Raw genomic sequence first — 72,089 nt, 5'->3', positions numbered from 1 at the left:
TAAGGAGTTACTTCTTGTCCAGAAAAAAATTATTCTAACAACAATTTGCAGAAAACGATTTTTCTGTTAAGCAAAAAGCACTTAAAGTCTACCCTCAAAGAAGCATATTGTGCAGCGTTTTGGAGCAATTGTCCAAGCTTTTAAGCATTTCAACAACATGGCAAGAACGATCTCGGGTTGAAAGAAAGGAAAACAAGTGATTGTTGTACTGATTTGAAAAAAAACCTTGAAAGATGTAGAGGAGAGTTAAAAAGTAAGATGAGTTGGTTGAATGCCTGTCAACAATTCCTAACTAAACTGAGACAGCAAATAGAAGCCTCAAGAAATTTAGTTTTCATATCTCGAAACTATATCCTAATCTAGTTATTGAGAAATTGGATTAAGTTTTTAAAAAACTTGTTGTTCGTCAAAAACAACATTGCTCTGAGTTTTGCGCAATATAAAAACAGTCAAATATATTTATTTCTACGCCCAAAAAAGAACACCCTTTTCGAGAAATCAATGTTGCTGTGTACTAAAGCTGATTTTATATTTATACTGAAAAATTGAGCAAGCGAAACACTTTGAAAAAATGATTGACTTTGGACTTGAAGCGGCAGCCAAACAATCATAATTTTTGTTTGTTTTGAGCACTTGCATTTCATTTGCAAGGAGCAAAAAAACTTGAAACACCTTGATTGAGAGTTTGTGATAAATTTTAATAGAAAAAATGGATAATGAACCGAAGCAGTTTGATGGCTGTGGACTTGTGATAGATCTTTTTCCAAAAGTTGAAGTTTTTATGGAAAAACATCTATATTAGATTCATTGAGATAGAAAATGGAAGTTTTTTTGTTGAATTAGATCAAACTAGCTCAATCTAATGGAGAAAGCAAAAACTTAGCGAGACTCCGTTTCTGTAAAGTTTGCAGATTTTCAGGTTCTCCCTGTAGAGGCTTGACACTCCCAAAAATGCCGTTATACAATAACTACAGCTGTTTTATGATGTTAACAACATATTCAGAAACAGCAACCCTCTTGACGATTCAAAAAATGATCAAATTTTATCATGATAAGGGATATACAAGCCAATTTAGGCTGCATACAACAAAATTCAGAAAATAATTTTCTCCAGCTGAAAAAATACAGGAAATTGACTGGTGGTCCCTCTGTTTTGTTCACAAGAAAATTAGGAACACACGAGATAATTGCTTAAAAACTGAACAACAACTGAACAAGAAGAAGAGAATGGCAAATTTCGGAAGCTTCTCTCAACCATGGGTTAGCTAAAGTGCGCGCAAGAAAAAAACGTGACACCTCTTACGGGACCGGAAAGCAACAACTTTTAAAAACCTTTCTGAACAAAAGAAAGTACGAAAACATTTCAGAAATTTCGATAATGTTATAACAACGAAGTAGTTGTTCCTACCCTTAAAATAAGGCAGCACAATTTTGAATCTTGCAGAAATTTGATTTTACAAACCAAATGACAATTTTTTTCCTTTCTTCTCGAGAGATAAGGGTTTTTTTGAAAAAAAACATGAAATTTTTTTTTGGTGGTGGTCCATCAACTGTTGCCACAAGGAAACGTTCATTGCAAAATAGAACAGTTTTTGCGAAGAAATTGTCAACTCTATCCCTTTTGTACACTGGCTTGGGGAACAGTGTACAATATTTCTTGGGTTTTTACAGGACACATTAAAGTTTTCAACATTTTTTTTCATGGTGCTCAACTTTTTTTCAGTGTGTTTTCTGCTGACGTGGTGTAAAAAAAGGAAAACCTTTAATAAATTTTCCTAAGGTCCTATGGTATTCAAATTTTGGACAGATCATAGAATACGATGACAAACTATCGACGAAAAAGCAAACAATGACAAAAAAACTTAAACGAAATATCTAAAAAAATGTCGAGACTCGATCGTAGAAGTCTTTTTTATCTTTTTTCTACAGTATATAACGCCAAGTTGAGAATGTTGCAAATGTAAAAAAATATATAAAAATTTCTGCAGATTCAAATTGGAACTCTTCTCCTCGTACTTGCTGCTCCAAGCACAAAAATTTGACAAAAGGAAGTAAGAATGCTCATGGAGGAGTTCATATGCACCGAAATTGTGCACTTTCTCGATAAAACTTTAAGCAATTAAGATAACAAAAGTTAGAAGTATAAATTTAGCAGTAATTGACTTGACAGATGAATGTTTGAAGACTCCGCAAATGAACTGATGGCAAAGTATCGACAAGTATTGGATGATGCAGTGGAATTAAAGTCCATTCATAAAAGATTTGAAACAATTAACCTTGACGCTCTTAAACGTCTTATCTTGTAAAAGGTTTTGTAATAAAAATTTATAGGACGCAGTAACATTTTCTCTGTAATCAAATTTTCTTTCATTGACTGATTTTTCTGAGACGCTGTGCTTGATACATTTTCTTTGTAATCAAATCTTCTTTCATTGACTGATTTTTCTGAGACGCTGTGCTTGATACATTTTCTTTGTAATCAAATCTTCTTTCATTGACTGATTTTTCTGAGACGCTGTGTCTGAGTTAGTTCAAACTCTTATACTTTTTTGTTTCGGTTAATGCAGAAATATTCAGATTCCTGACCCTTGTTGGTTTTTTTTTCTGAGAAAAACTTCAAAAAAAAAGAATTTTTTTTTTCTGTAATTTACAAATTGAAACCTATTATCGAGAAAAAAAACACATCTCAAAATGTAAAATTTGAAAACATTCCCGTATAGAAACTGAACATAGCTGCCGAAAAAATTTAAAGCCGAAAACTTAAAAATTGAAACTTACCATTCAAAATTTGAAGGATTTGACCTTTTTTAAACAAGGGAATTTTTTTACCTATGTTAAAATTAAAGAAGAGACCTATAGCCTATTCCTCATAAAACGTGAGGATCTCTACCATGTAGCTCGATTTTCTTCATATCATAGTTTGACATTTTGTGGGCAACTACTGATTCATATCGTACCTCGACAAGTCATGGGCAAACACTGGAGTAAAAGTACTACTATAGCATTTATCGCGAGTGAACCGAGAAAATGATAAAGTGACAGCGGTCTAAATGCATGCTTCTGAATCTCTTGGAGGTCATGTTGGCCAACAAACCCATGTTTGGCCAACAAACCCATGTTTCTGGGACAAAATTTTTTTTTCAAATGACCATGCTCTAGAGTAGCCTAACTAAAAGAATCCGTTACCCCACTTTAGATTGGCCAGACTATAGCTACAGGGCTGTGATTTTTAAGTATTTGAATTTTTGACACTGCAGTAACAGAAACGAGCACATAGACGAAACGTAGGATAAATCGCTGAGCTACCTGACTTCTGGGAGGGTCTTTGTTTTTTTTCCATTGTTTCTCCAGTTGTTTCACGCATTTGCTGATTTTTAAGAGCTGCAAGTAGAACTACACACGTTGAAGCCAATTCAAAAAGCTCAATAATTTTATTTTGGTTTTTCTTTCGAACGAAACTATTGATCTTACACAGATCTTGAATTAAATCGAAAAAAAAACTTTTATCGGTAACTGTTGTCAACAAAGGCAACTTCTTAACAAACACCGTCTTTTGATATTTGATTTGGTAGCAAAACATCATTTTCAGACTTGAACAGTTTGGTTAGTGTTTGAAAGAAGTGTTTTTTTTGTCATTGTTTGCTGTTTGTTTTTGGACTGCCCGAAATTAAATTATGTCAGATTTAAGCTACTGGCTCAATTATATGCTGATACAAATTCTTTTAATAGTTTTTCTAACGAAAACCCTTTCCCCTCTTGTACTCCTTGAACCCGCACCTCAGCCAGACCCTCCCCCCGAACAGGACCACAAGACTTCCCTGTCACACGTTATGATTGTGAAGATAATCAACAAAAAAACATTACATAAAAACGCAATTAATCAAATAACACAATGCGAATCGGAACCACTAGACATTGAATCAGCAACTATAGTAGCTACACTTTACTGAAAAGCCCGAGCTACAACTCTGATAGGATACAAATTTACAACAAAAATCTCAGAAAAGAAAGTACATTGATCGCAAATTTCAAACAGCATTAAGAAAGACTCGATCATGAATGTTTTTTATCGAGGTATTATCGAAAGCGAATATAATAAAAAAAAACTATCAGCAAAACTGTACATTTATGATACTTCACAAAATATTACAATTACGACACTTAAAGCACTATCACATTTACACAGTCTACATAATAGTCACCCTGTATCTTCAGTCCAACAAAGTTATAGGCACACACTTCCGACCACTGAACGCATACTTCAACCTAATATTTCACAACGAAGCCCAAAATCTCACATAACACTCCAACAACCGAATATTGACAATTGATATGAACAAATTGTAGAACAACAATCAAAACAATCATCGTTTTAACCAGTATGAGCCTACAAATGCAATTCCTCAACCATTCCTTTTCCTATCCATCTTATCTCCAACGCCAAAACTCCCTCATTTCAATTTCAGACCTCGCCTCTTCTCCTCTACCCAGTTTTTCTTCTAACTCACAACGCAGTTTTTAATACCATCTCTAATTTTAGAAATTCTGATATAGAAACCCCCGACGACTTCGACTCCGAACCCAGCCCTACTATTTTTTCTCAACCACCTTTCCAACCCATAACTCCAACTAACCCTGATGAACCCTCTCCCTCTCCCTCTTCACACACAGGCGCTAACCCCATCCTCTCCCATCTGTCAAGTAACGAGCCCGATGTACCCAGACCTATCACAGACAGCCAACTTGAGCATGACTTAGACAACTTTATATCTCACCAACAACAAAATCACGACGCAAATACCTCAATAAAAATTCACCAACTAACCCACTCAGCTTCGATCCCCGAATCCTCTAACCCCTCAGTTCAAATTGCACCTACGCGAGCACAAAGAGTTTCTATGAAACGAAAGACCCTAACCCTACACCTCAACTCCTTATTAGTCGCCCACGATCATCTGGACTAAACTCCCACCATCCTCATTACCTTAATACTCCAAACTTTTCAATCCAAAACATACCATTTTTCCCTTAGTATACTTATTACAAGATAAAAATTGAAAACCAAGATACACCATGAATAAACCCTACTCCCTACACCATCCTGGATCTTCTATTACAAATTTACTAACTCTTTGAAAATTTCCCTGAAAAACAACCTCGAGTATAACGAACTTTGTGATACCATCATTCACCAACTAACCTCCGCACTACATTAAAATCAATTCACCACCATAGTTTTAAACCAAACACTACACAGATTCATAGCACCAAAATGAAATCGACTTTCTATTAACCACAACGACCACACTGTCACCAGGTATATCGAAAATTCCCCGGACGACGATTATCCTAACATTAACCCTCAACCAATTGAAAAATTCTTCCTTAAATCAGAATAAACAATTCATCTTGACAGTGCAAACAAAAAATTCGATCATATCATAGATCACGCATTATTAAACACCAAAGCTGATGAATCATTCTTCCATCAATTCAATCACTTCTCAGTAACATTTAACTTCCTCCTCACATCAAAGGAAAGAGATATTCATCGCTGACACGAAGTTATGTTTCAAACAAAATCAACACATCCTTTTAGTTATTATAAAATTATACAAACACACTATATACACAGTTCACCATCCCGTAATCCACACAACCGTTTTATGTACATTAACTCAAAATACACAATACCCTTCTTCATAAACTTCACATACTCAATCAAATCAACTAAATTGCATCGCATCCTCCGTAATTTAAGGACCCTGTCTGACAGATGTATATATTTTGCCCATTGACTAACAACTTCCCACACAAATACACCTGCCCATTCATCATTCCCAACGAATATATATACAGTCCGTAAAAATAGCACTACTAGAAAACATACATAACATCAAACTTACCCACAAGCTTCACAATCTAATCATAAATACAAATCAAATTTTTCAGCTACTACCGAAGAAGTAGATATCGTCAGAGAATTTGAACTTCTTCGGCCACTGCTTCGCACTAAAAAATTAAAATGCATGCTTGCTATAGCCTTTTAGTAGCATACGACACCATTGAAACTAACCCTCCTCATGGACTTTTTCCTAACCTGACCCCTCGTAAGTCTAACTTTTTTTATTATCACTAACACAAATCAATAAGACACTCACTATTCTTATACGTGTGTTTCACTTTTCTTTTTTAGATTTCACCAGTCACTCATCTGAAGGATAAAATAAAATTATAAATAAAAAAACTGTCTTTCGACTTTCAATTTTTACATCTAGCCATGTAAAGCAATTCTCCTAATTGAAATAAATTCAGGAAAAATGCACTAATTTGATGATTTTGTTGTAAAAATTATCAATGAAGTAGTAAATTAATAGTGAAAAATAAACTACAGAAAATTGAACTTTTGTGTGTTTCTTTTATAGACAAACATTTCTCATTTAATCGCAAAATTTTTGGCTCTTTTTCCGCCAAAATCGAGTCACTTGCCCTCGTAGAACTGTTTAATAAATGATTTTCAGTTTTCAGAAACTAACTGATAACAACTTAATTGGTTTTAAAGCGTTTCAAACTTTCCCTTAACCCAGTTGGAAGGAATTATAAGTCAGCTTAAACTAACAAACGCAGCTTACTAATGCCAAAAATGCAACCACAGCTATGAGAAAAACCCACGGTACACAAACCAGATCAAACCCAGATTAAAACTGAAAAAACTATTATTTTGAAACCCACTTTCAAGTTTTTCTAAAACAACTTGAAACACTAAAATCTCAAAAGAAAAACATAAAACACAACAATCTGTTTTTGATAAAAGGACACAACCAAAGACAAAATAAGAAAAACACCTGATAAAACAGAACAAAAAATTGAACACGAAAAGAGGCTCTGCTCAAAGTGACCGTAATAAAAGGAACGAACAGCAGAAAAGATGAAAACTCGATGACATTCCGACTTTGGAATGGCAAATCTATTGGCTTGTTGCCGTAGTCACAACCCTCAAAGGATTTAAAGTATGTATCCAACATCGCAGCAAAGACCGATTGAAGATGAACAACTCGATGTTGACTTCACATACGGATCCTAGTCACGTGGGGTTTCACAAAAATAGGCCGAACTCCATCTTGCACGTAGTCTTGCTCTAACTTAACGAAATCAACACATCATTGCATAAATCTACAATCTTGACACGATCACTCAAAACGATCTAGGATTTACGAGACCCACCTCTGGAGAAAGAGCAACTGTCCCCCTTCTCTCTATGAAGACAACTACTCCGAAACACTAACAACTGTTTCTCTCTCTTCTCTCACGCAGTCACTGCTTCAAAAAGTTACTACCGAAGAAGTAGATATCGTCAGAGAATTTGAACTTCTTCGGCCACTGCTTCGCACTAAAAAAGTAAAATACATGCTTGCTATAGACTTTTAGTAGCATACGACACCATTGAAACTAACTTCCCTCATGGACTTTTTCCTAACCTGACCCCTCGTAAGTCTAACTTTTTTTATTATCACTAACACAAATCAATAAGACACTCACTATTCTTATACGTGTGTTTCACTTTTCTTTTTTAGATTTCACCAGTCACTCATCTGAAGGATAAAATAAAATTATAAATAAAAAAACTGTCTTTCGACTTTCAATTTTTACATCTAGCCATGTAAAGCAATTCTCCTAATTGAAATAAATTCAGGAAAAATGCACTAATTTGATGATTTTGTTGTAAAAATTATCAATGAAGTAGTAAATTAATAGTGAAAAATAAACTACAGAAAATTGAACTTTTGTGTGTTTCTTTTATAGACAAACATTTCTCATTTAATCGCAAAATTTTTGGCTCTTTTTCCGCCAAAATCGAGTCACTTGCCCTCGTAGAACTGTTTAATAAATGATTTTCAGTTTTCAGAAACTAACTGATAACAACTTAATTGGTTTTAAAGCGTTTCAAACTTTCCCTTAACCCAGTTGGAAGGAATTATAAGTCAGCTTAAACTAACAAACGCAGCTTACTAATGCCAAAAATGCAACCACAGCTATGAAAAAAACCCACGGTACACAAACCAGATCAAACCCAGATTGAAACTGAAAAAACTATTATTTTGAAACCCACTTTCAAGTTTTTCTAAAACCTTTGAAACACTAAAATCTCAAAAGAAAAACATAAAACACAACAACCTGTTTTTGATAAAAGGACACAACCAAAGACAAAATAAGAAAAACACCTGATAAAACAGAACAAAAAATTGAACACGAAAAGAGGCTCTGCTCAAAGTGACCGTAATAAAAGGAACGAACAGCAGAAAAGATGAAAACTCGATGACATTCCGACTTTGGAATGGCAAATCTATTGGCTTGTTGCCGTAGTCACAACCCTCAAAGGATTTAAAGTATGTATCCAACATCGCAGCAAAGACCGATTGAAGATGAACAACTCGATGTTGACTTCACATACGGATCCTAGTCACGTGGGGTTTCACAAAAATAGGCCGAACTCCATCTTGCACGTAGTCTTGCTCTAACTTAACGAAATCAACACATCATTGCATAAATCTACAATCTTGACACGATCACTCAAAACGATCTAGGATTTACGAGACCCACTTCTGGAGAACGAGCAACTGTCCCCCTTCTCTCTATGAAGACAACTACACCGAAACACGAACAACTGTTTCTCTCTCTTCTCTCACGCAGTCACTGCTTCAAAAAGTAACTACTCAAGAAACAAGAAATTTCTCCATCCATCTTTCACTGCAATAATGAATAAAAATTAAAACCCTCTGAGCCCCGGATGGAAGGAACCATTTAAAACTGGCGTTTAAATGCAATTATTTTATTGATAAAACTATCTCTATAAAATAATTTTAACTAACCAATCTTGATCCATAACCAACACTTACGATTATTTGTAACGCTCGAAATATTCATAGTTTCAGCAACATAACAAAATTAATATAACTAAGAAGACTGTTGTACTCCTCCATGATAGTTCCTAATATCTAACTTGCAATTACCAGTATACACTAGGTCTATTGAGACTAGGAGATATAAGAGTAAGATTAGGATCGGTATTAGACTAAGAAGCTGCACGAATCTATCCGGCCGAAAATAAGATAGCGTGACGATCAGACGGTGTACTCTATGAGTGAGCCACCCCGGACATAAACTCACTTTACACTTTCTTGTTTTCTAATTGTCGATAAAAGTTAGATCTAGTTTTACTCACAATTGAAGTTTCAGGGTAGCACTGCAATAGCGAGGGCTTAATAGCTTATTTTATTTTAAAATCTTCTGGTCAATTTGGGTGGAAATGATAAGAACTTTTTAACCACCCCATAGCTGAGAATAAAGTGTATGTAGATTTATTTACCTATTGACTTAATCAATTTTGTTGGTTTACTGGTGGAGATTTGTTTACTCAATACAAAAGCAAAGGAGATGGCTTGGAAGATCACAAAAGAAATTTTTTGTTTCACAATAACAAAATTCGTGTCTCAGACTTTTGATGAACGCACACAGCAGGAGTGTATGTGCAAGTGGGAAAATAATTCCTTCACATAAAGGTTTTTGCGCTCCAGGATAACTTTGGTCAAATCTTATTTCAAAAGATATCAAAAAATAATGTAGTTTCTTACAATGCCAAACTGTGCACTGGATGCGCGCACAATTTTGTGTCTGTATTCCACAGACATTTTTTAAAACATGGTAAAATTATGTCGGCACGATAAAAGAAATTGAAAGAACAAAAGAAGAACAAAGGGAGCGTCTGTTGCGGAATCCGCTTACAATTTTGCCTCGTAATAATAAAAAAATCTGCATTTTCAAATTGACAGACTAAGTTAAATAAATATGTGAGAGTTTCTTGAAAAAAAAATGCTGACATAAATTTACAATAAATCAAAAAGCTATGTCTGGCAATTTATGAAAAATGAATTTCGAGACAGTTTCTGATATTAATAAAGACATAATCAGATGGATAACTATCAGAAACCATAGTGTGATCATCGGATGTTCTCAAAAGGGGTGGTTCCTGGTGTATTTTTTTCGAAAAAAAAATGCCAACTTTATAAGTCGATGAAAAATTTAAAGATAAAAATTTAAAAAAGTCTATTGTTTTTTTTAGAAACCAAAGAGGTAAAGCATTTTCTTAAAGACTGTTATGTTAGTTCGTGTAATCTATCCCCTGCAACCCAATTGATAGTGTGCAAGACAAGACTCTCATTGGACCGGACCTCCATAGCTTCAGTTCTACTACGAGCCTGGACCAAAATGAGCCTCAAAAGATTAGTATAAAAAGATTTCCGTAGACGCAAAAAACAGCCTTTAGTCAAAAAAAGAGCTTCGCTTAACAAAATAATGCAATCTATCTAGAATGTTTGATATTATTAAAATTTGACTATCCTACGGCAAGCTTGACACCTTTGATATATCCTCTTCAAATCGAAGAAACAACTCTAAAATGTGCCTAACTCATGCTGAAAAGCTACTTAGCCGAAAAATCCGCCTTCTATAAACCTCATGGGAAAATATGTTAAGGATCAGATTTACTGGCGTCTAATTTAATCTGAAATTGATGGCTCGTGTCGTGTCTCATCAGAAACTTATAGAACGAAATATATAGTTTTTCGTCACTGAAGTTCCAATAATATTTGTTCATAATTAACTTTCCCATTCAAAAAATTGCTAATAAAATGGATGCTATTTTTCAATAGAAGCTGCTATTTTTCATTAGAAGATATTTTTGCTTCGAGATAATCAAATTAGTTTGTTTGATTGTGTTTAAGCAATCGTTCTGGGGTTCTACCGCCGCCATTGAATTTATCAATTGATTTTGTAAATTGTTTTAGTGATTTTTCGAGTCAGAGTTTGTTAATCCTTAATATTGATTGAAGGAAGGATTTTCAAATCCTCATTTTGGTCGAAACTACGGTTTTGATGAAAAAAGTTTATAAGGGAAACATCATTTTTCGAAAACTGCTCTGAGAGACAACTCAAAATGACTATTTTTTAACCTAATGGCGTCTCCCTGAGGTTACCCATGTTGAAGCCCCACCGTTAATTATCGCTTTTTCCGCAGTAATTCAGTGATTGCTATTTTCCAGCACTGATTCATGTATAACTTAGAGTTTTTTGCATAGCTAAAGCTGCGATATTTCAGAGTTATTTCAGTAATGATTGCATAGAAATTCAGCGCTAAAACTTAAGAATGAAATATAATCAAACTGTGAATTTTAAGAATATTAAGAAACGTGTATGGAAATAATAAGAGCCAGTAGCCTGCCTCAATTGAATCTGGGACATTTTTTCGGTGCGAGATAATTAGCCACGGGTAAAATATGCAAATATGCTTAATTTTCAGCATCAAAGTATTAGAGCGCTCTTATAGTCATGTTAGTGATATAAGAGTAAGATTAGGATCGGTATTAGACTAAGAAGCTGCACGAATCTATCCGGCCGAAAATAAGATAGCGTGACGAACAGACGGTGTACTCTATGAGTGAGCCACCCCGGACATAAACTCACTTTACACTTTCTTGTTTTCTAATTGTCGATAAAAGTTAGATCTAGTTTTACTCACAATTGAAGTTTCAGGGTAGCACTGCAATAGCGAGGGCTTAATAGCTTATTTTATTTTAAAATCTTCTGGTCAATTTGGGTGGAAATGATAAGAACTTTTTAACCACCCCATAGCTGAGAATAAAGTGTATGTAGATTTATTTACCTATTGACTTAATCAATTTTGTTGGTTTACTGGTGGAGATTTGTTTACTCAATACAAAAGCAAAGGAGATGGTTTGGAAGATCACAAAAGAAATTTTTTGTTTCACAATAACAAAATTCGTGTCTCAGACATTTGATGAACGCACACAGCAGGAGTGTATGTGCAAGTGGGAAAATAATTCCTTCACATAAAGGTTTTTGCGCTCCAGGATAACTTTGGTAAAATCTTATTTCAAAAGGTAACAAAAAATAATGTACTTTCTTACGATGCCCAACTGTGCACTGGATGCGCGCACAATTTTGTGTCTGTATTCCACAGACATTTTTTTAAACATGGTAAAATTATGTCGGCACGATAAAAGAAATAGAAAGAACAAAAGAAGAACAAAGGGAGCGTCTGTTGCGGAATCCGCTTACAATTTTGCCTCGTAATAATCAAAAAATCTGCATTTTCAAATTGACAGACTAAGTTAAATAAATATGTGAGAGTTTCTTGAAAAAAAAATGCTGACATAAATTTACAATAAATCAAAAAGCTATGTCTGGCAATTTATGAAAAATGAATTTCGAGACAGTTTCTGATATTAATAAAGACATAATCAGATGGATAACTATCAGAAACCATAGTGTGATCATCGGATGTTCTCAAAAGGGGTGGTTCCTGGTGTATTTTTTTCGACTTTATTATTGCCAACTTTATAAGTCGATTAAAAATTTAAAGATAAAAATTTAAAAAAGTCTATTGTTTTTTTTTAGAAACCAAAGAGGTAAAGCATTTTCTTAAAGACTGTTATGTTAGTTCGTGTAATCTATCCCCTGCAATCCAATTGATAGTGTGCAAGGACAAGACTCTCATTGGACCGGACCTCCATAGCTTCAGTTCTACCACGAGCCTGGACCAAAATGAGCCTCAAAATATTAGTATAAAAAGATTTCCGTAGACGCAAAAAACAGCCTTTAGTCAAAAAAAGAGCTTCGCTTAACAAAATAATGCAATCTATCTAGAATGTTTGATATTATTAAAATTTGACTATCCTACGGCAAGCTTGACACCTTTGATATATCCTCTTCAAATCGAAGAAACAACTCTAAAATGTGCCTAACTCATGCTGAAAAGCTTTTTAGCCAAAAAATCCGCCTTCTATAAACCTCATGGGAAAATATGTTAAGGATCAGATTTACTGGCGTCTAATTTAATCTGAAATTGATGGCTCGTGTCGTGTCTCATCAGAAACTTATAGAACGAAATATATAGTTTTTCGTCACTGAAGTTCCAATAATATTTGTTCATAATTTACTTTCCCATTCAAAAAAATGCTAATAAAATGGATGCTATTTTTCAATAGAAGCTGCTATTTTTCATTAGAAGATAACTTTGCTTCGAGATAATCAAATCAGTTTGTTTGATTTTGTTTAAGCAATCGTTCTGGGGTTCTACCGCCGCCATTGAATTTATCAATGGTTTTTGTAAATTGTTTCAGTGATTTTTCGAGTCAGAGTTTGTTTTTCCTTAATATTGATTGAAGGAAGGATTTTTAAATCCTCATTTTGGTCGAAATTACGGTTTTGATAAAAAAAGTTTATAAGGGAAAAACCATTTTTCGAAAACTGCTCTAAGAGACAACTCAAAAGGGCTATTTTCTAACCTAATGGCGTCTCCCTGAGGTTACCCGTGTTGAAGCCCCACCGTTAATTATCGCTTTTTCCGCAGTATTTCAGTGATTGCTATTTTCCAGCGCTGATTCATGTATAACTCAGAGTTTTTTGCATAGCTAGAGCTGCGATAGTTCAGAGTTAATTCAGTAATGATTGCGTAGAAAATCAGCGCTAAAACTTAAGAATGAAATATTATCAAACTGTGAATTTTAAGAATATTAAGAAACGTGTATGGAAATAATAAGAGCCAGTAGCCTGCCTCAATTGAATCTGGGACATTTTTTTGGTGCGGGATAATTAGCCACGGGTAAAACATGCAAATATGCTTAATTTTCAGCATCAAAGTATTACATGGCTCTTATAGTCATGTTAGTCTATTGGTAAGAGTTCCACTGCATGCTTTAAGCCAGGATAGTCTAGTGATGAGTGTGCCCTTTCTTGGAACAAAATGTCCTTAGATCAAAATGCCAAGATAAAAATTTTGAGAACTGGTCTGTATAAAAATCACCACGAGCATATAATTTTCCTAGTTTTTTCGAAAGTCAGAACAAAAAGCTATGATACGAAAAAAGAACAGTTATACAAAAGTTAATGACTTAGACGGAGTCTAAAAAATTAAAACATCTAATAATCTGGAAAAATTGAAGAAAGGATAGCGTATGAAGCATCTTTTAGTACAACATTGACTTAATTAAACGAGCTAGCAAAAGAGTATCCCGGAATGACCAAAACTTCTTATCTTACAATTTCCATATATGAGAAACTTCTTGTCATACAACTTCATAGAATTCTGTAACCACAGAAAATTGTATGAAATTTCTATGACAAGCATTTTTTATAGATGAAAATTGTATGATAGTTGTTTTTCCATAAACCAAAAGCTTGATTTTTTTTTCTAAATTTATTTTCTGAAAAACTTTGGGTTGTTTTTGTATCCAATCACAAGTTTCAAAGACCTTGGTGTACTCAATGCACCAAAGGTCAGACGGTGTTGCATTTACAATGCATAGAAACGACCTGGTTTGTCTTAAAGCTGTCTTTCACAATTGATATTACAAAAGTAACAAAGTTTTAAATTTTGGCAAATTTTTCAATGATGATTATTTTAAAAATTTGATGTTTTAATTTATTAGAAATTGATTAGGGCATACATAAACACGCCATATAAAAAAATAGGAATTTTCAGCGTTTTTGAAGAAAAATATCCAGCAAAAAGGAAAGAAAAATCCAACATTAATTGATCCAAGACTACGTTATGCTCACAAAAAAAAATAATTTTTGGAAAGTGTTGTTTGCGTACAAAATTAAATTTGTGGTTGAAAAAACAACAACAATTTTAGGGAAAAATTTTTGTGTCGTCATCAAAAAAATGCTAGTCATACAATTTCCATATATGGGAATTGTATGAAAAGCATTTTTTTCAAAAAACGAAAACCCCGGTTTTTTTCATCACCAGGCTGTTTTTTTAAGAATCAAACAGCCGCAGAAAATATTTTATATCTTTTTTCAACCATTTTTCGAAATTGTATGAAAATTGTATGACAAGCATTTTTCCACACAATTGATGTATGGAATTGTATGACAAGCATTTTCGGTGTACAGAGGTCAACCTGGGATGTTTCTAAATTTTGAAAGTATTCAAAGTTCTAGGAGTTTTCATTTTTTTCATCGATTTCACGTTCTAGTTCCGATTTGAAATTTCACAGTCTATCTCGATCGAATCATCTAAATTATCGACTGGCAGTCTCAGTGACGGTTCATTAGAGGTAGAAGATTGATTCTCATCTGAATCTTGCGGTAATCTTGTAGTCTTGTTAATAACGAAGGATTTCCAATCCCGCAGCTACATGGAAAGATAGTGATTGAGCAGTTTTTTGGTTTTGGCAAATCAAGGGTGGCGTTGGATGGCCCGTCTGAAATCTCAGGTATAAAATTTGGGTGAAAATCCATTGGATGACCATCAATGTTTTCTTTGCTATTCGAAGTGTAATCGGCAATGAATCAATCCCTAATCATTTTCATATAAGGACAAAAACCAATTTCTACTCCCAATCGCCTAAGTCGGACGTATCGGAAAGAAGGCATGTTGATCCATGGCAACCTAAAAAAACTTAGTTGGAGTTATTTTTTGGACATTTTAGGTTGTTTTCTGCTTGTCTTTCTGTGGAACTGAAAGATTTTGTGTCGTTGTCAGTAGTTGCCAAAAAAGCTCCCCTCTCGTCTTTTGCCATGGACTTTTTTATATTTCTTTTCCGTGGGAGAGCTCGATGCTTGTTTTACCTGAAGTACACCTTTCTTGTAAAAAAAAGGTTTTTTTAGAAAGCTGGTGTTGACTGATCGAAAGATGCTACTTGTAAAGGGGCCCTGGATTGCGATTTTTCAGTTAGAAGATTTTTTCTGCGAAGGAGAATCCGATTTGTATCAGTTTTCTAATGAATTTGTTCTTCCTTCTCGATCGGGAATAAAAAGGTACCCGTCCTTGTTGCTGTCGTCCGCATTCCAATACAGGGCTCTCTTCTTGCTCAAAACAATTTGAAACCTTATCTAGTAAGGCAGGAAGCGTGATCTCCAATTTATCGAAGTTTGAAGAAATTTGAGAAAACGATCGAGGTCGTTTTTTTGGCGATGGAATGTTTGATTATTCATCGATGCATAAAACTAAAAATTTTTTGGTTGCCCATTGTGTATCCGTTGCGAATTTTTTAAAAAGTTTTTTAGTTTTTGTATTCGGATGTGTTCTAATTTTTTCATTTTTTTTCACTCAAAATTAGCTTACACAAATAATTATTGGAGACAATTGAGTATTAGATCATTTTAAAGCCCTTTCAGTCGTGATTCGAACAACAAAACAAAAATTTCAAAACATTTTCCCAGTATTGGAATTCGGTTTGAAATTTTGATTCATCGTCTAACTACGAGTGAGCAAGCAGAAATGCATTAGTTTAATTTGGTTGCTTACAAGCTTAAAAATGCTTAATTCAAGCCGCAAAAATGTATTGTTTTTTGAATAAAACTAATTTATTTCTTTTTAAGTTATTTCTCTAATCATCAATCTGGAATTTGTTTTTGACAAACTTTTTCCTTTGTCTCAACAGCGTTTTTTTTGTCCTGGGAAAGATGTACTGTGTTCTCCTCTCACATTATTAAACCCATTGTGCACACAGTTTGGTTTTAATCCATGACAGGTTAAGCTCATATCTTTTAACCCTATATTACTTTCATTAAACTCAGTTTTCAAGTTTTTTTGTCATTTTTTGCAAAAATTGTTTTAAATGTGTTTATTTTACTATGCATCTCGAATATGCGTAAGCTCTAATTGTTCTTTCAGATCCTATTTATCAAACCACTCATGAAAAATTGGTTTTAATTTGAAATAAACTTTTTTAAAGACTGGTCGGAACGTTTTTTTCTACTTGCACATCAACCGGCTGTCCTTGTTTTAATTTTGAATTGTTTTGGTGCCAGACCAGTATCAAAGTTTTTCTGATTTTTCTAGATTATTTACATTATTGGTCTAGACCAGTACTGCTGCCTAACATATGTTATTGAAACCCAACTTTGCATAATGAAAAATGTAAAGAGTTTTTCATGTTATTTCTCTAATCATCAATCTGGAATTTGTTTCTGACAAACTTTTTCCTCTGTCTCAACAGCGTGTACACAGTTTGGTTTCAACCCATGACAAGTTAAGCAGGGGGGATTTAAGAGGGGCGGGCGGCGGACGCCCCCCTCCCCCTCTCAGGGATTTGACCCGCTGCCGACCCAAAGGGTCCCCCCTTTGGTACTTTAAAGAAATCCAGTTTTGGCCGACAAAAATTAAAATTTAAGGGGGGAGCGCGCGCCGAAAAAACGCGATTTTTTGGTCAAAATTTTCCAAAAACACCTAAAAATGCCTTTTTTGGACTGTTTTTTCAAAGTTTTGCCCCCTCGAGAAAATCCTAGATCCGCTCCTGAAGTTAAGCTCATATCTTTTAACCCTATATTCTTTTCTTTAAACTCAGCAATTTTTTTTATATTTTGATTTTGTTTTTATTTTCAAATACTATTTAGATCACAATTAAACTTTGAGACGACTTTTTGGAGGTTATTTGAATCGAGTTAAAACAATTGGCAATCATTAGCAAAAATCAAGCCAAGGCAAAAATTCTTTCCTACTTTTTTGAGAGTAGAAATGGAACAAAAAATTTCACATGGCAATAACTTTGTGCTAAACTGCAACTTTTTGACTGCAACTTTTTAAACGCCCAAAACTTTTTCAAATTTGAATTGAAAAAAAATGCGTTCAATTTTTATGCGTGATCACTTCAGACAAATTAAACTTTAAACTTGAAGGGTTTTAGTCAATGATTATTTTAATGTGATTCCAAACTTCCTGTGAAAGGCACAAAACTCCCCCACTCTAAAATTAAGTCGACTGTTATAAAAAAAATTGGATCTCTGGTATGTATAATTTTCATTACAAAAACAACAGCGTATTTTCGAGCATGGATCATTTTCCAAGTAAAAAAGAGACACAATTTAAGATGGTTTAAATGAGTGAATTGCATGGTAAAACGCTTGTGAAATGATATAGTAATACACTTTCAATAAAATTCCCTCGGAAAACTGCATATTTATTAGTTTTTGCATTGTATTAAAAAATGTTGAGCCATATGCTACATCCTCACTGCAAAAATTGTGTACCATACAAATGGTTGACAACTTAATTGTCCATTATTAAAAAACAAAAATTTTTTTTTGCATTTGAATTATTTTAAAAAAGATTTCTGAGTTATAACTTTTAAAATTCAGGTCTTTATTGATTAATTGAAGAACTGCAAAATTGATATAATATTAACTGTTTTGTGTTTGCAATTTAACTGTTTTAAATTTTGGGCTTGAAAATTGACAATAGAGCGAAATGAGTCGAACTGCATCCATTTTCAGAGACCAGGCCGAGAAACCATTCGTCAACAACGAGTAAGTCTTGCAGATCTTCATTTTTTATTTTTCTCAGTTTTGCATGGGAAGAGGGTTTTGAAACATTTTGTCGACCTTTTTTTAGGTCGACCAGATGGATTTTCCGAGTGCTCCAATAACACTATAAAAACCCTATTAACACTATAAAAACGCAGAATTTTCTTTCCCTTCAAAGGTAAAAGCAGGTCTAAAATTCCGTTTTTGACCACTTTTGGAATTTTTTTGGGACCCTTTCGTGCGCGAGGAAGAAGGGGCATCCCTAATTTTGAGTTGCAGTTTTTTTGGGTCGAAAAAGTCAAAAGAAATCTAAAGAATTGATCGATGGAAAAAGACCAAAATGTAAGCTGGTCTCGTTACCACAGGGTGTTTTAATGAAGTAAGATAAATAAGTTCAGTTTTTATATGAAACAATCGTTTTTTAAAAATCGTGAAAACGTAACCATATTCTCCAAAAGGTTGTCTTAAGTTTAGTCACAATTTGTTTAAACTACGTTTTTCTAGTTGTGAATTGTGATTGAAAAATTGCACATTTTTTAGTGAGTTAGGACCGATGTGGTTAACTCATAGAGTAATTTCGGATAGGGTACACCGTCTGCTCGTCACGCTATCTTATTTTCGGCCGGATAGATTCGTGCAACTTCTTAGTCTAATACCGATCCTAATCTTACTCTTATACTTTCCTGGTTTGTTGCGGCTGCTGAAGTTCTTTTGGAGAGGCAACTAATTTCTAAGTTAAATTCAAATCTCTCTGGTGCTGAAATTACAAGTAATTTCAGCACTTACAAATAAGTGGGTTGTTAGTTAGATGGATCATGATTGGTTAATATTAAATACTTTACAGTGGTAAAATATCTAATTTATCCAATCATAAAATATAGTTTAGATCAGGTTCCACCCATCCGGGTTTTACAGAGTTTTTTAGAATTATCTTTCTGCAATTCAAAGGATGGATGATGGACGTTGGTATTTGGCGAACATCGTACTCTTGTCCGGTTTCTCTTGTTAGAGAAGTTCCAGGACGCTGGAGTTAGGGGCATCAATCGTTGTGTCTTCTTGTGACAACGATGGTGTTTCCCAATGAAATCAATCTGATTTCAGAATGGTTTGCTATGACGGGTTTTTCTGTTTTATGTAGAGAACTTCTTTTGTGTTCGACCTCGTCTGGGAATGGCGTGGAGATTGTGCGTGGAGGGGATGCCTTGTAACTCGGATCTGTACGCATACTTGAACATCGAGGTGGTCATTGGTCTAGTTCAATGAAGTCCTTTTCTGCGAAGTCAAGTCGTACTCTAAATCCTTTGAGTTTGTGATTGTGGACGGCATATTGATTTGTGATTGGCCATTCTTTTTCGAGTGTAGTGGGGTCATTTTGTCTTTGGATGTTCGTCTTTGTTGTTGTATGCTGATCTATATACTGCAAAGTATAGTTTACATTTTATAAATTTTTTATTAGTTCAGTGTTTTAATTATGATTTTGGTTAGTTGTTTTCACAAAAGCATTTTGTTTTAGTTCGGTTACTTTGAAGAGTTACTCACCCTTGAGTACCTCTTATTAAAAATAGAAGTGTGGTCACAAAGCGTGGATGTAGCGCGGTGGGTTAGGCCGGCTATAGAGCATGCTCAGGACGTCCTCTCTGGTGGGTTGGGCCAGGAGTGGGAGTATGATTTCGTGCGGTTTCTGTGAGAGGTCCTGTTATGTGATAACGTTTTATGTTGGGTTTATGGTGGTCTTTCTTATGTTCCGTTGGTTGTGTCCTTTTTTTCAAAAATCAAATTGTTTTTGTTATGGGTTTGTCTTTCGACTTTTTTGTGTTTTATTATTTCTTTCTTAGACTTTATAATAGTCTTCAAAAGAATAAATTATCCAGTTTTAAACTGGGTTAATCCGGTTTGGGTACCGTTGGTTTTCTTTTCTTAGTCATGCTGTTATTTTATGATTTGCGGTGTTTAGTAAGCTGCGTTGGTTAGTTTGGCTTAGTATATAATTCCTTTCCAAAAGGGTTAAAGGAAAGTTTGAAACTTGTTATCGTATGTTAGAGTTGTTGAGTGTGAAAACTTGAAACTGAAATTCATTATTTAAACAATTCTTCGTGGGCGAGCTGTGCGAGTTTGGATAGAATTCCTGTGCGAGTGAATGAAAATATCAAAAGGTTAGTACTGCATTTTTATTTTATCAATTTACTACATAGAATTTTAATTTTACTGCTAGTTTTGGGGAAAAGTTAAATTACAAATTTTCATTTTTTATGAAATTTACTGCTTTTGGGGAAACAATTTATAAATTAATTTACTACATTTGGTATAAATTTTATCAGTTCATCTTGTGGAAAATATTAATGAAGTTTACAAGAATTTTAACATGTCTATTTTTTATTTTGCTTTTTTGTTTTTTGCAGATGATCGTGGTATGAAGACTAAAGATCTAAATGAAACATGAGTAAAGAATGGTTAGTATTTATTTTGAATTTATTAGTGAAGAATATGTATAAATTATACTTACCTGTTAGTCGTCGGGGAAAAAACCGTGGGGGAAGATGTCGTGTATCATGTCGGAATTTGTTAGTAATTTTGTTAGTATGCGAATGATGTTTTTAGTTTGAAGCAGTGGCCAAAGCAATTGAAGTGCTTTAATAGTTTTTAGTTCTTCGGTGCCAACTGCAAACTCATAAGGTGTGTTTTGAATGAGATTATATATTTTGTGATTGTATTTAGTATTGTGGATGAATTCTAATATAGGGATTTCTATAGGTTGGATAAATTCATGTGGGATAAGGAAGGGTCTGGATTCTTCTGCATTAAAGGTCTTCGTGATGGGACAAAATATATATATTTGTGTTATTGGGTCATAATTGCGGAGGATGCCGTGGAGGTTAGTATCTTTGATGCAATATGTGAAATTTAGAAAAAATGGCGAAGTGTATTTAGAGTTAAGAAACTGAAAACGGTGGTGTGGTTGTCTTGATAGAGTGTGTAGATCAAAATGATTTTGTATGAAGCGATAATATGTATATGTGTGGGTTTGTTTAGTGCGTAACATAATGTCGTGTGAGCAGTGCAACTCGCGTTCATGTGGTGCAAGGAAGTGGAAGGTTAGTGAAAATAATTGAAATTTTTCTTTAAAACTTTCGTAAGCTTGCATGTCGGTTAGTGCTTCAGAAATGATGTGATCAAATTTTCGATCAAATATATTGAGTGTAAATACATATGGTGTTTTGATGAAAAATTTTTCTGTTAGTTGTGGGTTAGCGAAGCGGTCGTCATCTAAAAATTGGTCTTGATTAGTTCGGATGATATTATGATCGTAACATTCTAGTGTAAATTCGTTAGCTCGGGGTGCAGTGAATGTTTTTAGTGATTTTTTATATCCTATATAAGTAAATTGTCTATGTGTTAGTGGTGTGTTGAGTCGATATAGCATATCTTGATTTCTTTCTATATCGTTATGAGTATTAGATAACGGTAGGCAAAGGGGATTAGTAAAATGATAATATGATGTCCAATGAAGTGTAGGCATTAAAACATGTTCATCTACAAAACTACGTGTGTCGTTAGTGTCATGAGGGGTTTCAAAGTATATTGTGGAAATGAAGGTAAGGTGATTGCTAGAAAATCTTTCGTGTTAGTGTGATGTGGATGATTAATATATTCACGGGCTGTTCCTGGTTTGGTTGGGAATGGATGGTTCGGGAATTTTCTTTTAAAAGTGCGATAAGCTCTATTAGTGCTATTTGATGATTCGGTGGATGTGGATGATTGTGCTAATGATGCAGTATAAGCTGAAGAGGGTGTAGGGTTAGGTGGGTTTGAGGATTCTTTTGTGGAAGAAATCTGATTTATAGTGGGGGTGTTAGGGTGTAATAGTTGTTGTTGTAGGGTGATAAAATTATCGAGTTCTTGGGAGATTTGGGGAATATCTGGAGAATTGGATGATCGGTCTGAATGAAATGAAGAGTAGGTTGGGGTTACTTGTGAAGCATAAGAGGGTGTAGAAATGGACGGGAGTGGGTTATTTGGTGGGATTGGTTGAAAATGGGGTTTTGAAAAAACTGAGGAGTTGGTTTGAAAATTATTGGATGGAGATGGTTCGGAGTCAGCAAATTCATCAGGGGTTTCTATATTAGGGTTATTGAGTTGTGAAATGGAGTATAAAACTGAAATATTTGAATTAGTGTCTGAATTCATGCCTGATGTTATATTACTAGTTGGGAAATCGGGTGGTGGGAAAGCAAAAAGTGGAATTATTGTAATTGGAGTGTTGAGGTTGGTTGGATGGGAATTTGAGCGGTGTAGGGATCCAAGTTGTCGGCTCATCGTGGGCTAAAAAAATTATTTTTTTGAGACTGAAAAGCGGTGGTATGGGGTTGTTCGATAATTTGTTCATATGTATTTTCATCTTGTGAATGATGTGTCATTATATGTTGTATGGGACTTTGCGATATGTTTGGTCTAAAATTTGGATTATGTGTTATTGCTAAATTTCGGAAATTTCGTGGGACTAGGGATAATGGATGGTTATGTGGTAGGGGTGGTAACTGTGGTGCTGTAGGCGTTACCTCTATATTATTATGTTCTTCGTCGTACGTGTTCTGTCTTGTCGCTATTTTTGTGTTATATTCTTTTATTTGTGCGTCTAAAAAAATTTTGTTTATTGATGATGAAAAAATTCCAAAAAATCCTGCAAATAGTATGCGTGCTACACTTGCTTGTCTATTTACTTGTGTGTGTATAGCGCATGTATTATAGATTCCTTTTAAAAGTGAAAAAAGAAATCCTATAAAGTTAAACATTGCGTATAAAATAGTTAATTTTTCTAAGATGTAATAGGGCCATCCTAGAAAATCGAGAATTTCATTTTTTAGTGAAACAAAGCTAAAAATATTTATAGGTGAAATATCTTGTGGTCGGTATTTTTCACCGTTTAGATATATATAGTCCTTAATGTATTTAAAATATCCGCTATAATCTTGTGTATAGATATCTGCAAATCCTGCTGTTTCGGCAAGTTTGCGTAAGTTTTGGTCAATTGATTGTCTTTGTATAGTGTCCATTTGTGTTAATAATTCTTGGAATTGCTGTGTTCTAATGTGATGTTGGATATCGGATTTTGAATATATTCCAATTGATTGTAAATCGATATTTGGGTTTCGAGCAATAGCTCTAATGCTTTCGGGTGAAAATTTTTTGAGTGATTGCATTAATGTGGGGTATGGGGTAAGAAGATAATATTTATCTTCATCAGCGTTCAGTTGTACTACATTGTGGCTATTTTCTGATCTACATGGTACTGCGGTATCCCAGAAATATGTTCGTCTTGAGAGTGTGTCAACGAAATGTACTTTATTTTTGTAAAAGATAGGGATTCTTGTATAGCATCGTTTATCTTCAAAAACATATAGTGGTGATACTTTTTTGGTACAAGTACAAAACCATAAAATGTTTCCTTCGTAGTCTAAAAAATTTGATCTATTTCCTGATAGTAAATATCCTGCGTAGGGTATTTTTAATACTGCTAGTGCAATTGATTGTAGGATTTGTGTCCGTTCTAATTCGCATAGTTGGTGAAGTGTTTCTAATTCAGAGAGTGACATTTCCTGAAAAATTCGACTAATTGTGTAGTCTAATTTCATATCTAAGTAAATATCATAGTGGATATTACCAAAATAAGAATTATTCATTAGTGATAGTTCTTGTAAACGTGTGCTTTTAGTGTCATGTGGCTTTAGATGTCCACCAGGTTGACCATGAATTTTTTGAAAGTTAACTGGTATATATGATGTTCCTTCGTTTAGAGGATGACCGGTGGCATAAGGAACAATTTTTATTTTTCCAGTGGTCATGTCGAATCCATTTTCGTATTCAACTAATATTTCAGAATATTGTGTTTTGTGAAGTGGATTTCTGTATTTGCATGCGAGTTCTGTTTCTTGATATATTTGAAAACGTGTCAATTTATTTTCTATATTGTGGATGTTTCTTAATTCAGTACTTTGTTTTCGTGATAGATTTACTTGTTCATATGGGATTGATTGTATAAAATATTTTTGTGAAATTTTGTCATTCGGGCGTGTATTTTTGCTACTTGAAATGTTGTACAAGTATCTTCGGGAAACCAAACAATTGTTGCCTGTGTTCGTGTTGTAGGGTCACAATAGCCTTGATCGTTTTTACAAGGTAATCTAATTCCTTGATAGATCATTGTGTTGTCAGATAAATCGCGTGTGAGTTGTATTTTTTCGAGTTGTATTTTCCAATCGAAAAACATTATTTCTTGATATCCTTTATTTTTTGTGTCTGCTTTGCAGTTTGATGGGTTATTTATACCAATGTGAGGTATCCAGTGCTTATCGTGTATGTCATAAGTTAATCTTCTGTGTGCGCCGTTGTATGGGTATTTTTCATCTAGTTTTATTTGTCCTTGATATCGTTCAAGTTCTGCTTGATGTACAGAATCGGCAAAGACTTGAAAATATACTAATTTTCTGTCGGTGTTTTTTTTTCTTGTGATATTTAGTCTGAGTAACTCGTTTTTACAATCGTCGGGGTTTAGATGCAAAAGTCGTTCTATATTACTTTGGTAGAATGATTCGTGGTCAAGTCGGTTTTTATTTCCGTTTGAGACTTGTGAACAATGTACTTTCTTTTCGGAAAATGTTGCTGTAAATTTATATCCTATAACTGTTGTTGCTCGGGCTTTTGAATAGAGTGTCGCTATTACATTTGTAGTTTCTATAGCTTGTGGTTCTGTTTCGCATATTGATACTTGATTTATTGCATATTTGTGTAGTGTTTTTTGTTCATTTTCTTCACAATCGTAATGTGTTACTAATAAGTCTTGGGGTCCTGTGCGGGTAGAAGGATTTATGTTCTGATCGGAGATTATTAGAAAAAGGAGTTGGAAAAAAATCAATATTTTCAGAATATACATATGTATAATAATCCTGAGTACGGGTTATAAAATGTGATGTAACCAATTGTCTTTTTGGTATATCTGTCGTAATTATATATTACTTCAGTTGTTATAAATGGTGGTGGTAGCGATTGAGCTGTTATATTTGGTGGGTTTAATGGGTAAGGATGTTGAGCAATGTTGTTTAGTTTAACCGTGATTTCAAATTTTATTTGTAGACTATTTTGTTGGAGTATTTGGATGTTATGGTCACGACTGTCTTCGTGGATATCTTGTCTATATTGTAATCTATTAAGTGCCCAGTTGTGGAGTCGGTTACTTTCTGGGTGCTGTCCAAATAATGGTGGGGGTGCTGTGAATGTAATACAGTCTAATCTTAAAGGGATATTTGTTGATGATTGTTCTCGAAATCTAGCGTCGAGGTTATTTGGGAAATTTAAATGAAAAGGTGTCGGTGAAATCTGGCTTATTGATGGTGTTGATGGTAGTGATAATGTTTCTGGTAGTGATGATGATGTTGTTGTATCTGTAGAAATATCTATTGGTTCATTTATTAAATTGGGTTCACCTTGTGTGAATGATTGTGTTGTCCAATATGGTAGTCGTGATGTTTGGTTTGGGGGGTTAAAGGGATTTTCACGTATTTGTTCAGATGTTGGTGTTGAACCTAAGTAATCTGAGGGTAGACTTGAGGTGCTACGTTGTGAAAGAAGCGTAGGGGTTTCTGGTAATATGCTAATTGGATTTTCGGGAGTACTTGGTGATGGGGATTGGGGTATATCAAAATGAACTCGGGGGTTTAAAAATTTCTATTTCGTCGTGGATGTATAATTTGTCTATTTATTTCAACTGTATTTTGATTTTGACTAAGATTTCGTATTCTACTTAATTCTTGTGGTAGTGTTGGGTACAAGTTATATGTTGGTTCACTTAGAGGTGCTTGTCGCTGAACTGGTTCTAGTGGTTCAGATAAGCGAGCGTGTCGTTCTTCAAAGGTATATGGGTTATCTTGGAAAGAAATTCGTGTAGAAGTTTGGGGGTTTTGGGTAGTTGTAGGTGGTGTCGGGTTTTCTTGGGATGATGTCGGTGAAGACTGACTGTGTGATTGTTGGTTAGCAGTTTTTGAGGGTTTTTTATTGATTTCTTTTAGTGAAAAAATTTATGTTTGTTGTAGTATTCTTCTAGGAAAAGAATTAAAAGGATTGTTGCTAAGGCGAATGTTATGACTGCCTTCTTTATACATTTGCTAATTGTCAAGATGAGGGATGATAAAAATGTTATAAAAATTACAAATAGTAAAAAAATATCTGTTCTACTAAAAATGGTTCGTATCATTTAAATAAATTTTGTGTTTCGTACCTGTGAATATGGTCAATGGCTTTTGAAAGTTGTAGGTATAGTTCAAATATGGAATAGAAAATTTGAAAAATATTGCAAAAAATGATTAGAATTATTACAAAAGCTTCAAAGGTATCAAAAAAAAATATGAATAAAAGTTTAAAAATTGTTAAAAAGTTTATGAAAATGTTGAGAATTATGTTGACTGATCGAGAGAAGAGCATTTAAGAAATGGCTTCTTGATCGAATATTTTTTGTTGTTTGGGGCAATTTTCAAGTGTGGTCGAATTATTTATTGGTTTTTTGACAAGTGGGTTGAGTTTTGTGAAAAATTGTTGGGGGCGAATTTTATGGTGTTCGGGAGGTTTTCTTTTACTTTATTTTTATTTGTCAAGTGATCTGGGGTATTTTTGAGATTTTTATACTGTAGGCTAATTTAATATGTTCGTTCTTTTACTTTAGGCTAATTGAACATTTTGTTTGGGGGGTTTTTGAGGTCTGAGTTGGGAAAATATTGTTGATCTTTGCGTTATTAGATAAAGGAGGGTTATAATATTATGGTGGTATTTATTTTAGTTGTCAAGTTGGAGTGGTTTGCTTATTTTTGACCTGGAGGTTGTAAAGTTATAGTTATAGATATGCCTGGAGTTTAATATCTTTCGTCTAATAGGTTTGTGTTAGAGTTATAGAAGGTGACGGATTGAATGAATCCTATTGGCTAATTTTGAACTAGAATCGCTGCGTGTTTGACAGCATGTTATTTTGAAAAATGAAAGTTTTAAATGTTTCAGAGGTGCAAAGATTATTAATTGTAAAATTAAAGTTGTTTTTGAAATTCAACTTTCTTTAATATTTTAGATTGTGGAATGAATGTTTTGTAGTTTTTGCGTGGTTGATTTCTAAGTCGTGATGACTCTCTATGTTCTGATTTCTCGAAGTGTTCTTGGGGTATAATTTTTTCTGTCATTTTTTTATTTTTTCTTTCTTTTTGAGGTATATTTTGATCTTTTTTTTTTATTGTTTTTGGTTGTAGTTGATTTTTTATTTTGTTTTTCGAGGTGAATGTCATTTTGTTCTTTTCTTTCATTTTCCAAATGTGGGTGATTTTGAATAGCTTTTAAACCTGTGAAAGAATATAATTGAGTTAATTCGCGTAGTGCGTATTCTTTTGGGTAATAAGGTAATAGATTGTTTGGATGTTGAACAATTTCTTTCTGGTCTGAATCGGTGATTTTATATGTTACGTCAGTGGGTTTGGCGATTATTTGGTATGGTCCTTTACGAAGGGGTTGTAATTTTTTAGAAATTCCTTTTGTATTAAAATTAGGTATTAAGAAAAATGTTCCAATTTTTAAATCGGAGGCTGGCGTAAAGCGTGAATTTATTTGTTCGTTAATGTTTTGCCTTTGTAACAAATTTTTTGTTACTTTTTGGTAAACTTCATTGTGTTTTATATCTCTATTTTAAATCCATTCGGTGTGTGTACCGGATGCTAATTTAAGAATTTGTGGGTGATGAAAATGATCTTCATAATGTGTGTGTAAAGGTAGGTTATAACAAATTGTAAAGGTAGGTTATAACAAATTGAGTTTTTATGAGAGTTTGCTGTAAACATAATTGGTTTACGTGGCTTTTGATTAAAAACCATTTCATATGGTGACATTCCTAGAGTTGTCGTAATTTGTGAATTAAATGCTATGGGAAATAATTTTACATCTGCTGACCATTCGGTGTATCTTGTATCATTTCCATTGATGATACATCTAAGATATTCTTGTAGTGAACGGTTCATACCTTCGACTAAGCCGTTTGTCCAAGGTGCATGAGATGTACGTGGTTTGTGCTTAATGTTATATAAATGACATAGTGTGATGATTTCATTATTTATGAATTCTGTACCGTTGTCTGTAACTAAAATTTCGGGTAATCCGAACTTGGCTATCCAGTGTTCATAAAGTGTTGTGTAAGCGTAATAAGCGTTACAAAGTGGTACTGGGTTAAGTGCTACATAATGTGTAAATGCGTCAACAATTCCCAAATGTAGGAGTTTCCTTCAGATGATGGTGAAATTGGTCCTTTTGTATCGAATGAGATACGATGGTTAAAATATAAACGTTGTCCTTTAAAATCTTGTTTTTGTGCTTTTTGTTTTTGATTTGGATAAGGTTTATTTAGCTGACATACTATACAATCATTGCATAGTACTTTTATCCAAATTGGTGCATTTGGGAAATAAAAATTTTGTATAAAATTTGAATATGTTTTCTCTGATCCAGAGTGTCCTTTAATGTTTTGTGTATGTGAAATGTTAAAAGCTATGAGAATCATACTTAAGGGTAGACAGGGAACTGTAGATTCATTTAATTGATATTCTAGAAGGTCTGTGTTTTCATTAATTGTTGTATTATTAAATTTTCGAAAATATCGGAGAAGTGTTTTATTTCCTAAAATTGTGGTATCTGCCTTAACGGGTTTAGTTTTGTATTTGTGTCATGATTTTAGTTGTCTAATTACTGGGTCAAGATTTTGATATTGTTTCAAGGTATTAATTGTAATTTTATCTGTTGCGGGGAGAAAAATGTTTTCAATTTCTAATTTAGATAAAGGAATTGTGTCAAGTGGGTCATGGAGGTCAACAACTTGATTTATTGTGTATTTTGAAGCATTTGTTTGTGGTCCTGATAAATTTATTTCATCAGTTAAATTTTCTTTTTCAATTAACGGAAAAAGGTCTTTTTTATGCGAGTGTTGTTCTACTCTTTTTTGTTGGGTGTTATTTTTTATCCATTGTGAGTATGGAATTGGTTTGAAAGTTGATGTTCCAAGTAGATCAACTTCGTAGTGGTTATTTTGGCAATCTAAGCAAAGTGGGAAGTGTTGTAGGTTATTTATCTGTGATTGTTCAATGTCAGTTTTTACTGCATATTTGCATTCTAGTCGGGGTGATGTTTCGTTTTCTGCAAGGTAAAATTTTATATTTTTGGGTATTTCAACTGTAGTTTTTCGTGTAAGTAATTCAGGTGGTGTATTTCGACTTAATGTATCTGGTAATGCAAGATTCTTTCCTGCTGTCCAAACTATATGTAAGTTTGGAAATTTCATTAGAATTAATTGAAATCGATAAACTCGGTGATTTGGATTTGACTTTTGTTTAAAAAGAAAAATGATTGGTTTGTGATCTGTGAATAGAACTGTTGGATGTTTTGATCCAAGTATCAGAAATTCATATTCTGTAAGTGTACAAATTATAGCTGTACATTCTCTCATTAAAGTCGAGAGTCGTAGCTCTGCTTGAGTGAATAATCGAGAATTTGCTGATATAAGGTTCATTTTATTTGTACCATTGTGTGATTGTAATAATGCTGCGCCGATGCCAAAATTTGAAGCATCGCACATTGCATAGAATGGTTGATTTGGATCTGGAATTGTCTTTGAAATTTGTTCAGTTAAAAGTTTTTTAATTTCTTGAAATCGTGTTTGATGTTCAGTATTCCATTCAAAATTATTTTGTTGTCTGAGGATATTATAGAATGGTCTTAAATATAATTGCATTTTATAAACGTATTTGCTTAAAAAATTTAACATTCCAAGGAATTCTTGGATTTTCTTTTTGTTTGTTGGTGGTTGAAGTTTTTGAATAGCATCAATGCGTGCTTTTAATGGAGTGATTGTCTTTCTTTCTATATTATCTCCTAAAAATTTAACTCGTGTTAAAAAGAAGTGTGATTTATCGGGGGCGGCCTTCAGATTTTTGTTCTGAAGTATTTTGTGATAGTGTTCTAAAACTGTAAACATTTCTTCTTTTGTCTGTGATTGCATAAAAACATCGTCTAAATAGGTGATTGCGTTTTTCTTAAGTATTAGTGGTCTAAAAATTTTACTCATAAAAGCTGAAAATGCTGCTGGTCCTATGGATATTCCATAGAATAGGCGGTTGAATTCATATTGTTGATTTCCAATAACAAATTTTGTTAAACGTCGTGATTGTTCATCTAGTGGCATTTGATTGTATGCACTATTCATATCTGCGGTTGTAAAGTATTTTCCGTTTATTTTTGTTAAAATAACTTGTATTGGTTCAATAGGCCAATTGCATTTTGATTCGTCTATTAGTGAATTAAGATATCTAGCGTCTAAAACTATTTTTCATGATTCTCCTTTTGCTAGGATGATAACAGGGTTAATAAATGTGTTACCTTTTGGTTGTTCTTCTTTGTTTACCGGTGAGATATTTTTGTATTGCTCTAAAATATCGAGTAATCTGTTCACTTTGTCGTGTAAATGAATTGGTACTTTACTTGCTCTTTGTTTTTTGAAATTTGCATCAGGTTTTAACGGGAGATGTAGTGATGAACTGATTTTTCCAACATCAAATTTGGATGTTGCATAGGCTGCTGAATATTTTATAAGCTGTTTGGCTAACTTATCAAATTCGTCTTGTGTTATTTGTGAATGTTGGAAGTTAAACATTGTTAAAAACTTCTGCTGATCTTCTGTATAGTTGTTTATGTTGAATGTAGGTTTGAAATATGGGGTTTTTTGTGAAATAATCTGTATTTCTTTTTTCATTACTTATTATATTATTTATGGATAGTTCTTCGTTAAGAATTGTGGATTGACAAATATCTAATAATTGGAGTATATTATTTACGCGGTATGCTTTTTCATGCATTGGTGAAATTGTAGCGTTTGTTTCGCAATATCCTAAAAGTCCTAAGAGTAATGTTACTTGATATGGTGTATTGTTATATACATGTAACGAAATGATGTCTGAATTCGTATTTTTCAAATATTTTATGGATGAAATCTTGATTTTGAAAAACTTATGGATAGGTTTGAATTCAAAGTCTGACATGAAGAGTTGTTGTTTATTTTGATTTTTATCATATTGGTGAACTTGTTTTATGGAAATGTTATATATATCTCCTGATAGTGGTTTCAGGTGTTTCCGTTGTTGGTTATAAATTGGATAAAATTTTGAAAAGAATGGTGGTTGTTTAATTACTCTTTGAAAAAATGTTAGAGCTGTATTTTTTGTTTTTGTGTACTTATCTTTGATTAGTATTTTACTATTCAAGATGTTGATTGTTGGTATCAATTTCGAGATAAATGGTATGCCAATGATATTGTGTTTAATATCAGTGATATGAAATATTTGTTTAAATGGCTAGTTTAAAATTTTAATTTGCTCCATTGTTCTTGTGGGGAGAAGAAATAATTGAACTTTTCCATAGTTTACTAATGTTGATCCTTGTGCTGTTGCTAGTTTACTGGAGGTTGCAAGAGGCGTTAATTTTGGATGTAATGTTTTGATTTAATTCCATGTGGGAATGTTAATTATGTTTGATTCTGCTCCTGAATCAATTAAAAAATCAATTTCAAGATCTGGTGGTTGAATTTCTTTGTTTCTTGGACTTTCTGAAAGGAATGGTATTGTCCAAATTTTATCTTTGGGTTGTTCTTTTTGTACATTTTGGTAGATGTGATTTGTATTCAAACATTTTGTTTTGTCATTTTCATTGGGTTTATTTACGGTGTTAATTTCGTTAATCTCTTGTGCAATTTGTGTAGTATGGATGGGTTCAATATAATAATTGTGAAGAAGTTCCAATTGATTTTCATATATATGTGATGTAAAAGGTTGTTCATATATAATACGTTTGTAGTCGTTTTCGAATGCTATCATATTTATGGAGATAGTGTTTTCTGTTTCACTTTCTTTGTCTGATGATCCACAGTTTATTTGATTTAGTTGTAGTTCGTTATTTCCTGTGTCGTCAATACCTGGGGGGTCTGATGTTGTTTCTTCATTTGATTGTACTTGATTAATATGTCTTTGATATTTGGGTGTACTACTTCTGTAGCGATGTTTAGAATTATTATAATGGTTATTATTTCTATGTGGTGATTGAGAATAATTTCTATAACGATTATTATAACTTGAATGTCGATTTTGTGAATTATTTCGTGATCTGTTTTGATAATTGTCGTTTGATCTGTGATAGTTTTATCTGTTATATGAGTTATTTCTTGATCGATTGTTCGGGTAATTCTGATTTCGATTGTTTGAATAACTTCTATTTCGATTATTTGAATAGTTTCTATTTCTGTTGTATGATGAGTTTCGTGATTGATTGTTTGGATAGTATTTTTTTCTTGTGTTTGATTGGGAACTGGATCTAGGAACAAATTGTGTTGTATTTGATTTTGATCTGGAGTAGTTATTTCGACTATTTGGTCGATTATAATGATTTTGTGAAGAATTCTGTGTTTTTCTTCGTTCAGGTGATCTTCCTCTATAACTTGAGTTATATGGTGATTGGTTCCTTGTGTAATTAGTATTGTTCGGAAGTGGTTTTCCTGAACTGTTGTTGCTGTATACATTTTTATTTGGTAGATTTTGATCTTTCTTCATGTATTGATAGAATGATTTATTTGGTTCTTTATATTTTTGAGGTTTGTTTTGGTTATCCTGTTGCTTTTGTCTGCATTCGGATATACTATGTCCGTATCGTTGGCCATAATTACACCATTTTTTGAAAGATGGTTTGCCTCTAAAATTTGGGTGTTTTTCATAAATATTTAGTATTTCAGTGATTTTTTCAACGAGGTCTGTATCTGATTCCTGTATGTTATTGATATTTGTAGTGTTTGTTTCGATTCGATTAACATACTGTAGTTTCAGATTTTCTGTTTCTTCAAGTTTCATTGTGATTTCCGCTTGCTCTAGTTTGTCTACTAGTTTTCGAAAATCTAAATTGGGTTCTCGAATTGAGGAAGGATGAGATGCTCTCTTTTTTATTGCTATTTTCCTTAATTGAGTTGTTAAGGTCATCATTAAAATTTCTGTCATTTTTGTGTTTTATAGTCATGTGTATTTAATGAATATGCTTTTCTAACTAGTGTTTCGATGCGTACTGCTAATTGTTTGATGGTTTCATTTGGTAATCTGCGAATTTCATTACATAAAACTCTTTGGTGTTGTTTAATTTTTTCGGAGTCAAACATTTTTGAAAATTCTTGTGTGAATCTTTTCCAATTTGATTTTATTTCTATAGGTAATACTGAAAACCATTTTTGGGCTGCGCCATCTAAGGTTGTTTGTATCAACGCTGTGCGTCGATGTATCCAATTTTGATGTAGTGGTGTATTAATTGGTTCAGGTCCTATATTTAAAATTAAATTTGCTGTTACTGCATTTAAATAATCTTCTACAGAATATTCAGGGTCTGTTCCTGTGAATACCATTAATGGTTTGTTTGATGTTATTGATGATCCACCCATAAGGTATGGATTCATTGTCCTTTGAAGTTATTCTGCGGCATTTGGCATTTGTGAAAAATTTGAAAGTTGATTTTTTGTTATTTCGTGTTGTTGAAGGTAATATGGGAGTGGTATTTCATTTTGCATTTGAGTTGGTTGATACGAGTGTGTGATCATTGGGTTTTGTGGCTGAATTGGTTGAAAAGATTGTGTATTAGTTGGATTTTGCATTTGTATTGGTTGTTGATTTTGTGTATCTGTTGGACTTGGAGAAAAAATTCTATGATATGTATAAGGTTTTTGCACTCCTTGTCCGCGATATTCTTGAGTATACGGTGCAAAAATATCTGGTTGTAAATAATCATCATCAGATGATAAGTAATCCGTATGATGAGGTGCTTGCTTTTTATTTTTATTTTGTTGAAAGAATGGGTAATTTTCACTACGATCCTGCGGAGGATGTGAATTAGTTTGAAAATTTACTGAGTTGGTTGTTGTCATTGGGTTATCCGAATATCGAGATCTTACATGATTATTATTAGTTTTTCGTGGGGGATAGTTTGTTTTTGATGAATGTGCGTAATTATAATTGTGTTCTGCAAAAGTGTTTCTTGTGAACGTTCTTCGTGTTTTTGACGGTACTGTCATAGGTCTATATGTTTGATAATCCATTTGAGAATATTTTGGAGCAACCGAAGGTTTAACGGTTGATTGTAAGGTTACTTGTGCCAGTGAAGTGTTCGTATTTTTTGGTGTTGTTAAATTTGGACGTATCTGTGAAATGCTTTGTTGTGTAGTTGTTGTTGTTTGGACGATTTCTTCATTTATAAAGTGTGATGGTGTTTGGATATCTTGTTGTGTAAGATTCCTAGTTCCATTAAGGTTTTCATTGTGTATGACGGTCGAATTTAAACTGTTATTTCGCGTATCAGGTAAAAATGTATTGTAGTTTAATGGTGTTGCATCAATGGTCAGTGGTACTACTCTCACATAATCTCTTTGATAAGATATTGTACTTATTGCTTGACTTGAGATTGATTGTGGGATATGAGAGACCATTCAGGGTCCCAAACGTAGTCTGACTGTTCTGTGATGGCAGTATCATCGTTTGGATTTTGAGGTCTGAAATTTTTTCTTGCTTGTGAAATTAAGTCTATATTATGTGTGAAATAATCTATTGTAAACCATGCCAAAATTTTTTGTAAGTCATGTTTTGTGTGTAGTGAAACTTCGTCTTTCGTGAAATTTTCTTTGATTATATGTAGAAAAATTGAAAATAATGTGATTTCTTGTCGTACTTTTGTATGTTTAGATGTCTCGGTTGGTGAAATACTTTTAAATTCTGTTTTTTCTAATATTGAAATATAGCTATAGATTATTGCAAAAACTTCGTTAGTGAATATGGAATTTGCTCTTTGCGAATTATGATATTGTATGCTTTTAATAAATTCTAAGAATACTTTTGAAAATTCTAATTCAAGATCGTCTGTTTGAATTACATATTTGCGGTGATTCGGATTTAGTGTGCTGAATTCTATGGTGTAGATTCCGTATTGTTGTGTTAAATTACATATATCTTTCAGATAATGTTCAATAGTTTGTCTTTTGATTTTTTCATCTGGGAAATCTGCTTTGCATGGGTTGATTCCGGGTTCAAACAAATATAGGAGTAAATTCTTGCAAAAGTCATGCTGCCCTCTATTATCGGGTGCATCTATGAGGAAGGGGTAAACCTCTTCGTCATCTGGACTTTCGTCACTTTGAGTGTGGCTGTGGCTCATTTTTTCGTTTAATGACTGTTAATATATAACTATCGATGTGTCTAATTGGTTGATTCCAATTATACAAGTGTACTGGTTTGTGTTTATATTGCTTTTTTATTCTTCTTTTTCCTCTTTTTGATGAATTTGAAGTTGTTTCTGAGTCGGAAAAATATAATTGATCGTGAATGGGACAATTTTTATCAATCGATTCTTTTAATTTATAGAGTTCATCTAAATTGCTGGCTTCTGATTCTGAAAATGCGTTTCTATTTTTTGAAAATCTTTTTCGTGTGATTTGTCTTTGTTTGTTTATTATTTTTTTTTATTGTTAGTCGTTTTGTTCTGATATATCCAACTGTTTGTGTATGAGGTGTGATTACAAGATCGTATTTTTTGTTATCTATTTCACAGTTGTGTAAAACGATTGTTTGTTTATTTCCTAGATTTTTGAATGACATAAGTTTTAGGATGAGGGATGCAAAAAGTTGTTAGATGATGTCTATTTCCTTAAACTGTTAGTCCTTTCGATTTTTTGGTTAGCTTAACCTGGGTCTATTTGTTCAGGGTTGGAGAGAAAAGTATATCGATTCCGAAGAATGATTTTTTACTTTCTCCTGGCTAATATAAGCTAAGGTGTTAACTTACTTAATCTTACTTAGGGATAATGATTGTGTTCAAGGGTTGGAGAATAGTAAATCGATCCACAAGGTTCAGGTATAATTAGAACGCGAGTAGTTCGTTAGGTACTATTTTAAACTTACTAAGTCTAAGATTTATCCTGGACCTGGTAAAAGGAGGGTTCAAGTGAAGGATGAATAACCGAAGTTCTTCACTGTTTATCCTAATTTGAATGGTTAGTTTTGTTGAAAAATTTCTATTAGTCTTGGGTTTTTTTGGAAGGGTTGGATAGTGAATCGACGGTTGAGGTCGTTAGACACTTGCTAAGTGGGTGGGGGAGAACAAAATTGTTCTTTTTGATCCAAGGATAGGCCTTGATGATCAAGTTTTAAATTTAGTGAAATAGAAAATTAATTAAGATCCAAGGATAAGCCTTGATGATCTGATTTTAAAATTAAGTGAATTTAAGTTTAAAATGGTTTAAATTTATTTAAGAAAAATATTTAGTTTTTTAATGATATTAGTTAGCTTATGATTGCTGTTATGTTTAGGTGATGAAGCTGGGACAACAGATGATTTTATGATTACTAACAATTTATTGTCATGCTACTAATTTTTGTTTTGATTTTCAATAAACATTTTCCAAACATGTTTCAAATAATACTGCAGAATTTAAGAAAACGGTCTGAGATCTTTTTATCAATCGTTATTGTATATTAATAATTTTGTTTAGCGCCTGAAATGATCATGAAGATTGACTTCAAGATTTTATGTTTGCAAATGAAAATCTAAATTCATTGCTAATAAGGTTCTAAATAAAAAAGTTTGTGTTGGCTTTTGTCGTACTATCATATAACTATATGGTAAGTTTCTACTTTGTCGTATGTCGTCTCTGGTTCGAGGTCTTCTTACGATTCCGGGTAGTTCTGTTATCGTTCGGAATATCGGCTCTGATCTATTGAGTCGTAGAGACATTTCGATTAAATTATCGTCGTATAACATTTTTAAAATGTTTTGTCTAAATTCTAATCTATTTTTGGTTAATTCTAAGCTATTAAGGTCTTATTCGAGACTTATGGTCGCACCAGATGAGTTAGGACCGATGTGGTTAACTCATAGAGTAATTTCGGATAGGGTACACCGTCTGCTCGTCACGCTATCTTATTTTCGGCCGGATAGATTCGTGCAACTTCTTAGTCTAATACCGATCCTAATCTTACTCTTATACTTTCTAGTCTCAGGGAGTTTAACTCTTCTCTGCTAGGCTCAATAGATCTAGGGTATACTGGTTTGTTGCGGCTGCTGAAGTTCTTTTGGAGGCAACTAATTTCTAAGTTAAATTCAAATCTCTCTGGTGCTGAAATTACAAGTAATTTCAGCACTTACAAATAAGTGGGTTGTTAGTTAGATGGATCATGATTGGTTAATCTTAAATACTTTACAGTGGTAAAATATCTAATTTATTCAATCATAAAATATAGTTTAGATCAGGTTCCATTAGGCCACAACTTTTTTGGCTTTTTTTCATGATTTAGAATCTTGAACTCCATTTTAAAATCATAATTTAAACAAATTGTGACTATACTTAAGGCAACCTTTTGGAGATTATGGTTACGTTTTCACGATTTTAAAAAACGATTGTTTCATATTATGACGTAATTTATCTTACTTCATTAAAACACCCTGTGGCAACGAGACCAGCTTACATTTTGACCTTTTTCCTTCCATCAATTCTTTAGATTTCTTTTGACTTTTTCTCGAGACTTCTTTGCTATCAAATTTTTCACCAGGATTTTTTCACGGTTAAAACTTGTTTTTTGTTCAAAAGAAGAAATCCACCACAGCATACGAACTCAACGAAAATCATCTCCCAAATGCTAAAAAAGAGACCGTCGCCCCATAAAAAGACAATTGCAGATGTCGCGGACACCTCTCAGTCACCTCAGAATTACCAGAACCCACCAGCACCGTACAGGCAGGTATGTAACCTTTACGTGCATTTAAAGACTACAAAAGGTGAAACGTTACGGCTATAGGCTTGATGCGCTCTTTGAACAACTATTGTTCTTTGAAAATAACTGTTCAATGATTTGCTTGAAAAGTAAAATGTTTCAGAATTAGAAGAAAAAAAATTGTTTCCATATTGATAATTTGTTTTTCTGTGTGTAGCTGAAAAAAACTCACAAATTAAATTTACTGAAATGCAGTTAAAAAGCCCAGTTAAACTGTTCAAAGATCTCCAGTTTTGTATTTCAGAAACCAAACCAACATGAAGAAGATCACTATGAAACAATTCCAAAATCCAACCTTGACGACCCAAGACGAAAATACAAAACGAACACTGCAGCAGTTAGACCGTCACAAAATAGAGACAACTCTCCTGACCTGGAATTTGCTCCTAATTTGCGAAAAGCAGCCAGCATGCCAGATATTCACCATAATTCCAATTTGAGAGGTATTTTAAGAGAAGATTTAAATCGGTTGAAAAAGTCTCCAGTTAAAAAATCTGAGGGTTAAAAGCAGCTCTTTTATACAATTTGTGGGAAACCGTTTTTGTTCATGATGTACTTTATGTTACAAAAAAGTTTAAAAACAAATTAAATTGTACAAACTTTGAAACAAAAAAATTTAAGTGATCAGTGATTGTAAATCACACAAACGGTAAAATTTCCTTCAAATGTTTGAACTTACTTCTTTGTTTCGACCACTAAAAGTGGGGACGAACTTGTTCTTCTCCATGAAAAAATAGGAGTCTTAAAAATCATTGGAATGGGTCGAGTGAGATATCATACTAAAGGTTTTTCAATCGCGGTTCGGAAGTCATCAACTTTTTTTTTCAAAACATTTTCCGGTGTCAAGAAAAACCGCTTAGAAATTTTTCTAGCATTTGTCTAATTTCGAGCAAGCAACGCGAGTGAGTAGACCTTATGAAAGAAAAATTTTCAACTAAATGGTAAAAAAATTAGCTTTACTCTGGGAAAACTAGTCTTGGAAGCTTCATTCAGCACTTCCGTGACAAAAAAGTCCTAAACATTTATAAATTTTAATCTGCAAATCATAGAAAAAGCTTAGGCATTTTTAAATTTTTTTTATTTCCTGATGTGGTAGAGCAACTGCAACTGCATTTGCAGTAACAAGTACTGTAGCCTTGGTCTCATGTTCATATTGTTATCTATAACTATATTATTGTTATTAATTCTTCCAAGGTCAAACATGTGTGACCTTTGTTCGATATAACAAGAGTCTCAGTTCTCTCTAGTGTAGCAGCAGCATACAGTTAGCCACAAAACTCAGGCTATAGAAAAAAGATGGTTTCGTATAAAATTAAACTCTTTTGAAACCAACATCGTTTTCACTATCAAAACCAACGAGGTTCTATCCGGTATCACATGGCGCAGTCAGCAGAATCAGGATTTTTGTCTCAAGACAATGGGACAGACATGGGAATTCCGGTATTCTGGGTTTTGGCAAACTCGGATCCACCATGGAATTTTGAAACTTGGTTTGATCAATTCCTATTAGCTGTTACTGTCAAGGAGAACGTGGATTCAGAAGTATTATTAGAAGATCCAAGAGCAGTACTGGAAGAACCACTACCACATCCGGAAACGCCAGGAAACAACGAGGATGCGCAGTCAGTAACAGAGAGAGAAGCTCGTGACAGATTAGCACGAGATAGAGTCCTATTAGAGAATGAAGAACGTGTTATACGAGGACCTAAAGTGGGACTCAACGTATTCTGCCACGAAGTTGGAAAACGTTTAACATCCCGACTATTTCTAGGTTTGGGTTCAGAAGGCAAGAAAAATTTATACAAAAGAATCCGCACACGGAAATATTTAAGCTCGGATTTCGAGATATAGTGAGATTGGCAAAAATCTCCTTTGAAAAGACAAAATGCATCACTTACGAGCGATAAAATTTGTTTACAAGATCACATGAAACGATTGAAACCCTCGAATTCTTTCCTCCAGCATTAACTGCACAAACCGCAAAAGTGGAGCTGGGAGGACTGGAAGAAGAACTAGTTAGAGATTTGTTTATATCCCGGATGCTAACTTTTGAAACATTCACACCAGAAGAAACACAAAAGCGAGCAATAAAATTCGAACAAAGCAAGCAAACTACGCAAGCATTTCAAAGGTCCTCAAGAATTACAACTAATAAGGGACTATTCTCGAACGCGCAAACTAAAACAAAACAAGAACCAGTCATGGCAATTGGAAACAAGGGATATAACCCTAGACGTCAAGGTCGAGATCAGAACAAAAGGAAAAATTACGAGAACCGAAATACTACAAGATCCAAGGGAGATCAGAAATAATGCACGAGATGTGAAAGAAGTTTTGGAGAAGGACACTTGAAGAGTTGTCCAGCAATAGTTAAAACGTTAAAAGAATTGTAACAAACCAAATCACTTTGCGAAAATGTGCAGATCACAGCAAGTAAACGAGATTGTAAACGAAAATTCTAGTTCACAAGAAAAGTGTAACCTAACACAAAATTTTGATTCCTGTGAAGAGTTCGAAATAATGTCGGTTGAAGATGATATAAAATCAATTGTAGCAATCGAGCAATACATAAACAACCGAGTATTAACGAATGATCAAACAGGAGGAAGCGGTGGTTAACAAAGGCCAAATGAAAAATCAGAGAAAGTCGAAAAGATTGAGGTACGCCGGAATCCACAATCTCACCAAATAAAAGCATTGAAGGCCTTGGTGAAAATTGATAATCATATTGCGAATATGACTATAGACACGGGTGTTCCAGTGTCATTTTCGAATTGGACATCAACAAAACAAATTTTGGAAGGATCTCGGAATTCGAAATTTTTTCTTGCGGAAAAACTTAACCTGTCTGCACAGTTTGTAGACTAAAAAAACGTCCAATTCTGATACTAGGAGCACTGAAAGCGAATCTCCGTTCAGCTGGATGGGAAGTGCACAGAGCACCGCTGTTAGTCACAGAACGACGTATGCGATGAATTCTGGGACTGGATCTTCAAGGAAAACTGAGGATCCATACTACTCAGAAATCTGCACCATCACGAAAATCCAGGTTTGACGTGCTACTGTGCGAGCAGTCAGAAGGGTGGAAACAAAAGTTTTATGATCAATTCAAAAGTCTTTTTGATCACCAGGGGAGTCGAAAAATCATACTGTGAGCACAAAATTTAAATATCCTTTAGGCCCGATACAAGAAATAGGTAGGCAAATACCTATACATATTCAGGATAAAGTGCAAACAGAACTAAAAAAAACTGTTATCGGATGGACATATCAAAAAATTGGATAAATGTACAAGCGACTGTTTCATTACTCCAATTGTTATCACAGTTAAAAAAGATGATTCCATTAAATTGGCCCTGGACGCGAAACCTATCGATAGGCAATTGTACAAAAACAAACATCAGATGCCAAACGTTGATGAACTGATAGATGGTGTTAGCCAAGTAATAACTGCAAAAGCAGCAGGTACGCTGTTTTTCACAGTGCTGGATCTAAAGTAGGCCTACAGTGAAACAATGCAACAGATCATAAAGCTTTAACATCCGCGTTGGGGGAACATAGATCGAACAAAGCCTATCAATCTCGACTCACTAGGTGGGTGGATAGATTATTACCTTATCAGTTTAAGGTTATTCATATCACTGGCAAAAATTTGGGCATTGTTGGTTACCTTTCGAGGGAACCAAATGGTGACCCATGGCCTGAATCTGAAATAGATGAAAGATTTGTTGTAACATCAATTGAGAATTTTCATAATGCGCTCGACTGTTTGGATGATACAGACTGAAAGATTAATGTAAATATTCTAGAACATTCTGGAATAAGAAACAATATTAGCCACTGTAAGGACAACTCATCACATGGTTGCTATAGCAACCAGTTTGTTCAAAACCGGACAAAACTCGACCGGAACGAAAACGGTCAAAGCTCGCGTTTTCAAAAAGAACAAAACGAGCAGAACACACTAAACGAAACTTCTCGTACTAAACAGTCGGTCATAAATTCAGATATCAAAAGTTGCAATATTTCAATAATTCAGCCGGAAAAAAACAGTGAAGATGGCAAAAAATCAGTCGGGGCCAGGAAAATTGAAGAAAGCGGTGAAAATCACGAATAGACAAAACGAAGAAAGGGAAGAACTGACAGAGCAGGTGACAGAAACAACATTTTCAAGGACCAGAATGGTGACGAGAGGAGCGTGCAGTAGACAGGACTCGGACAGTTCGGATCCAGACATACCACAGATTGAGTGGCGAACGGTGGATAGGTACATCAAACCTAGTAGAGAGTCAGAAACATCATCTGCCAGTCCATTAGCTGCTATGACAAAGTTAATTTCTTTTTGGGACCTAATGGGCGCAGAAAGAAAGGATAACCCGAGAAATATGCTAGAGCTAGAAGCACAAACAGAAATGCAAAGCCGAGCACAGCACGACCAAGAAATTGACATAAACTCTAAAGGATATAAATCGGCGATAGTTGAAGTGGTCTTAACTGTGGAAAGCCCGTCGGACAGCCCAGAAGTTAGTTTGATCGGGGAGAAAAGGGCCAATCACAACTCTAGGAAGGACGAATTTCGCCAAGCGGAGCTTATCAAGGGAGAAAGCCTGGACAACCTCACAAAACTATTCGATAGAAGTCTTCTAGCGGAGTTAATCACTGAGGACTCTTGGATGGACAGGCCTCAACGAGTGATAAAGAGAAATGATCGTCATAGTTTTGAATTCAAGGGACCTTTTACAAATCCTCTCTGGCACCAACTGTCCGTGGTGGATGACTGCATACTAGTGGAAGCAGTGGAAGCTAGAGCAGTTTTGAAGAGAGTTCACCGTAGTCACCCGGGTCAGGAAGCGATGCTGGATGTTTCGAGATACCTGTGGTGGCCACACATGCACAAAGATATCGTCAATCTGGCTGAGGATTGTAGAAGTTGCACTCGCTGCGGTAAGAATGCTAAGTACATCATACCAAAAAACGCTAGCAAACCTCTTCCGCTGCTAACGCAGCCGAGTCACGAAGTACAACTGGACTATGCAGGCCCCCTGGAAGATCATAAAGGAAAAAAGATATACTTACTGGTAGCAATAGATAGGTATTTGAAATTTCCTTCGGTAAAGATAACAAAATCAACAGGAGGAAAATCGTTTACAAAATTTCTTCGTTCTTACATCGACACCCACGGAATACACGAATCAATAAGAACCGACCAATTTTCTGGGTTTAAGCGTAAAACAATGCGAAAATATTGTTCAGAAAACAACATAGAACAAAAATTCTGTCCGGTAGGGGATCATCGTGGTTGCGGATTGGTTGAACGTACGATTCAAACCATCAAGGGAAGATTAGGGGTTATGTTACTGGACGAAAATGTGACATCAATAAAACTTTGTCTTAGTACCATTATTCGAGATCTCAGATGGAGCAAACCAAAAAACAATACAACGTTCGCCGTTCGAAGCTCACTTTGGTCGACTACCAAAAACTGAATTTAAAATTCTAAGTAATAATTTTTTACAAGATTCTGATCGTTTAGATAAAGAACACCTGGAGCGATCTGCGCTTACTGACTCGCAACTCAATCGGCGAATTGACCAATCAAGAGAAGGATTGAAAATTGTCCGTAAGGGTCAAAACAGCCGAGATGTAAGTCCTCTCTTCAAACAACAAATGGATTCAGCAAAAGATCGAGCTAGAGCATGGGTATTAAAAGAACTGCTAGAGGCAAACGCCAGATGGAACCAGACAAGAAGGGACACATCTGACAGTGATATCAGGCGCATTGTGGATGAAACAAGCACCATAAACCGGAGTTACGCAAAGAATTGCTATATTCTTGGGAGCGCGGGTTCATTGAAGACAAGCGAGAGGACAGTGTCAGTCAGAATCAATGGTCTCCCATACTACTACAAAAGGACGAAGGGAGACGCAGCGGTAAGGCTCTAACAAACCGCTTAATGGGGAAAGTCACCTCAGAAACACCTTTTACTGTCAAAACAGCTGCTGGGGCAATCTACCGAAAAAGCGACATTGCCAAAGGACAATGTACTGGACGCAGCGGCCCATTGTCGGTCTCCGACAGGGGAAGAACCCAAAAAGAAGCTACAAAAAAAATCGAAGACCGAAATAAATCGAGGAAGAAAGATGAATTACTACCACAGCAACAAAAACCGGACCCGGAGGAAGCAAAAAATAAGTTCCAAGGAAATCAGACAGTGGTCACGTCTGAGGACACAGAAGCAGGCGATGGTCTGAATCTCGCGGTGAAAAGGGGCAAACCTAACAATTCGGGACCGTTAACTAAGCCAACTAAATTAAAATGGAGTGGGGAAAAGAAAGATAAGAAGCAATCAATTCAGGAGACCTCTCGGAAAAAATGCGGACGAAGCCGAAGAAAATCAACAAGCTCTAGCGTGCTCATCAAGCTCAGCAGTGGTTCCACCATCGACATCGACGCCTCAGAAAAATACAGCCATAAAACCAAAAAAGATCTCACGTCACACGTCGCCTGAAACAATTCTGGATACGTTTAATAGCAAAGACCTAACACCAGCGGATTGGAACAGAATGGCAGATCAAGTGCTAGAAAGGGGAGTGCAGCGAGCGGCGGAGGATATACTAACATTCACAGACGCTACGGTGGACGAAGATGATTATATTAACCCGCCCGGAATTTCCGACGAGTCAGGAGAGGGAGAAACCTCTGTGCGTCGGAGTGGGAGATCAAAAAAAGGTCCTAGTAGATACGGCGACCCGATCAAACATTCGGTAAAACTGATTTCTTCACAAAACGATATTATGGATCTAAATAAGGCCGCATTAGAAGCATATCGCATCAAATTGGCAAAATTTAAACCCGACACGAAAAATTCGATCGAATCAAAATTTGGCCTCCTGGAAAAGCATCTATTCAAAAGAAAATTTGGAAGCCAGGCTTTGGATATCAATCGGTCCTGGAACGCAACCGGGAATGTGGTACAGTAGCTGCAACTGCATTTGCAGTAACAAGTACTGTAGCCTTGGTCTCATGTTCATATTGTTATCTATAACTATATTATTGTTATTATTTCTTCCAAGGTCAAACATATGTGACCTTTGTTCGATATAACAGGAGACTCAGTTCTCTCTACTGTAACAGCAGCATACAGTTAGCCCCAAAACTCAGGCTATAGAAAAAAAAATGGTTTCGATTTTAAATTAAACTCTTTCGAAACCAACATCGTTTTCACTATCAAAACCAACGAGGTTCTATCCGGTATCACACCTGAAGAACGATTTTTTTCATTTTTTTTATTTTGTGATTCTTTTCTCAAAAAAAAGTTTTCGATTTAGTCTGATTTATTAAAATTCTAATGATTTTATAGTTCTGTCTCTCTTATTACCGACAACAAGCAACAAAAATTTCAAACCTGTGGCGCGCCTCATTTATGAAAGTGATTGGATCATTTTATGCAACTTGCACAGCAACTGGCTACCCTTGTTTTCAACTTTTTGAGGCTTTTATCATAGTGATAGTTGTTGGGCGTTCATATCGAACGCTTCATATTGTGTAATCAAGCCTCAGCCTGGCAATGGTAGTGTCTGTTGTCAAGCTCTCACTTGAAATCAAATTGAAAATCCGTTTTCCAAAAAAAAATCCCGAACGTTTCATGGTTTTTAAATTTTTCAGCAAACCATTGATAACCTTAGTTTTATATTTTTGTTTTTATTTCGGATATATTTTTGTCGTAAATTGTTTTATAAGACATAACTGTGTAATTTTTGATTTTTTAACGAACTCCAGAACATTGACGCTCTTTTTTTTGTTCTTTCGTTTTCTTTGATTGTTCCGACGAAATTTTAACTTGCTTCAATACTTGTCTCTGGATTCCAGAACCTTACACACACCAAACCCAGTGCACTATTTGGCCTCGTTTTGCATTCAAAAATATGATCAGAGAGCCAGCTTCGACCAATTTTAAATAAAAACAAGACTGCTCGTATATCAGCGCAAAGCCCTGAATGTTGCGACTGTCCCCTAATTTAAATCGAATAGTTTTTGGGAAAAAAATATTTAAAACCTGTAAGTTTTAGACAAAAGCAAAGCGTAAAAGTTTGATTCATACGAAATTACTACGACCAATTACTTCAATTTTAAAGTTAATTTAGCGCTAATTTAGCTTCCCGGGTTGACCTCCATTGACCGAAAATGCTAATCATACATTTTCATACACTTAGTCTATGGAAAAATGCTAGTCACACAAATTTTATACATTTTTGCAAAATAACTTTAATCGAATTTCAAAGGTATTTTATAGTTGTTTTGGAATCGAAATTGGTATCTATTCATAAAAAAAGGGAAAAAATGGAAAAAAATGCTAATCATACAATTTCCATATATGGAAATTGTATGATTAGCATTTAAAAAAAAATTGCGAAAAAAAGCTTTGAACAATCAATTCAACTGCTGGCAAAACATTTAAGCGTTTTTTGGGCTGCTACAACTGAAAACTTTGGCTTTTTTCTTACTTTTGTTTTCTGAAAATAAAACACTAGTCATACAATTTCCATATATGGAAATTGTATGACTAACATTTTTTGATGGCGGCGACAAAATTTTTTTCAAAGTATTTTTGAAATTACCCCAAAAAATTTTTTTTGTGTTTTTTTTTCAATCGCAAACTGATTTTCGTATTCAAACAAACAATTTTTGAAAAAAAAATTTTTTCATGCAAAATTTAATTTTTTGTGTGTATAACGTAGTCCTGGATATACTAATATTGGATTTTTTTTCCTTTTCTCTTCATAACTTTTTTCAAAAACGCTCAAAACTCCTCTTTCTTTTGAATGACATGTTTTTTATGCCTTGATCAATGTCTGGTAATTTAAAAATTCAAATTTTAGAAATAATCTTCTTTGAAAATTACTGCCAAAATTTAAAAGTTCATTACTTTCGTTATATTACTTGTGTGAGACATAATGACAAATATCAGGCTGTTTCCAATGCATTTTTAATGCGAGACGGCCAAACCTTTGGTTACTACGTTTGAGTAATCAAGGTGTATGTCATTTGTGTTCGGTTACGAACACAACCAAAAAATTTTGAGAAATAAAAATGTAAAAAATCAAAATTTTTGGTTTATGCAAAAATGCTAGTCATACAATTTCCATATATGAAAAAATACTAATCATAGACCTTTCATGCAATTTTCTCTACGTATGGAATTGTATGGAAAGTGTATCACTAGCATTTTTCCATATATGGAAATTGTATGACTAGTATTTTTGGTCATCCCGCGTTATTTATTGCGAGGTGAACCGCGTTGTCTCAAATGAAACATTTTTGGTTTAGGTGGGGAAGATGATCATGACCAGGACCAGGTGGCTGGCGTGACTGATATTGACGACTTGGTAGTTCGCAGTTGCAGCGTGGACAACCTCCTCTCCCCTGCACCCGACATCCCCCCTGTGGTCAAACAGGCTCTGGCCGATGAACTGAAGAATGTCTTCGGGGCTAATGGGAGGAAAGAGAGGGTATGACAAGGAAACTTTTTTGTTTCAAAATTAAAAAATTAAGACAATTTGCATCAAAAACCACATGATCCAATGGGATTAAAACTGAATATAAATCAGATCTGAATGTTAATTTCCGGACCACTCTATAACAAAAACTTTTGCAATTTTTTGGATCCATAGTATTTAGATAATTTATTTTTTTTCGGCCAGAATGATAGCCATTAGGCTAGTTGGCGCGTTCTCAAGCGTTTTTGGTTATTCTAATTGTTATTCTAAAAACTATCATTCCGCGCTAAAAATTAGAGATAATTAGTATAACGATTTTTTATTTAAATTTTTGTATGAATAGTTAGATGTCTTACATATATACAGATATCTGTTAGCTACATATCTGTAAACATGATAACGGCTCGCCAAAACTTTTGTTGTTTGCAAATTTTAGTTTTTATTAGCTAATGTGTGTTGAATTTTGTTTTGACTTCTTTGGTTGCAGGTTGAGAAAGCAAGTGAGTATCACAAAGACCGCCCGCCTCTAAAAAATTCGATGCGGGGTCTGAGATACTACGATCCCTCCTACACAGAATACTCCGACCGACCGGATGGAGGGGAGACCTCGTCTTCTTCCTCGAGACGAGGAAGCGACCGGTGAGGAAATTATAATCAATGTTTATCTCGTTTCGCTTGAGCGGTTAACGTATTCTGTTTTTTTTTTCTAGAAATAGTTTATTTCTAATATTAGGTGAGAAATAAATAGTGTCTGTCTAGAATACAGAAATATAGGCAAGATAGTATTTACTTAAAATTTCTTTCTGTTTGGAAGCCTTTGCTGGGTACAGGAATACACATGATAGTTTACTGCTTACAAATAAATAGCAAATGAAGTTGTGTGATGTATCATTTTGGCGCTAATTCAGCCGTGAATTGATCAAAAATTTCGAAAAATGCTTTTTAATGTCGAGAAAAACTGGCATGATTCTTTTGGCTATCCAGGCCATTCTAGAGCATTATTTGGCAGTTTCCGACATTAATTTTGAATTGTTAAAAATAGTATCTAAATAAAAGGAAACGGCTTAGATCCAATTTTAGGTTTATAAAATTCATCATTAAAACATATAAAATCAGTATTGTTTGATATGAAATCAATACTAATAAATGTATAGTGCCATCGGGTGGCGAGAAAAGCGACCGATGAAGTGGACGTGTGAGGATGTCTGTGATTGGATGGCCCACGAGGGATACAACAGACCGGTGACGTCACTCTTCCGAAGGGCACAGGTGGACGGACGGGATCTCAGCACTATAAGTAAGAAGACATACCGCTCGATAGGCAGTTAACTGGCCTTTTTTGTGTTACTCCAAGATAGGTTTTTTAAAATTGTTGTTCCGACTTTCGTAACGAATGTAACGGAATATTTGCGCTCTGGGTGGGTTTTTTTCTTCAGAAAAAATTCGAATTTTTAACTAACCATTTTTGACCGATTTTTTTTTATCATTCAAATTTGTTGTCCTGATCTTTAATTTAAAAAGATATTTCACCTGTGATCATTTTTTCTAAAATTATGGGTGTTTAAAGATTGCCATTTTGGCCAGTTTGGGACAATTAACAATAAACGCCCGATATATTTTGCGCTATGATCGCGTAGGCGGAGATTTTCTGCTCCCTAGACCTTAAAAGGCAGTCGGAACATTCAGGGCTTCGCCTTGATACCAGCAGTGTGGTTTTTGTTCCGAATTTCGAAGAAAACGGAAAATTTATGCTTGGGATGTTTTTTTATTCAGACAATTTTTGACGATCGAAGTAAACGTTTTTTTTTTAAATTAACCACATTGAAGATATCAGCTCCCTGAATCAAAAATTAAAAAATATATATTTTTGGTCTCGGATCGTTTTTGGAATTATTTTGGGACTTTGAAAATAGCCAATTCGGCCAAACTCTGGGCTAATTTATGTGCGCTTCCAAGGTTTTAAATCATAATGCGGAAAGCGTAACGCGAAATATTTATGCGTGGCAAATTATCCCGCGCAACAGAATCGATCCAAATTTAATTGAGGCTAGCTAATAGGTCCTAATAATTTTGTGCGACTCAAACTTTTACACTTGATCTTTGATTTTGTCCATAATTTATATTTTTTTCAGTATGTTTTCCCCAAAAACTATTCGATATGGACTAAGGGGCATCGGAAAATTCAGGGCTTTGCCCTGATATACGAGGAGTCTTGTTATGACTATTGTAATTTTACCTTATAAAGTTCATAATAAATCCGTTTTTTAATAAATTATTATAAATTAAAAACAAGACTGCTCGTATTAAATCTCCGCTTACGCGTTAATAGCAAAAATATATCGCGCGTTAATTGTTCTTAATTTGGCCAAATGGCAATCTTTAAACCCCCATAACTTTACAAAAAATGATCACATGTGAAATGTTTTTTCAAACTTAAGCTCAGGACAACGATACCTTTCGAATAATACAAAAAAATTCCCATCAAAATTGGCTAGTTAAAAAGTCGAAATTTGCCTGAAGAAAAAAAACCCACCCGAGCACAAATATTCGGTTAATTTTGTAACAAAAGTCGGAACAACACATTTCTTGAGTCAAGTTAACATCCTATTTTGCATTTACACCAACATAAGTCTTTCTTGCTCATCAAGTTATTTGAATTGAATTCTCTAAGCGCTGCGCGTGAAATGCTTGATACTGATTGACTGAAAGTTCCAACTTAGAACCAAGTTAAGACATTGTCCCCTAAACTACTTTCAGGGTATTTTAACCTGGTTAGATCAACACCACAGTACTAAATATAAGCAAAAATAGAACAAATCATCACTCTTTTACTTTTAAAGTGAGGTTCATTCCTTTCATCTTTTTCGAATATTTGAAATTTGCGGTAATTACTTCACAAGAGGTTATGCTGATTTATCGACAAGGGAAAGGACCAACAAAGAAGTTGTTGAGCTCTTGACGGGTGGATCTTGGTGGGCCTCAAACATCCGACCTTTCGGTTGAGAGGTGGAGACTTAAAAACTTTGACACCGCTCCCAAAAACAGCAGTTTGTACATCAAAAGATCGCTTGCGGTGCTGAATCGTTGTCAAAATTGGGTCCTTACAGGTTTCCGGGAATTACCGTGAATTTAATTGGATCAATCTAACGAAAGGTCTAGAAATTTTTAAATTTTTGTGAAAATACACCACCTCCGAGAAAATCCCATTTGATGGCATTGCCATTTGATCCAAATTTTAGGATAAAAAAGTTAAATTTTTGGTCAAATTCTTCCAAAATAGCTTGTTGATAGCAAAAAAAGCGCAAGCAGGGTTACCTGCAATAACATATAACTGTATTCGTGCCCTTTTAACGACATTTCTATATAAATACTCTGAAACAGTTGTGTTAAAAAAATTTGTTTCTGATTTTGGTTCGAAGTTTTACCTTTTTTACCTTTTTTCAGCGGCTGCGGAAATAACTCGGCTTGGCGTCACAAACCCGACGAAAGCAGACGAAATCAACAAATCAGTTGACCAATTATTCGCCAGTAACCACCCTCAACCAAATTCAAAACCGCGATCAAAAAATTCCAGAAAAATTTCCAAGAATCGCCTTTACTCTTCAAAAAATGACGAACCCGGGCGAGCTGTGAAAACTTCGTTCAAAAGCAGTCGGGCAAATTTGAAAAGTCTGAAGTCAAACGCCTCTAAGTCTAAAATTCCTTCTTTTTCCCGACCCGGGATTGGTTTGCAGAGACGGGCTTCGAACTTGATGGCTGAGAAAACAGGAATGAACAAAACTTCTAACAGGTCAGAAATAACAAAGAAAAAAGTCTATGGTTGATAAATTAGGTAGCCTCAAAAAACTCATTTTTTTCGGTTTATTCTTAACTAAAGGAAGTTATTTTTTTGTCAAATAGTTTCTTAGTTAACATGTACTGGCCTAAAAATTTCACTAAGAAAAAAATCAAAGATTTTTGAACAAGAAAAGAAAAAAATCCTTTTTCAGAGTTGAAAGGAACGAATATGAAAAAGAAGATCCAATACTAACTCAAAGCGCTTCAACAGTTGCTCAAAAAGCACAATGGTTTAACGACGCCACACATAACAACATGCAAACACAGCCATTGAAGACTGCAACCCGACAACATAACTCGCCTCAGTTGACGTCGGGCGTGAGCCGAGTGCAGTCGCTACGACACGACTTAGAAGTCCAAGAACGACATCGGAAATTAGAGGATATTTTCAACAGGAAGCGGAAAGAGGAAAGCATGCGAAAGGCTGGAAATTCAAAAGACATTGTTGATGGAGGTCACTACTTTTAGCTTTAATTCCATATTTTAATCAATTTTCCATAAACTTTAAAGTCCTATATATGGTAACAACTACAATTTTTGACCAAAGAACATCAAAAATATTGTATTGTACTTCTTCAAAAGTTATTCATAAATAACAAAAAACCAAAATTCTTAAAATAAAAGATTTTTGCTTCTTGCGCTTACTCTTGACTATGACTTTGAATCTCGATTCTGATCAAAAACAAAACAAAAAATTTTCAAAGATTGTTTAGGCAAAAGTTCAACTCCAGACGACAATCTTTCTTGCGCGGTTAAACTGAGAGAAATCACAGTCCGATGTGAAGCACTGTTGGAAAACCCTGACTCGGGTGGGGGCAAGCCGGAGTTCGACTGGATTAGCTACGAGATACCAGAAATTGCGGCGCCTAGAGATCTGCTGAGAGAACATCTAAAGGTGTTGTTTTGGAAAAAAGGAAGAAAACAAATATTTGTCGAAATCAACATCTCCATTTATTAATTAGACATGCTATTTGACTCAGATAGTTGCAAAAAAAATGAGACTAGGAAAACAAATGAAAAAAAATTCGAAAGAAAAACTAAAACAGAGCCAAAAGGTTGCTAAATTTTGCAGCATATTTTAAGAAATTGGCAGATTTTTTTTCCGTTTTTCATTCTTTTCAAATGGTTTTTATTAGGAGCGAGAATCAAAACTAACATTTGAAAGAATTTTCGTATGTTTTCAGTGCATTGGGCTTAATGATACAGAGGAGCCCCTGGTAGTTCTTGAGACACGTGAGTGTGTGGATGAAAAGAAGAGACACTCCTGTTCATTCAGACGAATGCTCCACTCGGCCGAAAGCATATTCAACACACACATGTCATGGTCACTGAGGTAACTTGTCACCAACTTAACTGTTCACAAATTTTGTTTTCTTTTACTGAGAAACTCTTATTGGAGATTTTTAAAGTTCCTAATTTTTATTATAAACACCTCATCGCGTGATATTATCAACTTTTCATTTGGTGCCAAAACAGTGCACTGGATAGGCGCACGCACAATTTTGTGTCTGTATGTTCCTGGATTCCAGTGACAAACCATTAAAAATGTTCCGAAATGTAAGTGGATTCATTTACAAAATTACCGTGGATTTCGCGTGCAAATACTTGTAACGTAACTTTTGCTGGCACTTTTTTTTTGCGGATTCCGCAACAAGAGAATTTGGCTATTAGTTCTCGATTCCACAACTGCAAGGTGATTCCGCAAAAAAAAAGATGCAATCCGCAATTTCGTTTATTATTGAACTTGCATACTAACAATTAAAAGCTAGAAATCGAATTATTATCTATAGCAATGCACAGTTCAAATGCAAGGAATTAACCAACGTCAGCGGAATCCACGAACAAATCTTAAAATATTGGTTAGATATTTATGCTGGGTGAAATAAGCTTTGATCTGTTATGATTTCGGAATTGAAAAAAAAAATAAGAGTAGGCTGAATTAAAACGAACTTATCTTAATTGAATTGGATTAGTTCAATTTAGTTTGCTCAGTTGGAATTGATGTTGGGTGCACGTTGGCAGGAATTAAGATCGACGTTGAGTGTAAGTTGGCAGGAACTGAGATCAAAATTGGGTGTTTGAGAGGAACTCAGATCGAAGTTGGGTGTCTGACAGGAGAAGAAATCGAAGTTGGGTGTATGTTGGCAGAAATTGAGATCGAACTTTTGGTAATTCAGCTGGTAGTTAATCAACTTAGCAGTAGTTGAGATTGAATTTTGTAGTGACCAACTGGTAAATGATAGACTTAATTTAAAATGCTACAACATATGTAACTGGAATGAGCAAACAAAATGCGGATTTCACCTACAATTTGCGGATTTTGCTTACAGTTTCCTGATTTCGCTTAAAGCTGAGGGTTCCGCAACGGCTCAATTTTAATCTACGCATGCCCTATTAATTGTTCAGGGATTCCACAAACTGCTCAAATTTCTACAAACGCTGCTGCGGATTCCACAAATTTGCATAGTTTTGGGGCAATTTTGAGCGGTACAGTGTTCTGGGTGTTTGTTCAGCAAAGAAGATCGAAGAAAAGTAGCAATGTTGCGGATTCCGCAACAAATCTGATTTTGACCCGTTGCGGAATCCGCTTGCAATTCACAAAATAGACAGCTTGAACTCTTAACAATTTTTACATCTGTTTTCTTCAAAATTTATGTTTTTTTTCTGTCAAAGATATATTTTCTAAAAATTGTGGGTTTTTCAGCTGAAATTTCCCGAAAAAACCTTAGTTATCGAAAATGCAAGAAGTTCCTTGGCGGATAATTAGAGAAATCAATCTTCGGCTGAGCATTTCTAATAGCCGAGCCAATACTATCTGAGTTTAAGGGATGAGCGCATCCCAAAAAATAATAATTTCTATGAAAAATGGTTCAAAGTATCTTTTTTACGGCCTGTTTTTTTAAATTATCACTGGGCTCGGGTTTTAGACAACGTCACTTCTTCGAAATCATGCGTGAGTCCCACTTGGCCGAAGCTCTCAGTGACGGGAAGGGTCTGGACAGTTGTGGCAGGTGTCCAGGGCTGGAGAGGGTGTCCCAGATGATGTACAAGGAGGCCAATGATGCTCTGGATGTGTACGCGGAGTTGCTGGTGGTGTTGCAAAGGATCAAACAAGCCAGTCATGTAGGAAACTAGTTCTGGCTAAACTTGAGTGAATTTAGATTGATCTCAAATAGAGTTAAAAATCAAAAATGCTGTATGATTGCTGTATGTTTATTGAATTTGGTATACTTTATATACATTGGATGCTAACTTAGGCAAACATTATTGAGTAAGTACCTCAATTACATCAAGTTCAAAATTAGAACGTCAGAAATGGTTAATCTTTTTTTTCATATCACGATTTTCAGTTTTCTTTTTCGTCCGAGGCTTTTTTGAACTGTATGCTACTAAGTTGTGATCCCTACTGAAGCCTTGATTTTTAGAGGGAGTGAAGGATGTCAACCTGGTTCTAAGTTGGTTCTTTCAGCCAATCAGAAGACTTTCAGACAGAGCCCTAAATAATTTTAATCCAAACTAATCTTAACTCAAGTGAGGTTTCTAACTTCGTTTGCTTATGTGAAGTACGTTTAATTGATCCCTTTTCTGTTTTTAGGTAGCGCAACATAGCAACCCATTTGAGTTAGAAAGTGTTCTGAAGGAACAACTACATAACGTGATCAGTAACAGCGAAGCTCTCAAGGACAAAAGGTCACAGCTGAGCTCCAAACTGTTCAGCGCCTCTCAGAAAAAACGAAGCCAGAACGCAAAAGTATCCAGCATTGTTAAATCAGAAGATCACCACGATGAATTGGAACGATTGCTGGAAATTGGTAAAAAATTTTATAAATGTCTTTTCGTTTCGGATTTTAAAAAAAATGTCCAAAACTTTTTCCACTTTGTTTTAAGTCAACCAAATTGTTTTTCTGAGCTCTCTCAAACTGCTATAAAAACCTATTGTAACAAAAACAGATAGGCTTAAAAAGATGCCATAAAATAGTAACAAAAGGAGAACCCTTTGGGTGGGAGATGGGTCGAATTCTTGAGGAAGGAGAGTGTCATCCCCCGCACTCCATTAAATAAATCCATAAATCGACTGGTGCATTTTTGAGAAAGCAGACCGGTCATAAGAAATCAGAGGATTGTTTTAGAATGGAAAAATGACACCAGGTTAGAACTTAAGAATCGGGATCTCTTTAACTATTCCCCCCTTTTCAAAAGGGGGGTGGAGATTCTTTATAAGGTACAAAATTCTCATATGCTTACCCGTTGATATTTTTATGGGGAGCGGTGGGCGATTGGTGATCAGTTACTCTAGGGATGGAGGGTAATTGTTAATTGTTAAAGAGATCAAGAATCGTTTTAGGCTCTATGAAACTACAAGGCTTTTATTGTTTGTTTCAGGTCCATCACTTCTGAACATGACCTTAAACACAGCGATCAAGCTGTATGAAAACGAGGAAAAGTTCCTCATGTCTGAGATGAGGGAAATTTCCAAGAAACAGGAAGTTACGTCATCGGCACCGTCCTTATCGGAAATTACATCATCACTCTACTCTTCACTAAGCGTTTCCGGTCATGCAACTGTCGTGTCAGCTGAACTAACGCCGAATAAGCCGAACGTTAAGTTAGACGACAGTGACCCAGAGAAGAATTTTTATAATTTCAAATTAGCTTCTCTGAGAAACGGAGGCGTTATTATTGTCAGTCAAGAGACCGATTCTGTGTTACAAGAGGGCGACAGGTTAATTGAGATCAATGGACAAGTTGTGGTGATGAGTAATAGTGACCACGTGAATGGCATTCTGCAAAGAACGCCGTCGGCTAGAGTTGTAGTGATGCGGACGGAAACCAGAGACAAGGTAGTAAAAAAACTTGAAACGTTTAAAAAAAAACTGCTATTGAAGTCATTATAACAAATTATGTGTCAATGAACGAAGTGGGTTTCACTTTTTTTGTCCTGCAATTTTTTTTCGATAAAAAATTATTAAATGTTATCTTTGCTCAAAATCATATTTTAATGGCTTGACTTTTGATGCCTTTTAAAACTTGGTTGAAATTAACTTGCTGAGGGGAATGCAATTTACGATTCCAACAAAAAATGCAATTGGCTAAAAAACGCAATTGAGTCATTTTTTTTGGTAAAAAAAGCGGTTTGTTTTAGATTCCTCGGAATCAGTGGTATTTTCGAACTGCCTGTTAGCCTTTTTTAAGAAGAAAAACTAACTCGTCGAAAGAGGAAAGCATAAGTTTTGTGTTTGCGTGATTTTTTTGAATTAAATCAAACCTCAAAGAAACAAAAGCCGGTTACTCTTCATAACAAAAATGTGTTAAAATCGAATGGTACAATTTAGTGTCAAATTTGAGTGGATTCTAGGTACACACTGAAGTTATAATGCGATGTCAACGGGGAACGCATCAACATTGCTACATGGGGTTCAATAACAAATTCATATGCTATGTAGGGCAAAAGATTAATTTTTTTGCTCTGAGACGCCTGAAAAGAGGCTTAATTTAGTCTTACGGTGCTCTCTCTCTAGTGATGTTTTCGTTAAAAAAATCTTCATTTGATTTGTAATTCTGTACGTGTGTTGACATCACTTGAAAACAATTTTGTTATGATTACAAATCAGGAAAGCTAAATCTCAAGAAAGCAGATGGTTTCCACATCCCAATAATTTGCAAAAGGTAATGCAGTTTGCAAACTAAACAGAACAAAAGCGTTGTTATGTTTTTTTTTCTGTTTTCAAGTCAGCCCAAGTTTTTTGTCTGTGTGAACAAATCCTAATCAGATCCTTGGCTTTCAAATTTAGAAAACTGCCAAAAACGGACATAAAAGACAAAAAACAAAAAATAATTGAACAAAAGTCTTTTTTTGTCAGTTTTTGAAAATGTTTTTTGTTTTAATTTGTTAGCAGAAACTTAATATTTAGAAGAAGCAAGTGCAGAAATATAATAAAATGCATTGGGGTCTCAATTCAAAATTCGTGCTTCAACCAAAAAAATTAATAATGGGACTCAAAACGTTACATCATTCGGTTTAAGTTTTCTCTGTAATACTTAAGCTCAGAACAATGTCACATTTAATCAAAACCAAGAAATGAGCTAAGCAGCAAGGTTTTCAATTTCCATTTTTGACGTTAGAAGGAATTTTGCATATTTTTGTTGCAGTTCGATTGACGACTAAATTGGTTTAGGACTCCGAGCTTTCCTAAAACACCGTAAAAATTTTGCTTTTCTAAATGTTTCGAGATCTTTTTGGAAGGTTTTGACCAAAAAATTGCCTTTTTTGGCGCGCGGTCTTCGCTCAATTTTAGTGTATATGGCTCCTAACGTACCTGAAGAAAAATTAGCGTTGGTCAATCAAAAAAATGTTGTCGCTAAAAAGTATGAGCCGGACCCCTGAAGAAAAAACGTCTGCAATATCCCAAGCCCACCCACCACATCCTCCTAAATTTCTTTCACCGGGCAGAGGTGGACTTGTCTTGAGACCATTACACTCGACATGGTTATATTGCAATGACATGCCTTCAGTAAACCGATATATCTGTAATTTATCAGATCAGTAAATTAAATTAAGTAATAATTATTTAAATAGCTTTTTCAAAGACTTCTTACGCTTGCGATTAGCAAGCGTTATCAAAGCGGATTGTGGATTTTTAGTTTTGTTGACAAACAGTTTAATAAAATCAGTTTAATCACTTGCTGATATGCTGATGACTATGCTGATATGCAGCTGACATGCTCAAAAAATATATGTTGCAATTTTGGGCTGCCAAGAATTTTCTGCGTTCCGACAAAAGTCCAACTACATTGAGATCTTCTTATTAGAAATTTTGAAACGTGCATTTAGGTCATCAGCAGTACCATGGAGGCCGCCGATCTTCGGGAAGACATGCGACTAGTCGTCTCTGAACTGCAGAGAGAATCAAACCGAAGCAAGAAGTTAGCCAATCAGAAAGCAGAAATAGCCGAAACAGTCAAATCGCTCACTAACGAGAAGGTTCAGTTGGAAGAAAAGATTGCAAACATGGACGATGAAATTCAAGAGGTGTATGAGAAATTGGAAGATGCGAACAATTTGCTGAATGATTTGACAGAAGCACATAGAGACACTTGCGATCATCTTGCAGATGTTACGAAAGAAAAGGTTTCGGTCTTTGTTATAATTAAAAAACTCTTTTTTTTTAATAAACCTAAGCATAAAAACTCGAAGCTATGTAATGAATACTGCATCATAGTTTTTCAGCGAATTATTAGATATTTCATGTTTCTTTTTTGAAAAAGAGTCATGTGGGTTTGAGATTCGAATCTCAAGAGGGTCTTACATTTTTCGAAAAACCAAAAAAAAATTTAAATTAAGGAGTTTCGATACTGCAAAAAAATCTTCTCTTGCAGCTAATAGTAGTCAAAATTCATAAGTTCATTAATGAAGATTCTAATTTTCCTTGATAAAATTTACGCTTTTCCCAACACAGTAGATATGGTGTGTTGGGGTATGGTGTGTTGAGGTTTACAGGGATTATTCTTTGGTGAAATTTTTTTTATATCTCAAAAAGATGAAAAAAAACTTTGTTTGAAAAGTTATATGCGGTATTGAAGAGTTTTTCAATCAGAAAATTGATTATAAGCTAAAATATATAGTTTTTGGTTATTTTTAGCTAACCTCCAATCGTTTTCGGTAAAATATTGGGAGTTGGAGATTTACCAATTTAGCCATGTTTTTGACTAATTTTCTGGTACCGTGAAAATTTCTCTGTTGAATTATTAACGCTCATCATCTAAGCGTGGCGAATGGTGGCCAGTCAATAAGCAGAATGCTCTAAGAGCAGAATGGGTCCAAGAGCAGAAAAACAGAAAAATATTAGTTTTTAACAGCTAATCGGTAAATTAAGTATACGAATTGGTAATAGATACCAAAGAAACAAATATTGCATGCATAATTTGAGTAAATTAACAAGATTTTGCTTTAAAACATTCAATCAAAAAGATAATAAAATTATTCATTTAATGCGTAATTTATTCGTTTTCGTGTTATTGTTGACGATTCTAATAATTGTTTTTATCAATTAGCACGTATAGATCAATAAAAGTCGACATTTTTTGATTTTTCTGCACTTGGACCAATTCTGCACTTGAATCATTCTGCTTATTGCTCCGCCTCCGTGTCGAACATAAAATTTTTTGAAGCCAGCTAATTATTCAAATTGGTATGTTTGATATTGGTAGTCAGTCAAAGTTTAAAGATTTGCTAAATTAAAAAAAAACAACAATTCGACACCAGTCAGGAGACCAGTATATGTTTCCCCAAAAACTTTTCAATATGGACTAGGGGGCGTTTGGAACATTCAGGACTTTGCCCTGATATAGGAGCAGTCTTGTTTTTTAATAGGGGATTTTTTTATGTTACTGAAAGGGTCGACCAAGTTTTTTTTTCATTCAGCCCAATTGTTTTTCACAGCTCTCCCAGAACAAAATAAGAGCCCTCATGGTGACAAAATTTTTTGCACTTCAGGCAAGTTTTTGAAAAAACGCTGTTTTCAGTCATTTTTTGGAAGGTTTTGACAAAAAAAATGCGTTTTCGGTACGCGCTTGCCCTCAAAATTAGTATAATTTGGCGCCAAAGGCAAACCCGAAGTTTTTTTTAGGAATGGTCGGCACAAAATGGATTTCGTAAAATAGTACCCGGGGCGGTTTTGGGGTTTTATCGTGTGTGTGGGGGGGGGGGGGCGGATTTTCAAAATTACAGAAAAAAAACTAGTCAAATATTTGCGTTTGTTCTTCGCGCGCTCCCCTTCTAAAAATTTAGAATTGGTCGCCCGAAGGTGGGACACTTTGATTGGTGTGAGGAAAAGGGAATGCCCCCCCCCCCCCCCCCAACGCCCCTGATAGTACAAAGGGGGGACTTCTCTAAGTTCTGAACGAAGAAGAATTTATTGAAAAATAATGTACTGTTTTCATGTTTCAGGTGGATCTAATTGAAGAACTAGAGCGTAAAGACAGAGAACTAGATCGAGTCAGTGAACACACTAAGAAAACAGAAGATGCTCTTGTTGCCATGGAGACAGAATATGAGATGCTCATCCAAACACACCCCAATGGAGGCAATAATGGAGGAGGGGGCAGGGGGGATAAAGGAAAAAGGATGGATCCCGCCACTTACGAGCAGCTGTTCACGGTGGAAAAAGAGAGTTTAGTTCAAGGTACAAACAAGGCTTTAGTTCGTTTTTTAAAACTCTAGAGCTCGGAAAAATGTTCGAAGGTCGGCAAAATTTTGATTTTTATTTTGAAATTTGCCAAAATCTTAATCACGCAAAAACCTTTTTATAGGCTATTTATTTTTTTTTTGTTTTCAAAATGTTTTTGTTTTTATTTCTTTTCGATAAAATTTTCGTGTTTTTTTTTTGGAAAAAGTATTGGACTAGTTCAAATGGTAAAATGCCTTTGATGACAAAGATGCCAATGCTAATTATGTCCCCCTCGCCACCTGAAAGTAAGGTCGTTTTCGCTTGAAGCAGTTTTACAGGGCTTCTTGCATATCTGGTGATCAGCAAGAAAAATGGAAAAATAAAATTCTGAAACGCGAGGGGAAAACAGAACTGACCAAAAGGATCAGTTTTGAGCAATTGTAGAGAAATTATGACAAATTGACGTTCATGAGTTCTGGTAGGATCTCTTTAACTATCCCCCCTCCCCATGCTACCTAGCAATGAAACCCCCTCTAAAGAACTAGTTTAACAGTTTGTCATACACGAATTTTGTAACGAACCTTCACCCCCTCCGCATAAAAGGGAAACAATTAAAGAGATCCCTCTGTTATTTTTTAGCCCTTCAACTGAATATAGAAGAAAGCACCAACCAAAGAGCCCAACTTGACACCCTACTAACCTTAGTTGAACAACATGCCCCCCATATTCTCAAAATGACAGACATTCCATCCCAACACGAGGAGAGAAGAATGTCAAAGGAGGAGAAAATTGAGGCAATTGCGAGAGGAAGGATTTCCAGAATGAGCGGGGGGCAGTCGCCAGTTGTCAACAGCAGTGAATATCCTGAAGTCAAATTCAACAGTTCGAATGGGCCATACAACGACCATAATAGGCAAAATGGTCCTTATAATCAGCAAAATGGTGGTTCTACTGCACAAAACAGTCAAAATGTACCATACATAGAAGAAAAAGTCCAAAATGGACCATACAACGCACAAAGCAATGTCGGTGATCCATTTATTAAATCTCCTAATGGGTCAAACATTAACGGTAACTATGGGCCATACAAACGTTTAAGCACTTCAACTGAGCCATACAAAGCCAATGGTTCATTAATGGCTCCCATAGATGACGAAAAGTCGAGGAGGATGTCAAATTCGTCACAACAGAATAGAGCGGACCGAGTTGATGGCGCAGGATCTCGATTGACTATGAACAATCAACAAGGTTCTCGCAACTCGAGAAACGCTTTTGTACCTGTCGATAATGACTATGATAATGCTTCTGAATCAGACCAAGAAATATAACTCAAAATGGTGCAGTTGCTTTGATCTATGAACTGCGTAAAGATATCTTTGATACGGTAACAGGATATAGTTTTCATTAAAAAAAGTCGTATCAGGGCGAAGCCTTGAATGTTCCGACTGCGTTTCAAGTGAGTTATGTATGGGGGTCTAACTCATAGAGTAATTTCGGATAGGGTACACCGTCTGCTCGTCACGCTATCTTATTTTCGGCCGGATAGATTCGTGCAACTTCTTAGTCTAATACCGATCCTAATCTTACTCTTATAACTACTAGTCTCAGGGTGTTTAACTAGTCTCTGCTAGGCTCAATAGATCTAGAGTATACTGGTATTGTTGCGGCTGCTGAAGTACTCGGAAGAGTCAACTATTTTCTAAGTTAAATTCAAATCTCTCTGGTGCTGAAATTACAAGTAATTTCAGCACTTACAAATAAGTGGGTAGTTAGTTAGATGGATTGTGATTGGTTAATATTAAATACTTTACAGTGGTAAAATGTCTAAATTATAAATAAAAAAATGTAGTTTAGATCAGGTTCCACCCATCCGGGGTTTACAGAGTTTTTGAGTTCTATACTTTTCTTCTGCAATTGAAGGATGGATGATGATCGTTGGTATGTGGCGAACATCATTTTCGTTTTCCTGTTCCCTGGAGAAGAGAGGTCCTTGACTAGAACCGTAGACCTGATTTCTCTTTAAGAGAAAAGTTCCAGAACGCTGGAATTAGGGATAGGAAGTTATCTTGTTATCGTTTGACAACGAATGTGATCCCCAATGAAATCGTTTAGATTCCAGAATCCAAAATGCTTTGCTATGTCAGTTCTGCTTGCATTTGGGAGGGTTGTTTGTGATCAACCTCGTCTGGGAATGGCGTGAAACTCGTGTTTGGAAGGGATGCCTTGTTACTCGGATCTGTACGTATACTTGAACATCGAGGTGGTCATTGGTCTGGTTCAATGAAGTCCTTTGCTGCGAAGTCAAGTCGTACTCTAAATCCTTTGAGTTGTGATTGTGTGCGGCATGTCGGTTGTAGTTGGTAGCCATTCTTTGTTCAGGTTGTGATGAGATCATCTAGTCTTTGGATGTTCGTTTTTGCTGTTGTGTGTGATCTATATACTGCATATTATGATTTACATTTTATAGTTTTTGGTTAATTGTCTTTTTAGTTATGATCGTGATTAATTGTTTTCACAAAAGCTTTTTATTTTAGTTCAGTTATTTTGAAGAGTTACTCACCCTTGAGTACCTCTTATTAAAAATAAAGTGTGGTCACAAAGCGTGGATGTAGCGCGGTGGGTTAGGCCGGCTATAGAGCATGCTCAGGACGTCCTCTCTGGTGGGTTAGGCCAGGAGTGGGAGTATGATTTCGTGCGGTTTCATTGAGGGGTCCTGTTTTGTGTTAACATTATAAGGTGGTTTTTTCTAGGTTTTCTTATGTTACTTATGGTTGTGTCCTTTTTTCAAACATCAAATTGTTTTTGGTTTGGGTTTGTCTTTCGATTTTTTTGTGTTTTATTAATTCTTTCGTTGACTTTATAACAGTCTTCAAAAGAATAAATTATCCAGTTTTAAGCTGGGTTAATCCGGTTTGGGTACCGTTGGTGTTCTTTTCTTATTCATGCTGTTGTTTTATGGTTTGTGGTGTTTAGTCATTTGCATTGGTTAGTTTAGTATAGTGTATAACTCCATTCCAACCGGGTTAAAGAAAAGTTGGAAACTTGTTATCGTTAGTCAGAGTTGTTATTGAAAGCTTGGAACATAAAATCATTATTTTAAACAATTCTTCGTGGGCGAGCTGTGCGAGTATGGATAGAATTCTTGTGCGAATGAATGAAAAGGTTAGTACTGCTTTCTTAATTTATAAATTTACAGCTTGAATCTGAATTCTTACTATATTTTGGGGAAATTTGAAACTATAAATTTTCATTATATGGAATTTTACTGCTTGTGGTGAGAAGAATTTATAAATTAATTTATTACATTTGTATGAATTTTATGACATTATATTGTGCAAAAGTTTTAGTTTATTGAAATGCTCTTAGCAAATAAGTTTTAAATCAGTTGTAGTTTTAATTAATGAGTTTATATTTTTGTTTGTCTTTTTCGTTTTGTAGATGATGATGGTGAGAAGACTAGAAAAATGAAGTATGACATTATAAAGAATGGTTAGTTAAATATATATTTATTAGTGAATGTAATTGAAATATACTTACCTTAGTTTTCGGCGAAGAAGCCATGTGGGAAGAGGCCTTGGATTAGTTCAGATGATGTTAATAATTTAGCTAATATGCGAATGATGTTTTTAGTTTCTAGCAGTGGCCAAAGCAATTGAAGTGCTTTGATGATCTTTAGTTCTTCGGTGCCTACTGCAAACTCATGAGGTGTGTTCTGGATTAGGTTGTAAAGTTTATGATTATATTTAGTGTTATGGATGAATTCTAGAATTGGAATTTCAATGGGTTGTAGGAATTCATGCGGGATGAGGAAGGGTCTGGATTTTTCGCCCTGGAAAGTCTTTGTGATGGGGTAAAATATATACATTTGGTGGACGGGGTCGTAGTTACGTAGGATGCCGTGGAGGTTAGTATTCTTGATACAATAAGTAAAATTTAGAAAAAATGGTGATGTGTATTTTGAGTTGATGAATTGAAAACGATGGTGGGGTTATCGTGAGGGTGTATGTAAATCAAAGTGATTTTGTATGAAGCGATAATATGTGTAAGTATGTGTCTGTTTAGTGCGTAACATAATATCGTGGGAGCAGTGCAGATCTCGTTCTTGTGGTGTAAGAAAGTGGAAGGTTAGTGTAAATAAATTAAATTTATCTTGGAAGCTTTGATAGGCTCGTGTGTCAATAAGGGCTTCGGAAATGATGTGATCGTGTTTTTTTATCAAAAATGTTAAGTGTAAATAAATATGGTGTTGTGATGAAAAATTTCTCTGTTAGTTGCGGGTTAGCAAAGAAGTCGTCATCTAAAAATTGGTCTTGGTTAGGGCGTATGATGTTGTGATCATAGTATTCGATAGTGAATTCATTAGCTCGGGGTGCGGTGAATGTTTTTAGTAGTTTTTTAAATCCAACGTATGTGAATTGACGTGGTGTGAGTGCTGTTGTTAGTCTGTATAACATATTTTTGCATTGTTCATTATCAGTGATGGTGTTATAAAGTGGTAGGTAAAGAGGGTTAGTGTAGTGATAGTATGATGTCCAATGTAGTGTTGGCATTAGGACGTGTTCGTCAACAAAATTTCTGGTGTCCTCATTAGTAGTAGGGGTATTCAAGGTGTATTGAGGAAATGATGGTAAGTTAGCTTGGAGAAAGGTTTTAGTATTTTTATGTTGTGGATGTTCGAAATATTCTTTAGCTGTGCCTGGTTTGGTTGTGAATGGGTGATTTGGAAACTTCGTTTGAAAGTGCGATAAGCGCGGTTAGTGCTAGTGGATGTGTCTGTTGAAGTGGAGGTTTGGTTTAATGATGGAGTATAATCTGATAGCGGTGTAGGTGTGGGTGGGCCGGATGATGTTTTTATTGATGATAGATGATGTATGGTAAGAGTATGGGGATGGATAATTTGCTGTTGAAGGGTAATATAATTATCTAATTCTGGGGAAATTTGTGGAATATTTAGGGAGTTAATGGTTGATCTGTCTGAAAGGGATGGGGTATATGTTGGGGTGACTTGGGATGCATGAGAGGGAGTGGAAAGGGATGGTAGTGGTTGACTGGCATTGATGGGTTGAAAAGGAGTGTTCTGAAAAATGTGAAAGGTTGGTTTGGGAAAAGGTGGAAGGAGAGGCTTCAGAGTTGGCAAATTCGTCGGGAGTTTCGAGGTCTGAGTTATTAAATTGTGAAAAAGTATGAAAAACTGAAATGTCTGAGTTAGTGTCTGAACTCGTGCTAGATGGTATGTTAATAATTGCAAAATCAGGTTGGTGGAAAGCGAAAAGTGGTATAATTGGGACTGGGTTTTGGAAATTTGCTGGCTGGGAATTTGAGCGGTGGAGGGATCCAACTTGTCGGATCATCGTGGGCTAAAAAAAATGAAGATTTTGAGATTGAAAAGTGGTGGTGTGGGGTTGTTCTATAATTTGTTCATATGTATTATCATTTTGAGAGTGATTTGTTGTTATATGCTGAATAGGGCTGTGTACTGAAAGTGGTCTTAAAATTTGGGTTATTTGTGATTGCTAAATTTCGAAAATTTCTGGGAACTAAAGATAAGGGATGGTTATGTGGTAGGGCTGACACTTGTGGTGCTGTAGGTACCGTGTCTACATTATAGTGTTCTTCGTCGTATGTATTTGGTCTTGTGGCTAGTTTCGTGTTATATTCTTTGATTTGTGCGTCTAAAAGTATTTTGTTGATGGATGAGGAGAAGATTCCAAAAAATCCTGCAAATAATATGCGTGCTACACTTGCTTGACGGTTGACTTGTGTGTGTATAGCGCATGTATTATAGATTCCTTTTAGTAGTGAGACAAGAAATCCAATAAAATTAAACATAGCGTATAAGATAGTCAATCTTTCTAAGATGTAGTAGGGCCATCCTAGAAAAGCGAGTATTTCGTTTTTCAAGGTTACAAAACTGAAAATATTTATGGGTGAAATATCTTGTGGTCTGTATTTTTCGCCGTTTAAATATATATAATCTTTAATGTCTTTAAAATATCCGCTGTAGTCTTGTGTATAAATGTCTGCAAATCCTGCGGTTTCTGCAAGTTTTCTTAAATTTTGATCAATTGATTGTCGTTGTATGGTATCCATTTGTGTGAGTAATTCTTGGAATTGTTATGTTCTAAAATGGTGTTGTATATCAGATTTAGAATAAATTCCAATTGATTGTAAGTCTATATTTGGATTTCGAGTAATGGCTCTAATGCTTTCTGGTGAAAACGTTTTTAGTGATTGCATTAATGTAGGGTATGGTGTTAATATGTAGTATTTATCTTTGTCAGGGTTTAGTTGTACTCAATTGTGGCTATTTTCTGATCCACATGGGACTGCGGTATCCCAAAAATATGTTCTTCTTGAGAGTGTATCAACAAAATGTACTTTGTTTTTGTAGAATATGGGTATTCTTTTGTAACAACGTTTATCTTCAAAAACGTATAAGGGTGATACTTTTTTGGTGCAAGTATAAAACCATAAAATGTTTCCTTCGTAATCAAGAAAGTTTGATCTATTTCCTGATAATAAATATCCTGCATAGGGTATTTTTAATACTGCTAGTGCAAGTGATTGTAATTGTTTTTTCTAATTCGCATAGTTGATGTAGTGTTTCTAATTCAGAAAGTGACATTTCCTGAAAAATTCTACTAATTGTGTAGTCTAATTTCATGTCTAAATGTATGTCATAATGTATGTTTCCAAAGTATGTTGTATTCATAAGTGATAATTCTTGTAATCGTGTACTTTTACTGTCAATTGGTGTTAATTTTCCACCGGGATGGTTATTATATTTACGAAAATTAACTGGGGTATAGGGTTTTCCGTCGTATTTAAATTTGGCTATTGCATGTGGGTCAATTTTGATTTTTCCAGTTGTCATGTCAAAACCTTGTTCGTATTCGTCAAGAATTTCTGAACATTGTGTTTTATAGAGTGGGTTTGCATATTTACATGCAAGTTCTGTTTCTTGGTAGATTTGGAAACGTGTTAATTTGTTTTCTATATTGTGTAAATTTTTGAAATCATTACTTCGTTTGTGATGTGGGTTCACTTGTTCGTATGGGATTGATTCGATGAAATATTTTTTTATGAAATTTTATCAATCGAGCGTGTATTTTTGCTACTTGAAATGTTGTGCATGTATCTTCGGGAAACCAAACAATTGTTGCCTGGGTTCTTGTTGTAGGGTCACAATATCCTTGATCATTTTTACAAGGTAATCGGATTCCTTGATAGATCATTGTGTTATCTGCTAAATCTCGTGTGAGTTGAAATTTTTCAAGTTGTATTTTCCAATCAAAAAACATTATTTCCTGATATCCTCTATTTTTTGTATCTGCTTTACTATTTGAGGGGTGATTTATTCCAATGTGTGGTATCCAATGTTTATCTTTGGTATCATAAGTTAAGCGTCCGTGTGCGCCATTGTATGGGTATTTTTCGTCTAATTGTATATGTCCTTGATAGCGTTCAAGTTCTGCTTGATGTACTGAATCGCTGAAGACTTGGAAATTTACTATTTTTCTTTCTGCGTGTTTGTTTCTTGTGAGATTTAACCTGTGTAGCTCGGTTTTACAATCATCGGGGTTGAGATGTAAAAGTCTTTTAATATTGCTTTGGTAAAATGATTCGTGATCAAGTCTATTTTTATTTCCGTAAGAAACTTGTGAGCAATGTACTTTCTTTTCGGAAAATGTGGCTGTAAATTTATATCCTATTACTGTCGTTGCTCGGGCTTTTGAATACAGTGTTGCTATTACGTTTGTGGTTTCTATAGCTCGTGGTTCTGTTTCGCATTGTGTTACTTGATTTATTGCATATTTTTGTAGTGTTTTTTGTTCGTTTTCTTCACAATCATAGTGTGTTACTAGTAAGTCTTGAGGTCCTGTGCGAGGAGATGGATTTGTATTCTGTTCGGAAAATATAAGGAAAAACATGTGTTGAAATGTCAATATCTTTAAAAGATACATGTGTATGATAAACCAGAGTATGGGTTATAAAAGGTTATATATCCAATTGTGGTTTTTGTATATCTATCGTATTTATATATTACTTCCGTTGTTATAAATGGTGGTGGTAGTGTTTGAGCTGTAATATTTGAGGGGCTTAATGGATAAGGATGTTGTACGATGTTATTAAGTTTAACTGTAATTTCAAACTTTAGTTGAAGGCTGTTTTGATTTAATATTTGAACGTTATGTTCTCGGATATCTTCGTGGATATCTTGTCTATATTGTAGTCTGTTGAGTGCCCAACTGTGTAGTCGGTGATTTTCGTTATGTTGTCCTAACAATGGAGGAGGTGCTACAAATGTATTCCAGTCTAATCTTAGGGGTATATTTGTAGATTGTTCACTGTATCGAGTGTCAATGTCGTGTGAAATATTTAAAGGGAAAAATGATGGTGAAATTTGACTTATGGATGGTGTCGATGGAAGTGATAGTGTTTCTGGTAAAGATGATAATGTTGTATCTGATGAAGTATCTTTTGGGTCGTTTACTAAATTTGGTTCTCCTTGTGAGTAGGATTGTGTTGTCCAATAAGGTAAACGTTCGTTTGGGTTAGGTGGGTTAAAAGGATTTTCACGTATTTGTGCTGATGTTGGTGTTGATCCTAGATGTTCTGATTGAATATTAGGAGTTAGCGTTGGTGTATCTGGTAGTGTTATACTAGAATTTTCTGAAGTTGATGGAGTTGGAGATTGAGGTATGCTAAAGGTGATTCTAGGAGTTTGAAAATTTCTATTTCTTCTTGGATGTATTATTTGTCTATTTACTTCGATTGTATTTTGATTTTGGCTAATGTGTCGGATTCGATTTGAGTCTTGTTGTAGTGTAGGGTATAAGCTATATGTTGGTTCACTTAGTGATGCTTGCCTTTGAACTGGTTCGAGGGGTTCAGATAAGCGTGCGTGTCGTTCAAAAGTGTATGGGTTATCTTGAAATGAAATTCGTGTGGATGTTTGGGGGTTTTGGGTAGTTGTAGGTACTGTTGGGTTTTCTTGTGGAGATGTCGGTGAAGACGGGTTTTGTGGTGGTTGGTTAGCAATTTTGGAAATGTGTATTGTATAGGGTTTAAAAACTTAGTGAGAAGATATATGGTTTTTATAATATTCTTCGATAAAAAAAAGTAAAAGTATTGTGGCTAATGCGAATGTTACTATTGCTTTTTTTATACATTTGTATATTGTCAGAATTAAAGATGATAAAAATGTGAGGAAGATTATGAAGAGTAGAAAAATATCTGTTCTACTAAAAATTGTTCGTATCATTTAAAGAGCTTATAAATTATCGTACCTGTAGATGTGGTCAATGAGTAGGGAAAGATGGGAATATAGTGCGAATAGGGTGTAAAAAATTAAAGTTAGGTTACAAAAATCATTAAGATTATTATGAAAAGTTCAAAAACGTCAATGAAAAATATTATCAAAAGTTTAGAAATTAAAAAAAGTTTTATGACAAAGTTTAAGATTTTGTTTTTTATTATCGTGACTGAAGAGAAGAGAAGCATTCAAGAAAATGATTCGTTTGTCGATTATTTTTTGAATTTCCGGGGCTAAAATCAAGTGTGGTCTGATTATTTATTGATTTTTTGACAAGTGGGCTGAGTTTCTTGAAAAATTGTTGGGGGTTTATTTTATGTTGCTCGGGAGGTCTTCTTTACTTTATTTTTATTTGGTGGGTAAATTGGGATGTTTTTGAGATAATTGTACTTTAGGCCAAATGATCATGGTTCATTTTTACTTTAGGCTAATTTGCCATTTTTGGTTGGGGGGTTTTTGAGGGTAAATTTGGGAAAATATTGTTGATCTTTGGGTTATTAGATAAGGGAGGGTGGGAATATTATTGTTGTGTTTATTTTAGTTGTCAAAATTTAGCTAGGTGCTTATTTTTGACCTGGAGGTTGTAAAGTTATAGTTATAAATATACCTGGAAATTAATGTCTGTCGGCTAAAAGGTTGGTGTTAGAGATATGGATGGCGGTTGAGTTTGAATGAATCTCATTGGTTGAATTTGAACTAGAATTTTGCTTTTTTTGCAGCATGTTATTTTGAAAATATGAAAGTTCAAATTATTTGAGATGTATATGAAAAATGAATTTTGTGATGAGGAAAGAAAGGTTTCATTTTTGAATTTCAACTTTCTTTAATATTTTAGATTGTGGGATGAAGGTTTTATAATCTTTACGTGGTTGGTTTCTAAGTTTTGATGATTCTCTATGCGTAGATTTTTCTTTCTGTTCTTGTGGCAGAATTTTTTCTATCATTTTCTATTTTTCTTTCTTTTCGTAAATTATTGGAATTTAGTGTGTTTGCGTCTTTGTGAATCTTGTCTTGTTTTTGGATTTGTGTATGTTGATTTTTATTAGTTCCATTCATTTCTGGTTCTATTTGTATGCTATTTTGAATGACTTTTAAACCGGTGAAAGAATGTAATTGGGTTAATTCGCGTAAGCGTATTCTTTCGGATAATAAGGTAATAAATTGTTTCTGTGTTGAACAATTTCCTTTTTTGAGGTGTCTATGAGTTTATATGTTACTTCAGTTGGTTTAGCAATTATTTGGTAGGGTCCTTTTTGCAGTGGTTGTAATTTTTTAGAAATTCCTTTTTGTGTTTGGAAATTTGGTACTAAAAAAAATGTTCCTATTTTTAAATCGGTGGCTGGCGTAAATCGCTGAGTAATTTGGTTATTGATGTTTTGTCGTTGTAACAATTTCTTGGTTACTTTTTGGTAGATTTCATTGTGCTTTTTATCTCTGTTTAGGATCCATTCGGTGTGTGTACCGGAGGCTAGTTTGAGAATTTGTGGGTGATGAAAATTATCTTCATCATGCATGTGTAACGGTAGATTATAGCATATCGAATCTTTATTTGGTTTGCAATGTCCTTGTGCATGTTTGTGTGCGTTTGCGGTCAACATAATTGGTTTTCTTGGTTTTTGGTTAAAAACCATTTCATATGGTGACATTCCTAAGGTTGTTGTTATTTGTGAATTCTATGATACTGTTTTACATCTGTTGACCATTCTGTGTATCGTGCGTCATTTCCATTCATGATTCATCTAAGGTATTCTTGCAATGAACGATTCATACCTTTGACTAATCCGTTTGTCCAAGGTGCATGAGATGTACGTGGTTTATGTTTGATAGTGTATAGATGACATTATGTGATAATTTCATTATTAATGAATTCTGTACCGTTGTCTGTTACTAGAATTTCTGGTAGTCCAAATTTTGCTATCCAGTGTTCGTAGAGTGTTGTGTAAGCGTAATAAGCGTTAGAATGTGGTACTGGGTTTAGTGCTACATAATGTGTAAATGCGTCAACAATGACCATAATGTAGGAGTTTCCTTCTGAAG

At 34.8% G+C, this 72,089-nt stretch overlaps 2 protein-coding genes across 2 annotated transcripts; both read left to right on the top strand.

Annotated features, from left to right (window-relative positions):
* Positions 1–18,068: 18,068 nt before the first annotated feature.
* Positions 18,069–51,556, top strand: LOC134852070 (uncharacterized). Its single transcript, XM_063868350.1, has 7 exons — positions 18,069–18,333; positions 38,054–38,201; positions 38,479–38,677; positions 47,563–47,744; positions 48,220–48,371; positions 48,887–49,029; positions 51,177–51,556. The coding sequence occupies exons 1-7, from the start codon at positions 18,275–18,277 to the stop codon at positions 51,554–51,556; spliced, it is 1,263 nt and encodes a 420-aa protein (XP_063724420.1). The 5' UTR covers positions 18,069–18,274.
* A 168-nt stretch (positions 51,557–51,724) lies between these two features.
* On the top strand, positions 51,725–62,154 carry LOC134851044 (uncharacterized). Its single transcript, XM_063866926.1, has 9 exons — positions 51,725–52,023; positions 52,283–52,464; positions 52,754–52,902; positions 54,497–54,692; positions 55,165–55,381; positions 55,953–56,410; positions 58,402–58,698; positions 60,517–60,751; positions 61,376–62,154. The coding sequence occupies exons 1-9, from the start codon at positions 51,825–51,827 to the stop codon at positions 62,062–62,064; spliced, it is 2,622 nt and encodes an 873-aa protein (XP_063722996.1). The 5' UTR covers positions 51,725–51,824; the 3' UTR covers positions 62,065–62,154.
* Positions 62,155–72,089: the final 9,935 nt, after the last annotated feature.

The sequence above is a fragment of the Symsagittifera roscoffensis genome, chromosome 7 (assembly GCF_963678635.1).
Source record: "Symsagittifera roscoffensis chromosome 7, txSymRosc1.1, whole genome shotgun sequence".
Lineage (NCBI taxonomy): Eukaryota > Metazoa > Xenacoelomorpha > Acoela > Convolutidae > Symsagittifera > Symsagittifera roscoffensis.
The sequence above is the reverse complement of the archived record's forward strand: the minus strand, read 5'-3'. Positions and strand labels throughout refer to the sequence as shown.

Bases quoted from the DNA above. Each gene is read 5' to 3' on its own strand.
- LOC134852070 (XM_063868350.1), top strand. From the start codon at position 18,275: ATGAGTCGAACTGCATCCATTTTCAGAGACCAGGCCGAGAAACCATTC. The intron at 47,745-48,219 runs GTATGACAAGGA...CTTTGGTTGCAG, and splicing joins CTAATGGGAGGAAAGAGAGG to GTTGAGAAAGCAAGTGAGTA. The intron at 48,372-48,886 runs GTGAGGAAATTA...ATAAATGTATAG, and splicing joins TCGAGACGAGGAAGCGACCG to TGCCATCGGGTGGCGAGAAA.
- LOC134851044 (XM_063866926.1), top strand. From the start codon at position 51,825: ATGCAAACACAGCCATTGAAGACTGCAACCCGACAACATAACTCGCCT. The intron at 54,693-55,164 runs GTAGGAAACTAG...TTCTGTTTTTAG, and splicing joins GGATCAAACAAGCCAGTCAT to GTAGCGCAACATAGCAACCC. The intron at 55,382-55,952 runs GTAAAAAATTTT...TGTTTGTTTCAG, and splicing joins GGAACGATTGCTGGAAATTG to GTCCATCACTTCTGAACATG.